This window comes from Bubalus kerabau, chromosome 4 (genome assembly GCF_029407905.1).
Source record: "Bubalus kerabau isolate K-KA32 ecotype Philippines breed swamp buffalo chromosome 4, PCC_UOA_SB_1v2, whole genome shotgun sequence".
NCBI lineage: Eukaryota > Metazoa > Chordata > Mammalia > Artiodactyla > Bovidae > Bubalus > Bubalus kerabau.
In genome coordinates this window covers 34,565,808-34,636,331 of record NC_073627.1, presented here as the reverse complement: position 1 = coordinate 34,636,331, position 70,524 = coordinate 34,565,808, and the positions used below count along the sequence as shown (strand labels likewise).

Genomic DNA, 70,524 nt, shown 5'->3' with positions numbered 1-70,524 from the left:
TGTCTGAAAGGGGGTGGTCTCCTTGAGGTCCCGTCCTGCCTGCCCAGTGACACATCAGAGTCCACATCTTTGTCCACTGGCTGGCCATCTCCTTGGGAAGCCTGGTCAGGACAGGTACAGGTCACCTGCGGAGCAGAGGTGTGAGCCAGCCCTGTGGGCTGAGGGACAGTGTGAGGAGCCCTGGCCACACCTCAGGCATTGGCAGAGCAGGGCGGCCTCAGGTAGGGGTGGTGCTGGTGGTCCCTCCCTGCCGCTGGAGCTATGGTTGGGAGGGGTTCTGGGGCAGCAGAATCAGGCTCAGTTTGCTCTTTACAGCTTCTTGTCACCAGTTTACCTGTCTCTCTGTATAACCACTTCCACACCCAACTCTGGGGAAACTGCAAGGATGTTTTCCATACAGGGTTTGAGTTCCTTGTAAAACAGTCCCAGGTCACATTAATTGAACCCAACTCTAGCTCTGAGATGCTCCTGGCCTCCTCCACGTTTTGCAGGTCACATAGCCTGTCTTCCTCTCTGATCACGCTCCTTCCTCATGCAGGCAGAGAGTGTTCAACTCGGAGGTCTCACAGGTGGCTGGCTGGTCAAGCTGCTTTTGCTCAGGAGGAGCTGGGAGGCAGGAGGGGCAGAAGGACTACCTGAGGGCACAGGAGGAGGCTCAGGGTCAGGCAGAGAGCCCTGCTCTTTGGAAACCCAAGGATGGAGGTGCCAACAAAACCGCGGCAGAGAGCACAGTTCTAAAACCAGGAGTCAGGGATTGAAAGGTACGGCCGTTTGGGGACTTCCCTGGTGGTCCATGGGTTGGGACTCTGTGCTTTCACTGCTGAGGGTACAGGTACAATCCCTGGTCAGGGAACTAAGATCCTGCAAGCTGCACAGTGTGGCAAAAAGAAAAAAAGCACAGCCGTTTGGAAACTTACCTGTTGGAGGAAAGAACTGCACAGATAGCAGCAGCTGCAGGCTGTGGAATTTTGGAGTCAGATGGGCCGGGGTGTGTACCCCACAGCTCCCCCTGATTCACTGTGTGATGGCCGGCATTGTACCTAACTTCTCTGAGTCTCTGTTTTCTCATCTGTGATATGGGGGTGAGGGCTTTCCAGAGGGCTCAAGGTAAAGAATCTGCCTGCTGATACAGGAGCCATTGGTTTGATCCCTAGGCTGGGAAGATCCCCTGGAGGAGGAAATGGCAACCTCTGACTCTAATATTCTTGCCTGGAAAATTCCATGGACAGAGGAGCCTGATGTCCAGGGGGTCATAAAGAGTTGGACACGACTGAGCACAAAGATGGGGACAATATGGTTGCCTTGCAGACTGGTTATATGCATCAATAGGTTAATAAAATGTCAGGCACACCCGATGCTGTGTTTAGCACATTGTAGATTTTATGTTTTCTTTTCTATCTGAAGGTTTCCACGTGTTACACACGGTACTACTGGTTATCTTGGTGTTGTTGAGTAGATTCACATTAGATACGTTTTACTGAGGTGATCAGGGAGAAGGGACATGTGTGTGTGTTTTAAAAGATTTCCATCCCAAGAGGGAGCCTCGGGATGCTGAAACAGGCTGCTTTCAGGGCTAACTGGCTCTGCGGCTGGTGTGAAACCCTTCTCTGATCAGCAGGGGACAGATGGCATAGCAGTGTATTATTAGCCAACTTTATGGGAACAGGAGGAGGCCTTGTTCCTCCGGCCATCACCCAGCAAGAACCAACCTGCACAGCCTGGACTGAGCACTGCGTCTACTCCTGGGTGCGCTGGAGGAGCGTGCTGTGTGTCTCCAGAACGCAGGCAGCTCAGGAGGCACTAACTGGAGAGCAAGCAGCTGAGTCCCCTCCCCAGATGTTGGCTTCCTTCTGAGTGGTTTTCCTCCACTCCTGTGTGATGTCTGCTTCACATGTGGACGCGGGTCTCCTTGGGGTGGCACCTGATCAGACTAGGAAGTCAGCCTCAGGAGCAGATGCCTCTGGAGTCAAGTGCCTTCTCCACATCCCGCTCGAGGTGGGTCAGGTGTCACTGGAAGCAGCGAAGTCAGTTATTCTGAGCTAAGACCCTTCCCCGCCCCTGAGGTGAAGGGCAGGGGTCCTGAACTGTTGTCCAGAACCCCAGGTGGAAATTAAAGCTGAGAGAGTCCATAATACTCCTTTAATTCAATTCAGCAAACACCCACTTTCCCCACCTTTCCATTATGCACCATGTCAAACATACGGAGAAGATGAAGCACGGTGTTGAACATCCAGGGTAACAGTGCGGCTGGACTGGATACCAAAGCCATGCTACAAACCACCTCACTAACTACATGAGAGGAGTTCGGGGGATGGGTGGTTCTAGAATTATGACATGAGCCAGAAGTTTGTGAAGTCCATCAGAGCAAACTTCTTGAAAATGTCAAACATCTATCTGTAGGTGAAAGGATGCTCACGTGTGCTCCGACTCTTTGCGACCCCGTGGACTGGAGCCTATCTGGCTCCTCTGTGCATGGCATTCTCCAGGCAAGAACACTGGAGTGGGGTGCCACTTCCTCCTTCAGGGGGTCTTCCCGACTCAGGGGTCAAACCTGCGTCTCTTGCATTGGCAGATTCTTTACCACTTAGCCACCAACAGCTGCTGCTAAAAGGGGACCAGGTAAAGAGAGGATTCCGTACACGCTGAAAGCCAGAGGAGAAGACTAAAGATGAGAGTGAGAGAAGGTTTGAGAGACAGTCCCTGGCAAAGAAGAGATGAGCCCCGTACCCGAGGTGGGGCAGCTGCAGCCGCTGTCAAGAGTCTGCGTGTGATTCAGAAGATTGATGGGCCCTTGTGGTTGGCAGACTGGAGCAACATGATGGAAGCAGGGAAGAATGCTTTGAGAGGGACAGGAGAAGACAGGCATTCCAAGGGGAAGGAGATTATAAAGAGAAGGCATGACCCAGGGCTTTGCCAGGGGATTTGGGGACAGAAACAAAGAGTAGCACACGTGGGCTGAACAATGCTATAGAGAAGGAGGCATGAAAACTAGTCCACCTAGTGCACAGGAGTGTGGAAGGTAAAGGTCAAAGGTCACCTGTAGGTCACCTCTGGAAGGAAATGGAGAACAAACAGCTCCATGATAATAGAGAACTTGGAAGAAAGGTGGTCAGTCTGAGGAATGATAGTTGATTAGTTTAAGCCATAACCCTTAAATTGAAGGATAACACTGACTTTTCATTTAAAGTTGTGTTGTGTTTTTCAAGAGAAAGGACCCAAATCAGATCAGATCAGATCAGTCGCTCAGTCATGTCTGACTCTTTGCGACCCCATGAATCGCAGCACGCCAGGCCTCCCTGTCCATCACCATCTCCCGGAGTTCACTCAGACTCAGGTCCATTGAGTCAGTGATGCCATCCAGCCATCTCATCCTCTGTCGTCCCCTTCTCCTCTTGCCCCCAATCCCTCCCAGCATCAGAGTCTTTTCCAATGAGTCAACTCTTCGCATGAGGTGGCCAAAGTACTACAGTTTCAGCTTTAGCATCATTCATTCCAAAGAAATCCCAGGGCTGATCTCCTTCAGAATGGACTAAGAAATGAAAGGGGAGAAATAACCAATCCTGCAGAAATACAAAGATGCCATAAGAGAATACAGTAAGTGAAGATATCCCCACAAACTTGACAACTTAGAAATGGATACAGTTCTAGAAATTTATAGCCTGCAAAGCTGAATCAATAAGAAATTGAACAGACCCATCACTGGAGGGGAAATAGGATCTGTAATTTTAAAAACTCCCTGTGAAAACAACAAAACTCACTGCAAACAAAAGTCTAGGGCTGGGCAGCTTCACTGGGGAATTCCACCAAACATACAAAGAAGAATGTACATCCATCCTTCTCAAACTCTTCCAGAAGACTGAAGAGGAGGGAACATTCCCAAAGACATCCTATGAAGCTATTGTCTCCCTGATACAAAACCAGACAAAGACACCACCAAAAAAGAAAATTACAGGCCACTGTTTAATGAATAGAGATGGAAAAAATCCTCAACAAAATACTGACAAACCCTAATTCCACAGCACATAAGAAAAGTGATCATACACCAGGATTATCCTAGGGTCACAAGGATTCATCCTAGGGTCACAAGGATGGCTCAACATACACAAAAAAATGTGAACAAAAGAAAAGACAAAACCCACACAATCATCTCAATAGTTGCAAAAAAAGCATCTGATGAAAGTCAATGTCCATTCGTGATAAAAACCCTCACCAAAGTGGGTATAGAGGGAACATATCTCAATACAATAAAAACTTTTTATGACAAACCCACAGTCAACATAATACTCAATGATGAAAAGCTGAAAGTGTTCCTGCTAAAATCTGAAACAGGACAAGGATTCTGACCACTTCTATTTAATATCATACTATAAGTCCTAGCTACAGCAATTAGATAGAAAATAAAATGGATCCAAGTTGGAAGAGAAGAGGTATTATATGCATATAATGCATGTCATCTGCATATAATGCAGATGACATGATAACTCTATATAGAAAACTCTGAAGATTCCACACAAAATTATTAGAACTGATAAATGAATTCAGCAAGGTAGCAAGATACAAGATTAACAGTCAGAAATCTGCTGCATTTCTTTATACCAGTAATGAAATGCCAGAAAGAGAAAATGAGAAGACAGTCCCTTTTAAAATCACACAAAAAGACGCCTAGGAACAAACCTGACCAAGGAGGTGAAAGACATTTACACTGAGAATAAAACACTGATAAAGGAAACTGAAGATGACTCAAAGAAATGGAAAGATATTTCATGCTCTTGGATTGGAAGAACTAATACTGTTAAAATGGCCATACTACCCAAAGCTAATCTATGGATTTAATACCATCCCTATCAAATTACCCATGACATTTTTCACAGAACTAGAACAAATAGTCCTAAAGTTTATATGGAACCACAAAAGACCCAGAATTGCCAAGGCGATCCTGAGAAAAAAAGAAGAAATCAGGAGGTGTAGCTCTCCCAGACTTCAGACGATACTTCAAAGCTACAGTAATCAACACAGCATGATACTGGCACAAAACCAGACACTTACATCAGTGGAACAGAATAGAGAGCTCAGGAGTTAAGCCACACACTTATGGTCAATCTTCAACAAAGGAGGCAAGAATACATAATGGAGAAAAGACAGTCTCTTTAGCAAGTGATGCTGGGAAAGCTGGACAGCCATATATAAATTGATGAAGGTAGAACACTCCCTCACACCATACACAAAAATAAACTCAAAATGGCTTAAAGACTTAAATATAAGACACGACACCATAAAACTCCTGGAAGAAAACATAGGCAAAACATTCTGACATAAATTGTAGCAGTGTTTTCTTAGGTCAATTTCCCAAGGCAAAATAAATAAAAGCAAAAATAAACACATGGGACCTAATCAGATTTATAAGCTTTTGCACAGCAAAGGAAATCATAAACAAAAAGACAACCTACCAAATGAGAGAAAACACTTGCAAACAAGACAATTGACAAGAGCTTAATTTATAAAATATACAAACAGCTCATACAGCTCAATATCAAAAAGTCCCAAATTACCTAGTCAAAAAACAGGCAGAACACCTAAACAGACATTTCTCCAAAGAAGACACGCAGATGGCCAACAGGCACATAAAAAGATGTTCAACACCACTCATTACTAAAGAAATGCAAATCAGAACTCCGGTGAGGCGTCACCTCACACTGGTCAGAATGGCCATCATCAAAGAGTCTACAAATAACAAATGTTGGAGAGGGGGTGGCGAAAAGAGAACCCTACTACACTGTTAGCAGGAAAGTAAACTGGCGCAGTCAATGTGGAGAGCAATATGGAGGGCCCTCAAAAACCTGAAAACAGAGCTGCCGTATGATCCACCAATCCTGCTCCTAGACATGTACCTGGACAAAACTGGAATTCAGAAAGATATGCTCCCCAGTGTTCACAGCAGTGCTATTTACAGTAGCCAAGACATGGAAGCAACCTAAGTGTCCACTGACAGACAGATGGATAAGGAAGATGCAGTACATTATGCACAGTGGGTTAGTAGCCATACAAAAGGACGAAACAGTGCCACTTACAGCAAAATGGATGGACCTCGAGATTAGTAAGTGAAGTAAGTTAGACAAAGACAAATATCATGTAATATCACTTACATGTGGCATCTAAAAAATGATACCAACGAACTTATTTACAAAACAGAAAAAGACTCATATTCATAGAAAACAAACCTATGGTTATCAATGGAGAGAGGTGGGAGAGGAATAATTTAGGAGTTTATGATTAATAGATACACACCACTCTAAACAAACAAGGACCTACTGTATAGCATGGGGAACAATATTCAGTATCTTGTACTAACCTATAATGGAAAAGAATCTGAAAAATATGTGTGTATGTGTATATATATCTGAATCACTTTGCTGTACATCTGAAACTAACAACATTCTAAATCAGCTATACCTCAATAAATAAAAAATCGAGTTGTGCTTCTCAAATTTGTCTGTACCTTAGAATCATACAAGGAACTGTTCAAAAAAAATAAATTTTGCATAACCAACTGGAAGATATGAGCTCCTATGGAAGAAAGGTCTCCTTTAGCAGCAAGTAAGATAAAATACTAAAGAACAAATTTAACAAGATACGGGCAAAACCTTAAAATAATACAAAAAGACAAATGTGTAGGTTTTCCTTGCTATTGGATAGGATGATTCAACATCATAAAGATTTCAGTTATATCCAAATTAATATATGAATTTAATGCAATCTCAATAAAAAATACCAACTTTTTTTCTGGAGCTATATAGTAATTCTAAATTTCATGCATACAAAGTAAAGAAAACGAAAACCCTGAAAACGGAAAAGTAAAAGGCAGGACATCTTATCAGATATTAAAACATACATGATAAAGTCTACATAATGCAGAAGGTTGTACTGATGCTTGAAGAGACAGACTGACCAAAGGAACGTACTAGAAAGGCCTCTTACTGAAGAGGCCTAAATACATTTGGAAATTTGATTCAGGATGAAGGGGGCATCTCAAGTCATCAGAGCAAAGATAGATTCCTTAATAAGTGGCAGAGTGACAACTGGATGGCCATTTGGAAAAAGATAAATTTGGATCCATACCTCATACCACACACATACCACATATTAAACGATGAGTGTATCACACCCAAGTGTAAAGAAATGAAACGAGTACTGAAAGAAAGCATGGGTGAATTCCTTTCCAATTTTGGGGTGGGAGAGGCCAACTCTGACTCAAAATTCAGAGCGTAAAAAAAAATAAATAAATAAAGACAACATCATAGCAAGGAACAAGAATTCCATGGCAAAAAAAAGGGGGAAAAAAGTAACAAAGGACAAATTGGGAGAAAATATTTGCAATTTGCATCACAAAGAGCCAATGTCTTTAATATATAAATAATTTTTAAAAGCTAAGAAAAGGATTTTTTAAAAAACCCTCATATGGAAATAAATGGCAAGTAAACAAGTAGAAAATTCACACAAAAAGATATACAGGTGGTCTTTAAACGTGTGAAAAAATGCTCATCATTATTTCAAGAGAAAAGCATATTAAAACCACAATTTCTCACTAATTAGAATGGAACAAATCCAAATGCTGCGCAAAACATTCTGTTGGAAGGTTTGATAAAACACACACTCTCATAATTTTCTAGTGGGTGAAAAATTGCATAGCAACTGCTGTGGAGGGGAATTTATGGGGGGGCGGGGACATCTAAATATGCAGTTTCCCTTTGACTTATCAAACCACTTCTAGGAATCAGCTCCTAAGATGTACGTCCACAAATACCAAAACACTGCAAGTGCTGGGCTATCTACTGTGGCACGATTATTACAGCAAAAGCTGAAAAGTAGCCCCAATATCGATCAGCAGAAAGCTTATTGAACACATTACACTCTATCCCCATGGTAGAATATGTGGCTTTATGGAGAGGCAGCCATAAAAAAGAAGAACTTCCCTGGTGGTCCAGGGGTTAAGAATCCACCTGCCAATGCAGGGGACATGGGTTCAATGTCTGGCTTGGGAAGACTCCACATTCTGCAGAGCAACTAAGCCCGAGAGCAGAAACTTCTGAGCCCATGAGCTGCAACAAGAGAAGTCACTGGAATAAGGAGACAGTGCACCGCAGCTAGAGAAAGCCCACACACAGCAGTGAAGACCCAGTGCAGCCAAAAGTAATTTTTTGAGTTAAAAAAAATTAGAATGAACTCTATAAGCTGAGATGGAGTAATTTCTAGGATATATTGTCCGTGAAAAAAGAAAGGTCCAGAACATTGTATACAGAATTCTAACTTTCGTGTAAGAAAGCAGGTAGAAGAATATCTATATGTATTTGCTCAGTTTTGCAAAAAGAAACCTAATAAAGATAAACCAGAAACTAAGAAAATAGTTCCCCGCACTCCACAGACAGCGAATGGAAACCATATACTTTCTTACAATGGTTTTGACTTTTAAACCATGCCAATGACTTATTCAAAAATAACTTTTAAGAAAAAGGAAAAAGGCAATTCCTAAAATCAATTTATAAAAGCACAAATAAGCCCAATGCATATCAAATTAATAACCACACTTAGAAAAGAATAATTCCTCTCAATTTTGAAAAGTACTCTGTACATTCTTCATGAGATGTATTCAAAGCATAGAGAGAAGTATAAATTGGGTACCTTTCCCAGTAGGTTAATTATTAGTTGCAATCTGGGTTAAAATTGGAAACAGCTGTATGTTTTTAGATAATGCAAATGACTAAATAAATACATTCATCTTACAAGAACCAAGATTTTCACCCTAAGAGGAAAAAAAAAAGTGAGTATAAAATAAAAGAAGGTAAGAAAACTCCCATGTTAATTTGAACTGGACCTGTTCATCTGAATCATTTAGAGCATCTGAAAGAATGACCTTATTGAAATACCAACACCTTGAGTAAGAAATAATCTGTGAGTCCTAAGGTGAGACAGGTTGGGCAGGGTGTGGCAGCAAGGAAGAAAAGCTCTTCCTCTTTAAAGAAGGATGCTGGTCATATATGTAGACAGAATGAGAAAAAGAGGGACATTATCACCTTGCCACTGCTAATAAAATAAATGATCCAGGCAAGGATCATCAGTGGTGCTAAAACCACTGGGGGAAAGAGTTTTAGGGAAGAAGACAGTCACTGCTTTCACCAGGCGAGGAAGCAGCACCAGTGATACCGGACAGTCGGCCAGCCTGCGACGAGCAGACGCAGGATGCACCACGCAGCACCCCCGGGAATGGCCCTGCTGGCTGCCTCACCTGTCTATTCAAGCCTCTGTCCACAGCTGCAGAAAGCAGAGACAGAAACAAGGGAGTGACACCATGAAGGGGCAATCAGTCAAACCCAGGAAGTAGGATTCTGCAAGGACTGGCCTAGATAGCTCAAAGTGAATCAAAAAAAATTTTAAATGTGTTTTAGGGGAAAAGAGACAGCAGAGATGGAACCAAATGTAACACATGGGCCTTGGTTAGATCCTAGAATGGAAAAGAGAACAGAAGGGAGGGGAGGGAGAAAGAACAAACCTGAAGAGGGGACAAACAGAACATCCGAACATAAACTGGATGCTAGATGGTACTTAAGCAATTACTGCTACTTTGCTTAGGTGTGAAAATGTGATTTTGGCTATGCAGAAAAAGTGATCTTATTTCTAGATATTTTGTGCTGAAGTATCTTAGGGAGATAGAATCTTACACAGGAACTTCAAATGGTTCAGCCAAAGGAAAAAAAAAAAACGTATACTCACAGGTAAAGCAAATACAGCAAAGATGTAACAATACTGGTCCAGTGGTCTGATATTGGATAAGAATCCAATGGTGGTTCAATGGGTAAGAATCTGCCTGCCAATGCAGGGGACACGAGTTCAATCCCTGGTCCAGGAAAATTCCACACGCCTCAGAGCAACTAAAGCCCATGCTTAGCCACTAAAGTCCACACGCCCTAGAACCCGTGTTCCACAACAACAGAAGCCGCCACAAGAAGCCCATGCACTGCAGTGAAGAGCAGACGCCCCCTTTGCCACAACTAGACAAAGCCTGTGCATAGCAAGAAAGATAAATGCAACCAGATAAATACACTAAATTTTAAAAGTAACAATAGGTTCGCTCTAAGGAAAGGGTAAGTCTGCATTCTGTGAGTTTGAAAATGTTCAAATAAAAAGTGAGGACAGCTGTTTCTGCCATCTTTCCATGCGGCCAGAATGGTGCACATGAATGTCCTAGCTGATGCTCTCGAATATCAACAATGCCGAAAAGAGAGACAAACGCCAGGTCCTTTTAGGCCATGTTCCAAAGTCATCGTCAGGTTTCTAACTGTGATGATGAAGCATGGTTACATTGGCGAATTCGAAATCACTGATGATCACAGGGCTGGGAAAATTGTTGTGAACCTCACAGGCAGGCTAAATAAGCATGGAGTGATCAGCCCCAGATTTGACGTGCAACTCATAGATCTAGAAAAATGGCAGAATAACCTGCTCCCATCCCGTCAGTTTGGTTTCATTTTATTGACAACCTCAGCTGGCATCGTGGACCATGAAGAAGCAAGACAAAAATGCACAGGAGGGAAAAATCCTTGGATTCTTTTTCTAGGGATGTAAGTCAAAGTGAAGTCACTCAGTCGTGTCTGACTCTTTGCGACCCCATGGACTATAGCCTACCACGTTCTTCCGTCCATGGGATTTTGCAGGCAAGAGTACTAGAGTGGGTTGCCATTTCCTTCTCCAGAGGATCTTCCCGACCCAGGGAATGGAACTCCGGTCTCCTGCATTGTAGGGAGACGCTTTACCATCTGAGCCACCAGGGAAGCCTAGGGATGTAATACATACAAATAAAATGCCTCAGAGGTGGAGAAAAAAAAAAAAGGCAAGCGGAGAATGTAAAAGCCAGCAAGAAAAGGTCCCAGCCTTGCCCCTGCCCCAAACCAATCAAATCTCTAGGCTTGAGTACCATCTGTGAGGTTCCCCCATCTAGTGCACTCCAGATTCTAAAGGAAACCTGCATGCGTACTAAGCATTCAGAGTTCCAGGGGGTAGGGGAAAGAACCTAGGGTGATAGAATTTTGAAGTGAAGAGATGGATCCGAGAGCACACAGATATTCCCCGAACAGTGACTGCAAAGAGCAAGAAGAGGATGCAGAGCCAGCAGGTGTGGGTGTGTGACAGGGGAGGAGTGGTTCTGGAGGGAATGAGGAGCCTCTCAAAAGAGCAGTGACTGAAGCTGCAGCCAGGGGCCCAGGGATGCTCAAACACTTCTCCTGAAGTAGCTGATCTAGCCGAGGTTTCTTAACCCAGACCCCATTAAGTCAGAATCTCTGGGGGCTGGACTTGGGCATGTGAGCTTCCTAAGGCTCTCCAGGTCATGCTGAGGAAGGCCCCTGGGTAGGAGCTACTATCAGACCAAGTTCTTCAGCTGCTTCCTACCCTGACGGACCTGATTCCCAAATCTGGGAGGGCTGGGCAGCCCTACCCCTAACTGACCAGCTCTTTCCTTAGGAGGTGAGACCCTTTCCCCAGGGAATCCAGAAGCCTTGGGGAAAAGCAGGGGGCAGGGTTGTCCTCCTCCGCAGGTCCCAACGTTGTGTCTGGACTCTAACACCTGCGGGGGATGGGGAGGAGAGGTGTGGGCGCAGGACAAAGAACACAAGGAATTTCCTTTAAACATTTTAGCTTCCTGGGCAGGGGGGCAGGTAAGAGGGGCGAGTCAGACAGCCTCGACCTGAGACTTTGGCTCATCCTTTCTCCTCACCGGGCGTCAGTCCCCTCATTTGAGAAACGGGTCCCTCTGATCTCCTAGGTCCCCAAGCTTCCCTCTTTTCTCTGATTTTACCATTCTCATTAAAGGGAAGCGTGAACGTGCCCTAAAAAGCTTGAGGTGGGCTCTGATGTGCCACAATATTCATTCTACCTTCATAGTAAAGCAGGCGGGAGGCATGTGGATGCCAGGCATGCCCCACTAGGTAGCCACTCCACATGGTAGCCCCTGGCCAGCCCTGTCTCCCTGTGAGACTGCCCTTGTGAAGCAGGTACAGACTTCCCAACTACAGGGGAAGGCAGAGAAGTAATTGCCACTATTTCTTCTTAACAGTTTCTGACTTCGTTTACAAATGTCCACTTCCACCAGAGGAGAAAACTAAATTCTGTCACTTCACAGTAACTGAGTGGATTCCAGAAATGTTCTATTGTTTGGGAAACAGTCCATTCAGGATGCTGCCCCCTTCTCCTTCCTGTATCCCCAAACCTGCCCTCAACATGGTGGGAGGCACCTTAAGTTTCATCCTGGGGGTGGGAGAGGAGCTCTGATCTACAATCGCTGTTGTCTGGCAGGGGTCACCGCAGGGAAGGGGCCCTGTCCCCGCTCCTCCAGTCCCTGAGGCCTCTAGACTTCAGGTCGGCTGACACACTCTCCGGCCCCCACCCAAAATAGAGGCCCCCACGGATGTGCCCGGGCCTGTGCCAGGCAGCCAGAGTCAAGTGGTGAACCAGACAGACCCAAAACAGTGCAACTAACAGATGAATTCCATACCTTTGACCTTTGTGGGTCAGCTTGTGCTCAAAGAGGAGATGCAGGGAGCTCAGGAAGGAGCCGGGTAAGGCAGGAGGCCTCCCCGCTCTGGCACTTCAGGGACCCCTTAGTTTACCCACTTGTCAGCTTCAGTGCAAAACTTCAGCACTTGCCTGTTTTGCACAAGAAACGCAACTGCAGGAGCATCCCATGGTTTGTGTCAATCTCAGGGACATGGGAGGGGAAGGGGGACATCACCTTCCTCCATGTTACCGCCTCTCCTTCCAGATGCCCCTCACCACCCTCCAGCCTGGGAGCCTGAGCTCCTCCTCTCTTGGTCGTGCTGAGGAGCTTGCTCAGTGTCTCAGACCTGGACACAAGCCCGCCTGGAGCCTTGCCCCCAATCCGGGAGGGTTAGTAAACGTCCTTCCAGGCAGTTTCAAGACACCTCACACATATCCCTCCCCCCTCACCAAATAACACTCCCTCCATCCCAGGACCTTCTCACCCACATCCATCTGTCCCTTATACCCGCTCCAGGGGGGCTGTAAGGGCCACCACCCAGCCCTCTGGCAGTAAAAGTCGGCTCCCCCCTGCCTTGACCCTCCTGTCACCATGTCCCCCGTCGGTCACCTCATCCATTCCCTCACGGGGCCTAAGGCCTCCTTCTTCCCTCTCTAGTTTTTCCTCCCAAAGTGTGAAAGTGCCATGGCTTTCTCAACCCTGGGAGGGGCCTGGACTGTGGGCTCAGTGGAAACATGAGTCAGGCTAGGGATCATCCCCCAAGTAGAACAGTCAACTCTAGAAAAGCAAGCTGTGGTCTCTGCAGGAAACTGGGAATGACAATGAGTAAAGAGTTAACTTAGAAATGATTTGGGGGACTTCCCTGGTGGTCCATTGGTTAAGGATCCACCTACCAATGCAGGGGACACAGGTTTGAACCCTGGTCCAGGAAGATCCCACATGCTGCGGGGCCCATGTGCCACAACCACTGAGCCCACTTGCCCGACTACTGAAGCCCGAGCACCCCAGAGCCCGTGCTCTGCAACAAGAGAAGCCACCGCGAGAAGCCCACAGACCGCAACTGGAGAGTAGCTCCTGCCCTCTGCAACCAGAGAAAGCCCACACGCAGTAATGAAGACCCAGCACAGCCAAAAAGGTTATTTAAAAAAAAAATGATTTGCCCCAACCAGATCTTGTGGGAAAATGCTCCCTTCCCCAAGGTTTTCTTCTGATTGTAAAATTAATATTTATACAAAAATTTAAATTAAGGAAATAGAAGATGAAGGCAAATCATAACCTCCCACTCAGAGCTTAGTCACTTATGTTATATACTGCTTCCAAACATTGTATTCATATTTGTCTTTTCAAAATAAAAAGGGGAGACTTTTATGTATTTTTATTAAAGCAACACATGCTCACTGTAAAACCAAAATCCTGTCATACAGAAATGTAATTGTAACCACCTTTGCTTTTATTTGACAGACTGTGGACATCCTTCCTTGTCAAGGACTTCAGATTCACATCATCATTTTTTAAAATTATTTATTTGGCTGCGCTGGCTCTTGGGGGCTGTATGTGGGATCTAGTTCCCTGACCAGGGATGGAACCCAGGTCCCCTGCATTGGGAGCACGAGGTCTTAAGCCACCGGACCACCAGGGATGTCCTCGCATCATTTTCAATGGGGCCACACAATTCCATTATGCAGAGGTACCATAATTTAACAAAGCTCACCTTTGAAAATATCACAGTGAGGAACACCCTTACCTCTTCGAATGTTTATCCGGTTATTTCTTTAGGATAAACTTCCAAAAATAGGATTACTGAATCTAATGCTTTTGGCACATATAGACATAGTGATCTGAAAGACTATATCCATTTACAGTCCCCCACTCCCACTGTGGAGGGCTCACTTCCCGTCTTTGCCAACTCTGGGTATCACCACTCATTCGGGCCAGTTTTATAAGTGAACAAAGTGACTCACGGATGCTTTGCTTTCATCATGAGTGAGGCTGAATCCCACCTGCTGCTGCCGGTCATTTGCTATTCTATGAATAGTCTTCATGTCCTTTGTCCTTTTTCTCTCGAAATGTTGATCGTTTTCTATTTCAAGAACTTTCATATATCAGAGATTTTAGTAATCTCTCATGTATATTGCAAATGTTTTCCTCATTTGTTCCTCATCTCATGTGAGCCTCACAACAATCCTGGGGGGAGGGGACTGGCAGAGCAGGTGGAATTATCCCCACTTAATTGATGTGGAGACTGGGACTCGGTGAGGGATCCTGGCTGGTGGTGAGAGGCCCTGGGTGGACCATGGTTTCCTTGCTGAGTCTGGTGGCACCAAGCTGTCCTCCTGCTCCAGCAGGGCCCTGACAGCATCCTCTAGTATTACAGGGGCCGGAGGAGGGCTGGGGTGTCCTTCTCCACATATGAGGTGCAGGGTGAATGTCCACGATGGCATGTGACCGGGAGCCTTTCCTCCCTGGACTTCCCCAGGTGGGAATCCAGAGCTGGATCCTGGCCACGTCTCTCTCCCACCAGATCGAACCGAAGGAAACAGTGATAAACCCCAGCATCTCCGCGTCTGCCCGCTGGCTGCCACACTTTATATTCCACCAGTTCTATGTGAGGGTCCATTTCTCCTGAGCCGCCTCGTTATTGGGCAACATTCTTTTCAGTGTTTTGTCAACCTGAGAGATAATACCTCCACTGATTTAATTTGCATTATTTGACCACTATTGTTTTTTGTTGGTTTTTTGTAGGTATGGCTGTGAACTATTTGATATTCTGTTCTGAACTCTTTATGTCCTTTGTCCAGCTCTCATGGGGTGCTCATCTTCTACTTCCTTATAGATTTGTAAACACTCCTTTCATATTAGTGATAGTAACTCTGTTGTATGATTTTGATTAAGCCTAGCAATGACTTACTCTATGCTTTTTGCCTTTATTGTCATGTTTACAAAAGCTTTCACTACTATTTTAGTCTGCCTTTTATGGTTGAAGCAAAACAGAAGCTCATGAAGAAACTCTGGAGAGAGAGGCTGGGGTGGGGAGGGCAGGCACTTTAAGAGTGGGTGTAGGTGGGATCTAAACCCGGGATGCCACAGACTCCAAAGCACTCATTCCCAGACTCAGGAGCACATGCAACAGGGGTTGTAGGAAGAAAATATCAGCTCTTCTACTTATGTGCACATAAAGATTTTTACAAGAAAACAGAACATACATAAGGCGTACAAAAATACATTCCATTTATAGAATAATACTCAGGTATCCATCCCCTGGGCTAATAACACCATTTACTTGCTGTCCTGTCCTTTCAAATTTCTGTTTTTTTCCATACGCTACCTGCCGGGAGCCGGCGAGAGACATTCCACTCGTGACAAAGGTCATGAGGAAGGGGGCTCGGCATACGCAAAGGCGGGATCGAGCCTCGGGAGTGCCCCCGGATATTCTCGAGCATCTACCCCCCAAAAACCAGAGTCTGCCTACTTTATTGCTTTGTGCTCTCGCCTCTGACTTTACTGGGGGCTGTCCCCCACCACCATCTCGCTCTCTCTGTCAAAGAGTTAACTTACAACTCCAATTAATAAAGTTCCTGGGCAATTAGGAGTGTTTAAATCCAAACCCCTCAGATGGCTCTCTAACTCGCCTGACAAGTTTACCCGGACACCTACAGCTATGCATACGATTGTTTACAGTCTCCCAGCCTCCAGAGGCACGGGAAGCTTAAGATATTCAAATAGCTTAGAGCCTCTCAGAGAATTAGAAACTGTCAGAATAAAGCTAGTAAAAGATTTCATTGATGAGCCAATGTTTGTTGCCAAGTTTTCACATCCCCTGAATTGTATCCTTGAATGTGCATTAATTAATATAGTTGGTATGTAGAAAAAATAAGTAGTGGCCTGGTGTTAGTAACTTTAGACCCTTAAGGTAGTAAATTCTTTCCTTTGTAAACCCATTACACATCCACCCTATAGGAACGTAATCTTATCTTCGGAGGATGGCGCCAAACCTTAAAATAATTACTCTTAGAGAAAATAAGTCTTTGTTGATAAGTCCTTGTCAAGAGTCATAAAATGTTAATAGGCCTCTGGCCAGAAGATGATGTAAATCACCTAAACCATTTGTATACGATAAATCTGCAGGAAAGAAACCCTGGTTTTTGATAAGCATCAAAGACTGCTGATTTTGCATCCCCTATTGTCCTCTATGTGTAACTTAGGGTATAAAAGCCCCTGTTGAAAATAAAGCTATGGGCCTTGCTCACCAACACTTGGTCTCCCCATGTCATTCTTCCCTTTAACTTCTAGCTGAGTGTCCATCTGGAGCGTGGATGTCCTCTGCGACCATTTATTTGCCTGGGCTTCTAAGACCCACTCGAGAAGGTGTCTAAGGTGGGGCACCTTCCGCTATTCGAGAGGGCGCCTGCGGCCTCCGTGGTCAGAGCTAACCTGGTGTCACGGGTTATATTGATTTTCTGCGTAAACCAAGCCACTCAGCTTCTTTTCTCCACTGAATTTTCCTACTGAGCTATCCTCATTCTATTCCTCTTTATTATCTCTAATTAACATTTGAATAGGTCGCCTAGCCGTCTCTCCTTCGAAGACCCTGGATCAGCCGGGGCTGGACCCCGGCAGCTACCCCTGACAACCACTTGCCAAATACGTCTGTGCAATAGCACACGTATAATGAAAGTGAAAGTCACTCAGTTGTGTCCAGCTCTTTGCAACCCATGGACTATACAGTCCCTGGAATTCTCCAGGCCAGAATACTGGAGCAGGTAGCCTTTCCCTTCTCCAGGGGATCTTCCCAACCCAGGGATCAAACCCATGTCTCTCGCATTACAGGTGGATTCTTTACCAGCTGAGTCACAAGGGAAGCCCAAGAATACTGGAGTGGGTAGCCTATCCCTTCTCCAGCAGATCTTTCCAACGCAGGTATCGAACCAGGTCTCCTGCATTGCAGGCGGATTCTCCACCAACTGAGCAGGGAAGCCCACACGTATAATATATAAATCAGTAAATGTGCATATATTGGAGGAGGCAGGTCAGGCTCTTGACTTTCAGCGACTGCCCACCCCCACCCCCCAGTCTCTGCCTGCTGGTTTCTTGCTCCGCCCACAGGCTTCCTTTGCTGCCTGGTTTGCACCCCGTGCTTCAATTTGCATATGGCTGGTGGAGGCTGCTCTGGCCTCCTTTCTTCAGCTCCCACTGCTGATTGGCAGGGCCTTCTTCTTCCTCTGTCCCTGTTTCAGGGCCGGCCCCGGGCTGCGGTGGGGGCGACCCTGTGGTGCAGTGGGCAGCACTGCCCCCCTGGGACCCGCATATGTGGGCTGCTGCCCTCCTGCGTGTTCATTTAAAAGGAGGATGTAGCACTGGAATTCCTTTTTTCATTTTGTTAAGTTCATTAAGTTGCAGTAATCATTTTTAATAATCTTCACCAGCACAATAAACCACCTTCGTTATACAGTCAAGTTTGATAAACCATGTATCTGTTTCCATATTTTTGTGATTTGACCCATCTGTTGAATTCTAGGTTTTAAGTCATCATGGCTTTGTAATGTATTTTAATAATGGTAGACAAGTCCTTTCTCCTTGCTGTTATTTTTACTGTCTTCCCTTATTTGCCTGTGTCTTGAACTGTTTTTCACATTTACTTTTCCAGATTCATTTCAGAATCTTTTTGTTGAGCTCTTAAAAAAACGCTGCTGCAAAGTTTTAGTTCACTGAGGAGTGTATTGTGTGTATACCAAGTTACCTACTCCATGCTTGTCCCTGTCAAGGGTGGGAGTTAATTCTTGCTGGGCTCCATAGCCCCAGTCTCTTCTGTAACTCAGAGCCTTTCTGAGTCTGAGCTGACCAGGAGATGAGCAATTTAGCCTCTCCCAGCTTCATTTAATCTCATCAGCCGTTCTCATCAGCCTGACTGCACAAGGGCAGGCTGACGGTCAAATGCTCCTCATCTGGTTTCAATTCAATATTTGAAAATGCTCAAATGGAAACACTGCAATTAACCTTACAAAGCCTCACCGGCTAACCAAACAGCATTTCTCTGCTTTTTGCTGGAATTACAGCAAGTCAGTGGAGAAACCCCTGGTATCCTAAGGCTGAACAGAAGTTCTGACAGGGAATGATGTATGTCTTTGATTAAATTTTTTAAATGGAGTGATCAGTTACCAGAAAATGGAATCTGCTTACTTGAGAGATGCTTTCAAATTATGTGTTTCATGGAAGCAAAATTAATTAAAGAGCTTCCTGGTCAGGGTAAGATGAATTACTTCATTATTCCTTATTTTTCTCCGTTGGGGGAAAGTAGGAAGACTCTGTGGTGTGGGGGTGGAAAGCTGATGTGCTGCAGAGCAGTGGGTCTCAAACAGTAATGTGCACAAGAATCGCTTGGAATCTCATTAAACTACAGCTTCTGACTGGGGACACCTGCGTGGAGGCTGACTCTGCATTTCTGGTCAGCTCCCAGGTGACGCTGCAGGTATAGGACCACGTCTCGGTAGCCAGGTTGTAGACAGACTGGCAGACGGGTTCCCCCAGCCCTTCCTTCTTACACAGCAAGGGCAGGCGGGATGGTCTCTACCACGTCTGATATGTGATGACACCACGTCCTCCAAATCACCACAGAGACCTGGGAGCCCAGCAGACGCAGAGCCCAGGGGCCTCGAGACTGGGGGGCTTGCGCCCCGACTACAAAGTTCAACTTGGCCTCATACCTCTGAGTCATCCTGAAGGGAGACTGGATGGGGCCCCCAGCTGCAGACCGCCCCTACCAGGAGTACTTCACATGGCTCGTGTCTAAGGTCAGCACCCAGGACTCAGCAAGCACACAGACCACCAGCCCCGAGGCAAGACTGAGAGTGACCTAGTGCCACTCACTGCACCTGCAGGGAACCTGCCGGCTCTGTCCTCCAGTTAGTCCCCACTTGGTGTCCTGGGTCCCAGAAAGCACCCCCCAAGCCTCTCAGAGCGGGACCAGCATTCGCCTTGATCTCTGTCTGCTCTCCTGCAACTCTGAGTGGTGCTGAGGAGCCCTCGTCTGATGGCCTGTGTCCCCTCCCAGCCCCGTTTTTCCGGCCCCAACCCACCTCTGCTTCGTCAGAGCTCTTGGAGGGTCTCCGTTCAGCCCCTTCTTACCTGTGACCTGGTGCTGCTGGGAGTTCGAGACCCGGTCTAGGCTGTTGCAGCGAGGGCACGTGATGGCTGATGCCTTCTCTACCTCATGCTGTTCTCTCTCAAGCCTGGCCTTCAGGAGAGTTCTTTGTCCCTTCCACCATTTTTTTTTTTTTTTTTTTGAGCTATAAACAATCAAATGCATACATCTCAAGTTTATACTTAACGCCTCTTGAGCTACACGAGTCACCAGCCAGCTCCAGCTCCGAGCATCTCCACTGCTCCTGGAAGGCCCCTTGGCCCTCTGGCCCTGCCCACCTCCTGCCACAGGTGAGCACAGCTCTGATTCTCAGCACAATCATCCATTAGTTTTCCCTGTTCTCAGTGTCTCAACTCGTCCTCTGTTTCTCCTGTTCTGCAAACAACAAACCCAAGACAAGTGAGTTGGTTTTTCTGACCTGGTTCTGTAACTGAGAAGGACTCTGGCCTTCTCAGAACAGATTACCCTTCCCCTGTCCACATCCGCAGTCCACCTCCTGTCTGCAGAAGAGCTTCTGCCTCCTTGGCCTTCCCCGAGTTCCAAAGAGTAAAATTAATCCAAGAAGCGAGAAAATACAGAAAGGAAAAGAGTCAAGACAAAATAAGAGTTTAGCCATTAAGAAAGTCAAGGTCCTTCAGTTCAGTTCAGTTCAGTCGCTCAGTTGTGTCCGACTCTTTGTGACCCCATGAATCGCAGCACGCCAGGTCTCCCTGTCCATAACCAACTCCTGGAGTTCACTCAGACTCACGTCCATTGAGTCAGTGATGCCATCCAGCCATCTCCTCCTCTGTCCTTCAGTTGCTCCTAAAGGGCTACAGATAATATTTTGAGCCATTTCCTTTGCTTTGCAGATACTGAAACCCCCACAGGTGGAAGAAACTGACTGCACGCTGATCACAAGCACACAGACCCCAGAGTAGTTGAAGCCAGGTTGATGGAGTTGACTCCTGATTACCTCACCACCAACCAATCAGAACAATGTCCTCCAGCGGATCACACACCCCATGACACCTTCTCCCTCGCCATGTCTTTAAAAATCTTTCTCAGAATTTATCAGGGAAATATAGGCCTTTAGAGCATGAGCTACCTGGACTCTCTGTTCAGTGCTGCGATAAATACTGCACTTCCCTTCACCACCAAGGGGTGTCAGTAGACCGGCTTTACTGCCTGTGGGTGAGTATTTCGGCTTTATTGACTATGCCAAAGCCTTTGTGTGGATCACAACAAATTGTGGAAAATTCTTAAAGAGATGGGAATACCAGACCATCTAACCTGCCTCTTGAGAAATCTGTATGCAGGTCAGGAAGCAACAGTTAAAACTGGACATGGAACAACAGACTGGTTCCAAATAGGAAAAGGACTACACCAAGGCTCTATATTGTCACCCTGCTTATTTAACGTCCGTGCAGAATACATCATGAGAAATGCTGGACTGGAGGAAGCACAAGCTGGAATCAAGACTGCAGGGAGAAATACCAATAATCTCAGATACACAGATGACACCACCTTTATGAAAGAAAGTGAAGAACTAAAGAGCCTCTTGATGGAAGTGAGAGAGTGAAAAAGTTGGCTTAAAGCTCAATATTCAGAAAATTAAGATCATGGCATCTGGTCCCATCACTTCATGGCAAATAGATGTGGAAACAGTGGCAGACTTTATTTTGGGGAGCTCCAAAATCACTGCTGATGGTGATTGCAGCCATGAAATTAAAAGATGCTTACTCCTCGGGAGAAAAGTTATGGCCAACCTAGATAGCATATTAAAAAGCAGAGACATTACTCTGCCAACGAAGGTCCATTTAGTCAAAGCTATGGTTTTTCCAGTAGTCATGTATGGATGTGAGAGTTGGACCATAACGAAAGCTGAGCGCCAAAGAATTGATGCTTTTGAACTGTGGTGTTGGAGAAGACTCTTGAGAGTCCCTTGGACTGCGAGGAGATCCAACCAGTCCATCCTAAAGGAAATCAGTCCTGAATATTCATTGGAAGGACTGATGCTGAAGCTGAAACTCCAATACTTTGGCCACCTGATGCGCAGAACTGACTCATTGGAAAAGACCCTGATGCTGGGAAAGACTCAGGGGGGAGGAGAAGGGCTGACAGAGGATGAGATGGTTGGATGGCATCACTGAGTCAATGGACATGAGTTTGAATAAGCTCTGGGAGTTGGTGATGGACAGGGAGGCCTGGCGTGCCGCAGTCCATGGGGTCGCAAAGAGTTGGATGCAAATGAGCGGCTGAACTGAACTGAGTGGGCCCAAGTTTGATTAGAGTCTGACCTGAATACCATGGTAGGGGTGCTGCCCGGCTGTTTCACTCCAAGCCCCTTGTGTCCTCCCTGACTGGGTGCAAACACAAACTCAGAGTCACACTCGTGATGTGGACAGGACATCCCTCCACAATGAGGTGTTGTGGCTCCTAGAAAGCAAAGGACCCAATTATAAACTTGACTTTTCACTGACTGGATATTCAGTGATATTAAGCAAAAACAGATTAACTTTTTTTTTGGTGTGATAATGAAACTGTGGTTATTTTTCAAAGACTAAGCAAGATGTGCACACATGCGAGACTGGGTAGGAGGGGGTGGAGGTGTGGAAGAAATAAGCTCAGCCGTGTTGAGAATTACAGAAGCTTGGTGATGGGCATATCAAGTTCACTAAACTAGGCCACTCTTTATGTTTAAAATTTCCCACTATAAAAAGAAAACTCAAAGCTTTTCTTTCAATTAAACATTCACAAAGATGTTCTCCTGAAATATGACACAGGGTGAGTGACTTTTAACACCCCCTGAGGGGGTGACATTGGCACCCACAGACCCCTATGTGGTCAAAGCAACAGTCACGGTGGGCACCCTGGCGGGTGGATCAGATCAAGCACTGTTCTCAGCCCTTCCAAGGCCCCCTCAACACTCAAAATAGAACAGGGTCCCTGCCGTGAACTCGGGCCTGACACATGTGGCTCCCGGCTCCTTCTCCAGCCCTCCTGTCCCTGAGACTCACCAGCCACTGTCACACTGGGCTCCTGCTCTTGCGTGCCACACACTCACTCCGGGGTTAGGGCCTTCAAGCTGGAAGGTCTCCCCAGATACACGGCTCATTCCGTTTCCAAACAGCCCCCTCCCGAAGAAGTTCTTCCATGACCAATCACACTGTCACCCACCCTCGTTCCTCTCCAGCCCTTACCTTCTTTCTTCTTTCCAGCACCTCTGACTATCTGACCTGCTCTATATATTTCATTGTTGACAGTCTGTCTGCCACACTGAAGATGAGCTCCCCTAGCAGGAAGGTGCTTGGTCCCTACCCTACCCCCTGCCCGTCTCCAGCACAGAGGACAGGCCAGGACTCAGCAGCGAGGTGCTCAGCCCCATCCCGTCTCCAGCACAGAGGACAGGCCAGGACTCAGCAGGGAGGTGCTCAGCCCCCTCCCGTCTCCAGCAGAGGACAGGCCAGGACTCGGCAGGGAGGTGCTCAGCCCCTTCCCGTCTCCAGCACAGAGCTAAGGCCTGCACTCGGCAGGGGCAGGGAGGTACTCAGCCCGCTTCTGTCTCCAGCACAGAGGTCAGGGAAGTACTCAGCCCCTTTCTGTCTCCAGCACAAAGGTCAGGGAGGTACTCAGTCCCCTCCCGTCTCCAGCACAGAGGGCAGGCCAGGACTCAGCAGGGAGGTGCTCAGCCCCCTTCTGTCTCCAGCACAGAGCTCAGGCCTGAACTCGGCAGATGGGGAGCAGATGCATGATCAACACCGAAGAGACAGACACGCAGGCTGCTGAGCAGAGCACCTCTAGAAGGGTGTCCTGGAGCCAGACATGAAGAAATGCTCGCTCATGACCTGTTTATGGACCCTCAAAGGCAAGAAGGTACCACCTTGAGAACCGAGTGTAGGCAGAAATGGCACAGAATCAAACCAACTTTGCCTGCAATGGGAGGAACCAGGCCTCAGGACAATCTGAGCAGTGAGACACAGCGACTAATTCCTGAGGTCAAAGTGGGAGTGACACACCACTGCTAAAACCAGAAACGCTTGACAGAAACAGTCATGATCTGATAGAGCAGCTACACCTGTGGTCAAAGCCCTTGCGAAGCCAGGAGCACTCCAACCACCTGCTGTCCTGAGCATCACATTCTAGAACTTGGAGAACTGCCTCCTCCTTAGCAGACTCAGAGCTGCTGGAAGTCCAACAGCTTCATGAGGCCCCAGAGCCCACCCACTCCTGAAGCAGAACCTGCTCTGACCATGACCACGTGCTCATGCCCTGCTGTCCCTGTCAGGACCAAATGCCTCCAAGGTCCTGGCTTCAACTTGATGGCTTTTCCCACAACTCTTCTAAATCTGGACACCATTTAAGAAAGCAGGTGTGAACAGTTCAGTAAGGCGAGGTAACCAGCTTCAGGCTCAGCTATGTGTATTGGGGTGGGGAAACAGCAAGAGGTGGGGGTTCCAGGTATTAGGATACAGGCAGCCTCGAGTTGGGTAGGGGTGGAGGGAGGGTAAATACACACACAAACCCACTGTTGACACCACCTGTTACGCAAGCCCCAAATCACCCCCCTCATCAGCACCAAAAATAACATGAAGCATCACTCCCTGAGCACGTGCTGGCGCTCTACACTGCTTCTCTTGCCCTCACACCGACCCGGCCCCACCAGTGCTCTTAAGCTCCCAGGTTACAGGTAAGAAAAGGAGGCTTCGAGTTACCCTAGCATCGTCAGGATTGAAAGCAGACTGGCTTCAGCACACGAGAAGCTATTTAAGGTGGAGAGCCAGGCTGTGTGCACGCGCTGCACAGCAACCGCACCTGATGGGGGAAGCCAGAGTCTGGCCAGCTCTGAAGGTCCCTGGCCTGTGGTTCCCAATTCCATGTTGTCGTCCTGAGAATGAAGTTTCTCCAACATACCTGAAACGATGGCATCATTCAGCAATGGTGAGGGGTGAGGGATCAACTGAAGCTTGCCCTGAAAACATTTTTGCTCTCCAGTTAGTCCACTACATAACCTTGGCACAAGGGGGCTATTTTGGGCTACCTTCGATATTTACCGAATTCAATAATGTAACTATAGAAAAAATATAACAAAAATAACAGCTATGTAAAAAGCTTGAGTGGCACATGTGCTAGTTTAAGTGTTCATAACTGGAGCCTGAGAACACAGCCCAAGTGGGTCCTTAGTATTCCGGAATGATACCCAGCCAGCATTTAATGGCAGCTGCCTGTGAGGATGGTGGGGAAGTGCTGTCTAGAGGCTTGAGCTCGACCTTGACCTGTTAACGTTTAATTTTTTAAAGGGATTTGGTGGATTTCCAGTACAAAGACTAAAGTTGACGATTCAAAGGAAATGCATCCAAAGTTTCCTGGTGGGCGAACAATGCTGACTTAAACATTCCAACTTTTCTGAATATTACAAATGTTTATGTTACAATTGTGGAAAGATTAATCAACTTTAAAATACAGTCTTAAAATGAACAGAAAACAACCCGTAGGTTCTACAGGGGAACATATGGCTAAAGAAGTTAGTAATTGCAGCTCATTAATAGCAATAACCACCCATATCTCTACAGAGTAATGTAACTAAGAACCACAGGCAAAATGTATGAGCTCAATGGATGAAGAATGCTTGTGTGACTGGTCTTTGAAAGGGTAGCTCTCGCAACATGCACACACTCATACAACTTAAACTGTGCCATATGCAAAAAAAGACAAGACATTATTTAGAGCAGTACTGGTGATTTAAAAATTTTAATTTCTTTTAACCTTGTATTTAAAAACAACATAAGACATTTTACAATCTCTTATACAGATATTCACAAATTCAAACCATTTACTGGGTTCATATTAACTGTCAATCCACACAGGGTTTTTACTGGTATTCAGCGAGTCTCGGCTCTTAGACCGAAGTATCAGCTATCTCACCGATAGCCAGGTGCACATAGTACTTTCAGGCCTGCTGCATGGACAGGATTTTTATAATTTTCAAATAAATGCCATTTCTTAAAATACTAATTCCACTCAAGAGTCCAGCAAAAACACAACCCATCCAGGTCCAGGTTTGCCAAGTGGTACTTTATTGAGAAGCAGCCTTGACTTTAATTTCCGGAGGCTTACAACGAACAGGTGCCCCGTGGCCACAGTGTACCCCCTCCCCGCATCAGCTTTTGTCTGGCCCCCATGAACACCCCATGCTTCCCTTGTGGCTCAGCTGGTAAAGAATCTGCCTGCAATGCAGGAGAACTGGGTTCAACCCCTGGGTTGGGAAGATCCCCTGGACAAGGAAAAGGCTACCCACTCCAGTATTCTGGCCTGGAGAATTCCATGGACTGTATAGTCCACAGGGTTGCAAAGAGCTGGACACAACTGAGCGACTTTCACAGGCACCCTACAGCCCTGGGACAGGCAGGGACCTGACCACAAACTGGGACCCAACTTCTAATGCAGATTGAGGAGTGAGGCCAGCACTTCATCTCTGGGAGCGTCCCCCCCTGCATAGAGACATTTGGACGTCATCTCTGAGGTCTTCTGTCCAACTTCTAAGCTTTAAACTTGACACTGGAATGAAGAGCAAATAAACGGCCTTTTTCAAAAGCTTCTGTTCCTTTTCTGGATCATGACACAGGCTCTAACCTGCAACAGCTGAGAATGAAGATTGAATTTTCTCCGGTATAAGCTGCTGCAAAGTGATCTGCACAAATGTTCTGTGGCTTAAAACAGACCATCTTTTTACATGTCTGGCATTTCAGACACTTAAGTTCTTCTTTGTTATGTGAGACTCGGCTTTTACTTGGGCTTCCACTGTGGTTCAAAGTGTAAAGAATCTGCCTGCAATGCAGGAGACCCAGGTTCTTCTAAGTTTCTCACCTCCTTGACAAGGTTCCCAGGAAAGTCATCCCAAACCAATGACTTCTGTCTGCATTTAGGTTTATATAAACTAAATCTGGGTAGTTTTGTATGCAGGAGCCAAGGGGAGAACGGCACTGTGGCAGTCCTCTAGGTGCCGTCACAAAGCACGACTGCCCCAGCTCCTGAACAGACACCGTCTCATAGCTCTGGCGGCCAGAAGCCCCTGATCAAGGGATGGGCAGGGCTTGTTTCTTGCCTCTCTCCGTGTCTTCACGTGGTCTTCTCTTGGCCTGTGTCCCAATCTCTTCTTGTAAGAACACGAATGTTGGATGAGGGCCCACCTGAAAGGCCTCATTTTAACTTCTGAGAGACCCTGTCTCCTCACAGTCTCATTCTGAGGCACTGGGGTTAGAACTTCAATGAACATATGAATCCAGGGGATACAGCTCAGCCCAGAACAGCTCCAGAGTTTGACTTTCTTCACAGCCCTTCACGTAAATATCTGTAGTAGGTTTAACTTAAGTATTGAGAAGAGGATTTAAAACCCAAAAGATAGAGCCATGTCACAGCAACAGAACTGATGTGAAGGCAAAGTCCACGTCTGATGAGGCACCACACCTGTCAGGGTGTGTGGAGGCTGGCAAAGGCTCTGCAGCAGCTTCAGGTGGAGAACGGTGATAAGACAGTGAAGTCCAGACTTCAGGGAACTTAAATTCTGAAATAAAAGCCAGCATCTCACTTAATGGCTGTGACTCCAGCACTTTGTGGATGGACACGCCAAAGATGAGCAGAGTCCTCACCCAGATCCAAACCTGCCTTCCCCACATCCCTCCCCCTGACCCCCAAAACAGCCTCTGAGGCCCCAGTCCCCAGCCACTGCATCAGAGGAACCTGGGTGGCAGGTGTGAACCCAGCCCTGGGCCCGGGCACCTGCACTTTAACAAGACCTACCTACCAGCCCCAAGAGCTGTAAGCTGTCATCTCTGCACCCATGAGAAAGGCCATGCTTGTCCAAGCTGCAAAGCTGAGCACCCCTTTATCTCAGGCAAGTGCAGTCTAGCACAGGCAGGCGGGTACTCTGTACACACTCACGGTCCATATCCTCACACCCTCCGGGAGGTCCCTGGAAGCCCCACACATCATACTGCTAAAAATCACAAGACAGATCCCTAGGTAACCCGATCTAATAGTTTGTCCCAAACAACAGATTCCCTCTCTCTGAGTAAAATCACACTGCAAACAATGACAATGATTCTCATTCACAAGGAAGACTATACTAATGCTTTCAAGCGTAAAGATTAATTATGAACGTCAGAGAGCCTGAGCTGATTACATTAGCCACCTCAAAGAGGAAGCAAGCAACACTCCTCCTGGAAACTCAGTACAACCTGTCTGAGCAAGGCCTCAAGACTCCGGACAGGCAGCCACGTAACCAGAGGGCCCCACTCATGTGGGGAGATGCCTGGGATGCGTCTTTTCCAGCTGTATCCTTCCCTGAGGTCCATTCCACTGGTTTCAAGACAAATGGGTTCTCTGGTCTCAAGGCCACAATTTGGGAGACTTTGGGTTGTAATCTATACAGTTCCAAGAATTCATCCTTGATGAACCCAAGTGTAATATGCCCTGTCCAAAATTCAGATTTTCTCCTGGTTTGAAGGCCTTTCTGTAGGCTGCATGTATGTACATGTATGTACCGGCTCCTACGGGAGATAAAGTCCTTCCTCTTTGGCAGGAGAATAGAGCATGGCCAGGCTGCGTTAGCTATTAGCTCTTTTTCCTGTGGGTCCTCATGTGTGCAGCAATTGAACCAGCTATTTCTGCATTCTTCTTGTTCTGGCCAAAATAATCTAGAAATTCACCATCTGGCCCAATCAAGTACATTATGATTGTATGATCCACCTGCAGAAAAATGGGGAAAGGGAAGGATGACAAAAAGTTCACCAAAATAAGCTCCTTACTGTACTGAATAAATCCAGCAGGTAAGACGCTAACCTCTGCAGCATCTATTATTTCCATCATTTAGGGAACGGGCCTAAGTCTATTACAGTCAATTCACAACCACAAATTATCTAAAATCTTTTGTTTCAGAAATTTGCCCTAACTATTGCTTGACACATCAAGCGAGAACTTGGAATTCTTTCAGTTCAATCCTTAACACACTCATCTACACAATTCTGAGGAAAGAACACACTTCTAAGAAATGGCTGCTGCTGGCCTTCACAAAGCTGTGGATCACCGATGCCTGCTTGGAAAGAGTCCATGTTTACGAGTAAAATATTTTATCTGACCCCTTAACCACATCATAAAGAGATATCACATGGGATTAAAAGGGTTGGTGAGAAATTACTTTCTTTATTAAGTTCTTGAGTATGTTCTTTTATGTTTTTGGAAGAACTAGTTATCATTCATCACATCCTAAATTCTACTTACCATGTTTTATGAGAAAAAACCCAGACCACTAACCACTAAACACATAATATATATAAATTCCAACACAGTATTTAGTTCGGATATTAGTGGTTCAAAAGGAAACATGAAAATGAGCAGAAGACTTGGCCCTTGGAATCCCTGGAATTTATTCCAGGCTTGACTGCTATTCGCCAAGACAAAGACAGGAATGTGATCACACATACCAGACTGGAGACACCCCAAATATACCCGGACACACATGCTATGTCTGTGAAGTTGTCATGCTTTTACACACACACATTTATAAAGAGAGAGCAAATGGAAAGAGTCACTAGCCTACTCACATCGGAAAGAATGCAGAGCCAGGGGCTCAGACAGCTGCTGCTCTCAGGGGTCTGGGGACAACTCACCTCGGGAGGGCAGGGGCCTGCATTTCTCCAAACAGCTGACAGCCAGAACGAGGCCTCCAGGCATCTCCTGAAGCCCTACTCCATAGCTCACACCTCTTATTTTTTCACCCCATTTCTTCCTTACTTCTACTCTTTCTATTCTGTACTCTCTCCTCCTTAAAAAACCAGAATTTCAGTGTCTGTTTGGCTTAATTTTATGAGTATCCTTCATATAAATTACATTCTAACACATAGTAAAAATACTGTCCCACCCAAACTGTCAGACTGGTCAGTGGCCACGTCTCAGTGTTCACTGGGGTTGTGGGCTGAGCAAATCATCATGCTTCCACTGTAAAGTTCGAGTAGTTTCTAGTGCAGAGAAAGGACACTACCACCCGCTGACAAGCACCTCCATGTGCCATCTTAACCCAGAAGACAGGTATTATCTCCTCTGCAAGCGACAAACAGGCTCCAGGGGCGCAAGTGACATAATTATTAAGTGCCAGAGCAAGCTTAGAACCTAGATCTACCCCATTCCAAAGTCCATAGTCTTTGGACTGTCCCACCACCGTCTCTACAGGAATGCTGGGGAGCAACCACGCAGTGTGTCTAACATGCAGTTTGTACACATACATACATACTCCTTCAGACCCCCTAGGTTCTCCTCAGGGGGCACCACCGCCACCAGGTCCTCCTGGATTCTTCCAGACAATCCTTTTGCATTTATCAGTGTGTCAATACCCACCCATTTCTTTTTATGCAAAAGTGACAACACATTATGGGGCTTCCCTGGTGGCTCAGTGGTAAAGAACTTTACCACCTGCTAATGCAGGAGACGCAGGTTTAATCACTGGGTTGGGAAGAGCTCCTGGAGAAGGAAACGGCAACCTACTCCAGTGTTCCTGAATGGGAAAGCCTGTGGACAGAGGAGCCAGGCGGGCTACAGTCCTTGGGGTTGCAAAGTCAGACACAACTGAGTAACCACCACCACACTATACTTGTTTCCCCACGTGGCAATATACTGGATGTTGTTCTGTATCAGTACATGTATAGAAGCCTTTTAAAAAATGGTTGCTTGGTTTTCAGTCCATTTACAAACAATGCTGTAGGTTTTATCTGTAGGGCAGATTCCAAAACATACGGTCTCTAACCTAAAAAGTATTTAAATGCTTTAAATGCTGATGATAATACAAATGGCCTTCTGAAGAGGGTGTATCAGTTGAATCCCATGAACAAGGCATGGAAGTGCCAGTGGGTCCAATTTCACTCGCTGTAGTGTTTTCTCTTTCCGTAAATAAGATCATGACAATATATTTGGCCTTTCTGATCCAACAGGTGAAAGATGACATCACATTATACAACTCACACTTCTTTTATTAAGACTGAACATCTCAGGTTTGAAAGCCATGTGTATTCTTTTCCAAAAGTATTTTCTAACTAACACTTTGAAAATAATACAACATTACACATATCACACGATGGCTTGCACACGTAGCTGTCAGGAATGTGTAGCACATTCAGGTTATGCACACTATGGGTCTGAGGATACCATGAGCATTCAAAGCCAGAAGCTCATCTCTGTTGCTACTGAGATTAAAAAAATCTTCCTTTACCTCTCCATCTTAAAAGTACTCCCTTACTCCCTGCATATCCTTAAATCTTAAGTTCCCCTACCATCTCCTCAAGGAACAAAACCACACTAGTTGAAAAAAACCAAGAAGCTGGAGAATGTCTCCTCCTACTGGTTGATTTCGCAAGTGTATAGCAGTGAACTCAGTTGGATATGACTGAAGTGACTTAGCAGCAGCAGCAGCAGCAGCAGCAGCAGTGAACTTGCTGACTCTTACCAAAACATTGCATTCTATGGTTGTAGATCAGTATTTATTTCTCAAAATGGGGTCTCAGATGGGTTCTAGAGGGTTTAAGAAACCTCCACAAGATTTAAATATTCACATTTTAAAGATTAAGATGAATACCCATATTCCAGATTACCTGCATGCCTATCTTAGGGTGCACATCTCAGCCCGTGTTTGGTTTGTTTATGAGCTCACTGGCGCCTTGCCTTTCACTGCTGGTTATGGTCAGACAAGAAAAGATGAACTCTTACTAAGTGAAGACCAACCAGCTCAAAGGTTTCAAAGTATTTTTATCTGTCTGTCTATCTACCTGTCTACTGCACCGCTCAACCTGTGGGATCTCAGTTCCCCAACCAGGGACTGAACTCTGGCCCTTGCAATGAAACCGTGGAGTACTAACCACTGGACCACCAGGGAATTCCCTCAAGGTATTTTAAATAAAAACCGATGAGGGTCAGTTGCCGATAGAGGTGGGTATCTGACAGCAGTGTGACCCAAATCACATTCCTGTGCTAAGCAGTGCTCTGGGTTCAGCAAAGTATCTCTTAACATTAGCTGAATGTTTTAACTGAGTATTTTAGGTTGTTTGGTCTAATCTGTAAAATTTAACTTTAGAATTATGAGCTATAAGCACAAGACTAAGGAGTGTTAACTAGTTGACAATAGTGTGTACGTTTAATTTAATAAAGCTGTTCAACCCGGGAAGTCTGACTAACTAGCTCAAATACTCCCACTATTATCAAAGTTAAGCTCAAAACCAGTCAGTACAACTCTCTCTTACAGAAAGATAAAGAAGTCTGAAAAGCTCTTTCTCCTCAGCTTCTTCTTGTGCTGTTAGTGTGACAAGAGGAAACCACAGTAGGTCCTCCTACTACTTTGCTTAGAGTATAAGAAAAAATGCTGATTTTTCTCTTTTTCTCTCATGAACTCAAGTTTGCCTAAGTCTATGAGGCACCAGAACTAAAAATAAGATTACTATGTGGGTTTAAGGCAAAGGGACCAGAAACACACCTTTAATTTAGGCCAAAGGCTATGGGGCACCCGCATGCTCCAGGTTCAAAGGTGGTGGGGGAATCACAGTGGGCTGTAGAGGTAGCCCTGCAGTGAGACGCTCCCTCTGCACACCCTCCTGGAAGCCGGCCATGGTGCTGCTGGCACACCAGTGATTCAGGGTCCTGACCGTCTTTCTACAAAACCAGCTCTGCAGCTGGAAAGCCTCTTATGATTCATCACTTTGTCACAACAATATTTCAGAGAAAATAGAGCATGACAACCGAGAAAAATCTTGAAATAATATTAAAATACAATGTAAGCACTTCATGTGATAGGGAAGTATGTCCATGTTGGCAAGGAAACTGGGTGGGTAGGGGTGGTGCTTATGCTTCACTGAGAAACCACTGACAAGAAGAGGAACAAGGTGACTGAGACTCCTGGGTACTGCTGATGAATGTGAAGACAGCTCTCTAACATAAGGGCTGCAGAAGAACCACCTAATAGAATTTGTTCTTCATTTTAAAAAAGCATATTGAATACCTAATTATGCAGAGCCTAACAGTTGCAAATGCAACTAAACACAAAATTATGTAAATGTATAAAGTTGGTATGAAAAGAAATCTTATAAAAAGTAACTGCCTATGGCTTTATTTTCTCTTGGTTTTCAGAATTCTTACTCACTCAACCCAAAAATGCAGGTCCCTAAGGCCTAATACTGCTTCTCAAAAGGAGCATATTTCTTAAACCTCTTCATTAGAGGACAGAGAGAACCAATAGTGTTTATAAACTAAAAATGAGCTTTGCCCAAAATGATTATTTTATCTCTAGTGAATTTAAGATAGCCCAGATTTTAATATACTGCTCTACAATTTTACATGGCATGAGAAAAATGGGCAATTAAATAAACTATTAGAACAAAAAATTTAATCATCCTTCAAAAACTATATATACTTTTCTATCCCCTCAAGCATCCCTAATTATTAAGGAATTTGCTATCATCTCAGATTATTTACCGTTTTCATTTTGCTTTTAAAGCCAGTCGCCATGGAAAGCTTATAAATGTCTGAGACCTGGGAGCCCGCCCAGGTGTTGAAACTGAGCATTTACTTACTATGTAGTCCTCATCTTCGTCCTTGGGGCCAGGGCTGTAATACACTCTGAATGCTCTGGCCACTTGATCGATCTCTTCTTTTGTGCCAGTCAAGCCAATCAGTTTGGGAGAAAATTCTAAATAAAAAATGAGAAAGACAGTGAAAAAGAAGAGGCAAAAAACAACCATCCCTACTTCAAAAAACAGTTATAAAGCTACTGCTACTTTCTTCCTGTGAGTCCCTAAACAGTTTTTCATGTTTCAAAGAAGAAATTAATCTAAAACAAATGAAAAATTCCCTCTGTGATATATGTCACATTCACCAAGACAGACCACACTGGAATTAAACCAGAAATCAATAGCAGAAAGATATCTGGAAAATCCCCAAAACACATGGAAATTAAACATACTTCTAAATAACACAAGGGCCAAAGAAGAAATCTCAAAAGAAACTTAAAAATCAAAATGGAAATACAACTTATTGAATGCATATAGTAGAAAAGAAGACATAAAACGTATAAGTTTCTACCTTAGGATCTAGAAAAAGAGAAAATTAAATCCAAAGTATGCAGAAGAGAATTAGAGCAGAAATCAGTGAAACTTAAAACAGGGTATTAATAGAGAACAGCAATGAAACCAAAAGTTCTTGATAATGTATGTCAAATCCTTTCATGATTATCTAATAAAGCTGGAAGCAAAGTATTCTAATTATTTGTCTTAACTTTTGTTAATTTAGTTGTTTTTAAACATTTAGGTATAGTTCTGAGATATGCTGAAGTTTAAAGATATTCTTATGAATTAAGCATGACAGTTTTCCATTGCATCATATGAGAAAAAACTTGGCTGATGATTAGTTCATGCCAGGTCAAAATACCTGTGCCTCATTTTCCAGCACATAATCTCACAGCATGCATTTGCTATTAAGTTTTTGGAATTTGTATAAGTAAGCTGGGGAAGTCACTTACAAAACTTGGATTCATCAGACCACTGAGCCGAGTCCAGCATTTAACAGCAGCACTTTCTTTCAAAGGGAGAGGAAACCCATTATCATTCTCTGGTCTAACTCATTCTAAATTGAAAAACTGCTCAGAAACTAAAAAAGCAAGGTGGTTTGTCTTACTTCCCCATTCTCTGAGTAAATGAAGAGAAGCTAAGTGAAGCCTGAACTAGCTGCACATCCAAATCTTTTAAAACAATTGCTGAAACTCCAGTAATTTTCTAAATACCAACTTAAATACTTAAAATTCTCCCCAAATGCAACTAGAAATGGTATCATCATCAACCACTGTACTTACTAATAAAGAATATTACCATAGGGTCTTGGTATTTCCATTAGGTACAGCAACTCAAACATTTACTCATTTGGGGATACCCAAGTTTGGTTAATATGTGATGATAAGTAAAAGTCAGTATGACACATATTTAAATTTGAGATCATTAATTACCCAATGAGTTACACCTGCTTTTGAAAAATAACAATGCTATTGCTCCAATTTCTGACAAACCTGTAAGCTGTGGATATAAATTCTGCTTATATATAATAAAAATTCTAAAACTTCAATGAGAAAATAACCCTTTGTAACCTTGGGTTAGGCAAGTATTTCTCAAAGATGAAACCAAAAAAATTATCCATTAATAAAAAAGAACAAACTAATAAGTGGAACTTCTCCAAAATGGAAGTGTGAAGTGAAAAATTAAAGTCACGCAGTTGTGTTTGTGAATATACAGTCCATGGAATTCTCCAGGCCAGAATACTGGCGTGGGTAGCCTTTCCCTTCTCCAGGGGATCTTCCCAACTCAAGGACCGAACCCAGGTCTCTCACATTGCAGGTGGATTCTTTACCAGCTGACCCACAAGGGAAGCCCTCCAAAATGGAAACTGCTCTTCAAAATACATGGCTGACATGACGAGCCATAGGCTAAAAGGAAATATCAGCAAATCATGCACCTGATAAAAGACTTTTATCAGGAATATAAATAATAAACAAATACTTAAGTAAAATAAAACAAACAGCTCCATAAAAATGAAAAAGAGATGTGGAGACACTTTACCAAAGACATACAGATGGCAAGTAACGGTATGAAAAGATGCTTAATATTAAAAGTTATTAAGGGAAATGCATTATTAAAACCACAATGAAACACCACTAAAACACCTACTGAAGTGGCTAAAATTAAAAAGACTGACCCTACCAAGTGTGGCAAGGATGTGGAGGAGCTGGAGCTCTCATATGGTGCCAGTGGGCGTGTAAAAATGCACAACCACTTTGGGAAAAAGTCTGTCAGCTTCTTAAGAAGTTAAGCATTCACCTATTACATGACCTAGCCACTCCACTCCGAGGTATTTACTCAAGGGCAATGAAAGCATGTGTCCACAGAAAGATGTGCACACGAGTGCTCTCAACAGCTTTATTTGTAAGGATCAGAGACTGGAAATAACTCCAATGTCCATCAATGGGATACTACTGAACAATAACAATGAATAAACTATTGATATACACCATAACATGGATGAATCTCAACATAATTACACTGAAGGTGTGTGTCTGTGTATGTGTGTTAGTCGCTCGGTAATGTCTGACTCTTTGTGACCCCATGGGGTGTAGCCCACCAGGCTCCTCCATTCATGGGATTTTCCAGGCAAGAATACTGGAGTGGGTTGCCATTTCCTTCTTCAGGGGATCCTCCTGATTCAGGGATTGAACCCAGGTCTCCTGCACTGCAGGTTGGCTCTTTACTGTCTGAGACAACATGGATGAATCTCAACATAATTTTACTGAAGGAAGTCATTAAAAAAAAACAGCATATACTGTATAATCCCATTTACATAATCTTATAAATTTGCAAACTAATCTGTATCGATAGAAAGCAGATAAGTGGTTGCCTGGAGATAGAAGGTAGGTGCAGGGAAGAGACATGAATACCAAGGGTACGTGGAAGCTGATGGGGGTGACGGGTACGTTCACTCAGACTGTGGTGATGGTGTCCCGAGTTCTTACATGTGTCAAAAGGAACACACTATGCTGTACTTTAAGTACTCTTTTTATATATGAACCATCTCTCATTACATGTGTTAAATAATAAAACATACAGCAGGTCTTTCATAAAACACATTTGAAAATAACTCAGTTCTTGAGGGTATGTATTAGGTGTCATATAATAAAAATAATAAGAAAACAATTCATTAGTCCTTCTGACCAGTAGCTTAAATCAATTTCACCATAATTAAAATCGAAATTCCTGATTTTTAAGCACCCATGTTCCACGCACTAGTAGAACCACAAAACCTGTCTGATCAGATTTTTACTCATTATTATTATTATTATTTTTTTGCTTCCAGTGTTTAATCACATGAATTTTAACAAGTCATTCTTTTCTTTCCTTTTACGTATCTTCTCTTACTTGAATTATATTTAATTGAATTATGGCTGATTTACAATACTGTGTTCTCATCACTTTTTTTAGCTGAAAAAACTTGAATTTAGAGAAATTACCCAAACTCATAAGAACCTAAATTTTCACTCTTAATTCTATCATAATTTCTAGCCTTTAAAAGTCCCTTCTAATAGGCTTTAAGTACATGTTGAGATGTTTGAACTGAAATTCTTCCTTAAAACAGCTATGTGTGTATCATTTATACTTTAGATTTATAAAATATGCACTGACTTCAAAAATGTGTTTATATTTAGTTATTTTTCTTTAATCTCCCAATGAAGATACTCCCAGAATGCATGTTTGCCCTAATTTTACGAAAGGGAGAATGAGGTTGAGCTGGAATCAGAAGCAACTGAACTTCAGTTAAGTTCAATAGCTCAATCATGTCCGACTCTTTGAGACCCTATGGACTACAGCACACCAGGCTTTCCTGTCCATCACCAACTCCCAGAGTTTACTCAAACTTATGTCCATCCAGTTGGTGATGCCTTCCAACCATCTCATCCTCTGTTGTCTCCTTCTCTTCCTGCCTTCAATCTTTCCTAGCATCAGGGTCTTTTCCAATGAGTCAGTTCTTCACATCCAGTGGCCAAAGTATTGGAGTTTCAGCTTCAGCATCAGTCCTTCCAATGAATATTCAGGACTGATTTCCTTTAGGATTGACTGGTTAGATCTCCTTGCTGTCCAAGGGACTCTCAAGAGTCTTCTCTAACACCACAGGTCAAAAGCATCAATTCTTCAGCACTCAGTTTTCTTTATGGTCCAACTCTCACATCCATATGTTGACTACTGGAAAAACCATAGCTTTGACTAGATGGACATTTGTTGCCAAAGTAATGTCTCGGCCTGTTAATATGCAGTCTAGGCTGGTCACAGCTTTTCTCCCCAGGAGCAAGCGTCTTTTAATTTCATGGCTGCAGTCACCATGTGCAGTGATTTTGGAGCCAAGAAAATAAAGTCTGTCACTGTTTCCATTGTTTCCCCATCTATTTGCCATAAAGTGATGGGACCGGATGCCATAATCTTAGTTTTCTGAATGTTGAATTTTAAGCCAACTTTTTCACTCTCCTCTTTTATTTCATCGAGAGGCTCCTGATGAATTGCTCAGAAGCAATTACGGCCTCTCAACTCAAGGCTCTCTCTTTCCTTTTTGATATATGAAGGCCAAGTTCAACCCTTCCCCTGTGACAAAATAATTTACTTACCAGCCAGAGTCACAGTTCTGAGCCACTTTCTATCCACCTGTACAACAAGTGATGGTGCCACCTGTCCCTGTATCTCACAAGGCACTGCAAGGTTCGAGTGAGCTGATCTTTCAAAAACTCTAAGCACTACACAGATGTAAAGTGTTGGAAATAAAAAATACCTTTTACATAATTGGCGATGGCTTCTTTTGTGTCCCTCTCTGGGTCAATAGTGATGAAAAGTGGAGTTAAATTTGGCAGAGTTGGAATACTGTCTGAAAGAAAGTTCTCGTTAGTCGTTATTTACATTCTAAGGGAGAAGACAAGTAGCAATTACAGCAGTGTGCAGCACAGCAAGGAGGTCAGGCAGCACAGAGGGACAGCCAAACCGATGGAGGAGGGGAGGGGAGCCTCAGGAAGCGCAGGTACAGACACGTCTGTGGTGCAGTCAGATACATATCCTAGTAAACACCCCCACCAGTGCGGACGTGCTGTTACTCAGAATCACATCATGTGGACATCCTGTCTTCTAATCCAATCCAGTGTTTGTAGGATTCCCACCCCCGCCTCCCCCCACAACCATTTCTCAAGTGCCAGGAAACTGTTAATAAGGTCTGAATATCCTGGAACAATTCATTTCCTAGTCTAACCAGCAGTCACCAGGAGAAAGGCAACGGCACGGTCTGTGATGAAAGGCTACAAAAAGCAAGGGACACAAGGCAGAGTTAAGGAGACGCAGACCGTAAGCAATCTAACATTTAGCATCAAAACAAACTTCCTCTTTGGTGGAGAATAAGGTCACAGGAATCACAGCAACTAACAAGTCTAACACTGAGATAACTGAATAATTACAACCCTCCACCAGTAACATAAGACTATGAAAAGCATAGTAACCTCAAGGGCATCAAGTAAAAATGTACTTTTTACATTATGAGACAGCTTTCTTACCTATTTCATCCACGACTTGAATCATTTTTTCTAGTTCTTCTGGACAGATATCAGGACAATGAGTAAAACCAAAATAAATCAATACCCATTGACCCAGGTAGTCCTTATTAGTTTTGGGCTCGCCAGTATGAGTTGTGAGGGAAAATGGGCCCCCAAGTAAAGGCTTTCCAATGCTCCGGTGCCGTTCCTTCTCCAGTTCTTAAAAAAACACAAACAGAAGGAGAGGAAAAAAAAGTTAATCTAACCACAGGTACTCAAATGCCTGATCTATGGTTCACACTATATTAATGACTGTGGGCACAAAATGTGGAAGAAATAAAAATAAAAAAAAGCTTTTTTTTTTTTTCTTTGTGGAAGAAGCTTAAAATATATATATATTTTAAGAGAAATAAGCATAAAGTAAAATGAAATGAAATGCTATCGTACATAATAAGGACTATAAAAAAAAAGCAGTAAAAAAAATTTCCTTCCTCTTCCAGAACAATTCAATCCTTAGCCATTAGGTGTGGCCATGATGGGGTGGAGGAGGGTCACAGCAGAACAGAATGTCTGAGACCAAGTGGGAGAGGTGGGTGGCCTGGCAGTGATGTTGGAGCCTGAGTGTGCAGGAGGGCAGCTGCATGGGGACAGGACAGAAGAAATGTGACCTTAGTTACATACAGGAGCCTGATCAAATAAGTAATATTAAACGTAAGTGTTAAAACAAATGGAAAAGGAGTTAGGACAATGGAAAGGGACAGTAGAACAAACCTTGAGGTACTGGAAAGAAATGGGAGGTAGCGCATGAACTTATGGTTTCAATACATATAGGTAGAGAAATAAATATAGCTATAAACATGTATATCTCTTTCCTAGCTCTGTCCACTAAAAGGACGGAGGAGTGGACACACCCCAACAGCACTGAGCTCATATCCTGACTTCCAAATATCATCATCTTCCACTAAAAGGAAATGAGGCTCTTTAGGGAAATGGCTGGTACCAGGGTTAGGGCAGAGAAAGTACATGATCCCAGAACATTCTACCGCAATAGAATTAAGGATGAACTCAAAAGAATATTGGAGGACTGTTGAAAGGAAACAACAGTTTGTTAGAAGGAATGCCCATTGACCAATCTGGGACAATGGGAGGGTCAAACTAAAGAGAATAGTGGACTACAACTCACTGGCTTGCAAGAAAATTATAAGCCCACACTGACATAAATACATGAATTGAATTTGATGGAGAACAGAATATTTACATGCATAAATACAGAATATTTACATACATAAATGGACATCACGAAACACACAATTACATCTTCAGTAGAGAAGAGTGACAGACACCACCTTAATCAAGTGATCAGACTGAACTTTATCAGTAACGGGACAAACTGAAATCACGTGACACCTGATAAAATGCAACAAGAACACAGCATCCTCAATCTAATCAGGAGAAAATACCAGAAAAACCCAAACTAAGGGACAGTCTACAAAATCACTGGCCTGTAATCTTCCAAGCTGTTAAGGTCATGACAATCAGGTAAAGGCTGCAAAACTGTTACAGACTGAAGGAGAACAAAGAGAGAACTAGCTATGAAGTGTGGTTCTACACTGGATCCTTCTGCTATAAAAGGAGGGCAACAGTTGGGATTTCCCTGGCAGTCCAGAGGTTAAGACTCTGTGCGCTTCCACTGCAGGGAATGAGGGTTCAATCCCCAGTAGGGAAACAAAGATCCCATGAGGAACAGCCAAAAAATGTTTAAAAAATAAAAGGAGGGTATCATTTGCAAAACTTGAACAAGATCTGAAGGTTGAACAGCAGTAATTTTCTGATTTTGTTGATTGTATTGTGGTCATGTTGAAGAACGTCCTTGTTTGTAGAAAATACACAATAAAGTATTTGGAGATGATAAGGCATCATGTCAGCAAGTACTCTCACTTTTAATACTGTTTCATAATACAGGTTTTTACAAAACAAGATTATTAACAGAAGGTGAAAATTCCAAACTAGTCAAAAGAAGCTTGGGTTTTCTAGAACTGTCTCTACTATTATTGTCCTAGTTTGTTTCATTTTGAAACTAAAGCAACTTAAGTGCATATTAAAATATGAAAATCGTAATTAGTAGAACACTGCTTGCTACACGAAAGAAATATATCTATGTATCAATATGGTGCTTATATTCCTAAGGTTCTAAAGCCTACAAATTCTCACTCCCAGATATAAACATTATCCTTTGTATAATAGCATCAAAAGAGACTCTCTAATGAATCAAAACAGAATAAGTGATACTTTAGGGATTTACTAGAAACTTCTAAAACAAACCTTAAAAGTCCTGAAATACTCGCTAAAATATAAAGTTCTTGTAAACAATTTCTAAACTCCAAGTGTTAATTCAGAGCAGCTCCTGTCGTTCCCACCCCAGGTTCTCATAACTTCCCCTGGCCGGGCAGAACCTCATTGAGTGAAGTCCTTTGCTTCTGTGTCTGCTTCACTCAACGCGCACCTCGATGGCTGGACTGCACCTTAGTTATCTTTGTACCCTCTGGACTTCTCACCATCTGCATCCTAATATGTCCACAGTAAATCTTTTCACACAGTTGGACAGTGTGCCCTGAACAGAGAGGACGGTGGGAAAACAGATGAAACCCCAATAAAGTCTGTAGTATAGTGAATAGTCATGGTTATACAAGATGGTAACATTAGATGAAGATACGTGGAAGATACGTGGGAACTCTGTCATTTTTACAACTCTACCATAAATATAAAATTATTTCAAGATACAAAGCTTAACACCAACACCACCAAGATGCTAGTCCATAGCCAGGAAGGGTTATATTAAGAGCTCACTGGATGGCATCTACTTACTCTCCGTCTTTTCTTTCTTGAAGTACTTCATTCCAGCCAATAAAGCTCCTCCAATAGCAAATGTGACGGCTAAAGACTTCCAGGAAACAGGCTACTGGGGCAGAGATTTCAAAATTAAAAGTATTAGTAAACTGCATTTAATTACACTAAATTTATTACAGTAGTTTCTAAAATACATACACAGAGGCCACGATCTTGTTAAACAGACAGGATGTTTCACAGTACCTTGGGATGAAAAAGCACAGTTACATCTGAGCTCCTAACACAATTACTAAGGCACTTCTTTCCAAGGGAACGTTCCCTAAATCAATTTCTGTTCACCTGAAAACAGCACCCAAGGCGCAAGCACCATGAGTGTTACCCCGTGTGACTGAGATCCCAACTGCTGATTTAAAAATCAGTTAATCACCTGCTTGTGCAGATACTGAGAAATAAACCAAATAAATCTGGGAAGTGAACCTAAATCTGGTTTCCAGAAGTAACAAAGCCAAAATAGAAGAGACTTAGAAGTGGAACTTCTTACAAATGGCATCATTATTTCCTTGTACTTTCTTCCAAGTCCCGCGATAAGTAAAGTAACTCATTAATCTTACCCCAGCTCCGATAACCGCTTCTCTTACTTATCACTACAGCCTAGTGGCTCCTAAGGAGAAGGCACTGGAGACCCACTCCAGTACTCTTGCCTGGAAAATCCCATGGACGGAGGAGCCTGGTAGGCTGCAATCCATGGGATCGCTAAGAGTCGGGCACGACTGAGCGACTTCACTTTCACTTTTCACTTTCAGGCATTGGAGAAGGAAATGGCAACCCACTCCGGTGTTCTCGCCTGGAGAATCCCAGGGACGGGGGAGCCTGGTGGGCTGCCGTCTATGGGGTCGCACAGAGTCGGACACGACTGACGCGACTTAGCAGCAGCAGCAGCGGCTCCTAAGTTCTTTTGGAGTCCTAGAATCCAGGAAAAACCAAAGGGAAAAAAGCATACCCAGCACGCAACCATGACGCACATTTGCTCAGTATCAGCATACAACACACAAAGCCTCTGAAGGGAGAGTCGAGTGACAAATTATAAAAACGTTAACTCTTTAATTATGGCAAACTTACGGTTGAGACCCCCTGAAAAAACCTGAAACTTATTTTCTTCGCGCAATAGCTAACTAAAATCCAAGTCCAGTATCTTTCTTTACCGCTGGAAGTGAAAGTCGCTCAGTCGTGTCCGACTCTTTGCGACCCCACAGACTATACAGTCCATGGAATTCTGCAGGCCAGAATACTGGAGTGGGTAGCCTTTCCCTTCTCCAGGGGATCTTTCCAACCCAGGATCGAACCCAGGTCTCCAGCATTGCAGGCGGATTCTTTACCAGCTGAGCCACAAGGGAAGCCCCTTTAATGACGGGGGTACGTGCAAAACGGAGGGGAACGCGGGATGAGATTCTGTGACTCAGGTGAGCAGGCTGAGTGGAGGTCAACCAGAGGCCAGGTAGAGTGGTTTCTGAGGTCATGACCAAGTGGTATGGGAAGGGCGCAGGGCTGACCGACAGCCGAGACTAGCAAAGGCAAGGCTCTGGTATGTACTCACCCCGGGCTTCGAGGGGCGCATGGGGTCTCCGCTGCCCTTCCGCTCCGGTCCTGACGACCCGGGCGGCGGCGGCATTGCTGTGCTGAGGGGGCGGCTCCCCAGGCAGCAGGCAGCGAGCCCCGAGGCCCGCCATGCCTCCTCTGGCCTCGCGCAGAGCCGCCCTAGCAAGACGCTAGCGGTCTCCTTCCCTGGGCCCCAAACTCCGAATCCGCGAGGCAAGAGACGCCAAAGTTGGCTGCCCGGAAGCCGCATTATCCGGCCGGGAGCGAGCAACAGCCCCGCCATAAGCTCGAGAGACCGCGCCTCCTTTGACCCGCCCCTCGACTTCCGGCGCCGTTTCCGCCTCCTCCGGAAGTGAGGGAGAGCCGCTCTTTCCGCTGCGCTCGATGGTGACGCGGTAGCCCATCCGGTAGCCAGGGAGCATTTCGGCGAGGAGCTGGCCCGCGGTAGGTGGTTCCTCGCGGCCGGAGGCGGGGCGGACCGGGCTGGGCTGGGGTTTCGCGGGCCGATCCGACCGGGTAGACGGCCGGGCTCGCGGGATGGGGCAAGTGCCTGAGGAGGGGGCAGCCTCCGGGGCTGGGCTCCGCGGCGTGTCCTGGGCCGAGAGGCCTGAGTACAGCTCAGGGACCCCAGGCTTCGGCGCCCGCAGCAGCTGCTTCTCCCCCGGCGCCCCCAGCCTTGGAAAAGAGAAAACGGCGCCGGGAGACGGGCGGGATCGGGCAGCCCCCGTCCCCACCCTGTCGGGCGCCCTCGGCCAGCCCAGCCAGGAGGCTTGTCGTTGAGCGTTTTGCACCCATTGCACTTGAAATACTGTTTGACTTGAAAAAGAAAAAAAAATTGATTAGGATATTTGAGTAGTGCAGGGTGACAAGGACTAGTCAAGTATGACCGAACTCCCTGGAACTTATATTCCCAAGTTATAAGGGACCGAACTACAAATAACGGCACTGTACGGAGTAGTGTTTGTTCTGTGCTATATCCCAGCCCTGGACTTGGTCCCCCTGGGCTCTGTGATTGATACAAGCCTACGTTTATTTAAGCCCACTGCTAACGAGGGGTGTCTTCCTTGGTAGCTCAGACGGTAAAGAATCTGCCAGCTATGCAGGAGACTGGGGTTGGATCCCTGTGTCGGAAAGATCCTGTGGACATCTCCAGTACTCTTGCCTGGAGAATCCCGTGGACAGAGGAGCCTGGTGGGCTACAGTCCATGGAGTCACAAAGAGTCAGACATGACTGAGCGACTGACACTAATGAGGGGGAGAGCACTCACAGGTTTATTTTTAATTCCTTGCGAAAATTTAACTCATGTTCATTCTGTCTTGCCTTTGCTTCAACATCTGCTGTCTTAATCTTTCCCTTCTCCATCTCTGAGGCGGATTTGCAAAATATAGGGGAAAAGAAAAAAAAAAAAAAAAAACAGGAGAAACCAGTCTTCTAACTTCCTTAACTTTGAGGTTTTTTCTGAGCAGAAGCATCTGGCGATGGTGACCCTGGGACATGATATTTTCTATGAACTGGCATCTTTAGCTAGTGTGCTCCTCTGCTCGCTAACCAGGAAGTTGGTGGTCTGCTATTACCCATGTTTCGTGATTCCTGAATTATGCTGGAGTTCTGTAGAATATCTGCTGGAAGTAAATATTTACTTAGCACGTCAGATCGTTTTTAATTGAACAAATTTTTCTGTCTTGAACTTGCCTGTGGTTAAGGTCCCCCCTCCCCCCCCATGTCTCTGTTTCCCCAGGGAGAAGTTATTCCTCAAATCGACAAAAAGACACAAAAGTTCCTTGCTTATTCAGGCAGTGAGCATATAAAAGTTGTTCACCTCTTTGCTCAGTTGTAGGTTAACTGATCAGACAGCCGTCAGATACATTAAAATTGAATTCAATGTTTTTTCAGCTGATCTGTTAACTCTTATTTGCCAGAGTGATTCTTCTAATAGCTTGTTCCTGTGTTTGTTTACTGAAGTATTTTTATACAACTTCTTCATATTAAATTTACAATGTTAAATAAAATAGTAACTTCTAAAATAGTTCCTGACTGAAAGTAGGTGTCCTGAGCTTTTGATAGAATTATTTGGTGTCTGGGGAAGAAGGGCATGTGTGTGTGTTTAGTGTATATTTATTAAAAATTACAGACTTGAATTTGACTTCACAGGAACTAGAATGCCTGTTCATTAATATGTTAATACCCTTTTGTTAATTGCTGCTCTTCTGCAGAATAGAGATTATCTATTTTACAGGTTGAGGACTTGATAATTTGGACTTAAACCATCAGACTTTAAATGCACTTTTCTCTACCTGGCTACCTAGTGGATTGACTATTAAGTTTAATATTCATCTTACCATTTTCTTTAGTCCAGTAGGAAATTAAGACATTTATAACATAGTTACCTTTTTCATCTTCTTTATTTAGAAAGCTATTTGGAGGTTATGGATTATAAGCCCGAACCTGAACTCCTCAGTGAGAGCTCAGAACGTCTCTTCTCCTTTGGAGTGATAGCAGATATTCAATATGCTGATTTGGAAGATGGCTATAATTTCCAGGGAAACAGAAGGAGGTACTACAGACACAGTCTTGTTCACTTACAGGGTGCTATCGAACACTGGAATCAAGAAAGCAGCCCGCCCCGTTGTGTGCTTCAGCTTGGAGACATCATCGACGGATACAATGCGCAGTACAAAGCATCAGAAAAGTCACTGGAACGCGTCATGAACACATTCCAAATGCTGAGAGTCCCTGTTCATCACACGTGGGGAAACCACGAATTCTATAATTTCAGCAGAGACTATTTAACAAACTCCAAACTTAACACAAAGTTTCTGGAAGACCAGATTGCCCACCATCCTGAGACTGTGCCCTCGGAGGATTATTATGCGTATCATTTTGTACCATTCCCTAAATTCCGCTTCATTTTACTCGATGCTTATGACATGAGTGTCTTGGGCGTGGATCAGTCTTCTCCAAAGTACCAGCAGTGTCTGAAGATACTGAGGGAGCACAACCCAAATACGGAACTGAATAGTCCTCAAGGTGAATTATTCCTTTGAGCTGAGAATCTTATACATTGTCTTTAAATTCTTCAGCTACCTTTTATGCAGCAGGAAGATGGACGATAAGGTAAAAGTATACTGTCCTGTTGTTCAGGGTCAGGATTTCTCACTCGCCTCAAGGCACATGGAGTGGTGGCAGTTGGTTCAAGATTCATTTATGTAGCAGATGTCTGAGGGCCTAATATTCTGGCCGGGCACTTTCACTAGGGCGCCTATTTCAGAGCTATAGGCAGTACTGACAGCACCGCTTTTTTGTGGACCGAGTGGAGGAAGCAAGAGAAGAAAGTGTGCAGGACAGATAATAAACGAAAGAGAAGTGATAAACGCCACCAAGAAAATATAGCATAATATTACAGGAAAGGACTAGAGGTACCATTGTAGTTAGTTGGCCAGAAATAGCTTCTCTAAGGAGAAAAGCATTTCAGCTGAAACCTGAGTGAGAAGGAGTCATCATCCTTTGGAAGAGTGGGTGGAGCACAGTGTTCGAGACAAAAACAAATGCAGAGATGCAAAGCAGGGTAAGACCTTGTTAGTGAAGCACGCACAAGGGTCTGGGGGTGAAAGTGACTTTATAGTGACTCAGTGGACATGAAAACAGTCTATTTTGTATTCAGTGTAACTAGGAGCAAGGAAGTAAGCAGAGGAATATTGAGATCAGGAGTAAGACACAGCGTGATTTACGTTGCTCTAAATTCTTTTAGTTCCCTATTTTAAGTCAACTGCTGCAGAGTATTCCTGAAGAAAAAAGCACGAGTCTCCCCCCGGTAGCTAAGTTTGGATGCCCGAGTGAGAGAAGTGTTGACGTTTGACGGGTGTAAATGACTGGATTCGTTTCAGGACTTCGTGAGCCCCAGTTTGTCCAGTTTAATGGTGGATTTAGCCCAGAACAGCTGAACTGGCTGAACGCAGTTCTTACATTCTCGGACAGAAACCAAGAAAAGGTGGTGATTGTGAGTAAGTATTTACATGATTCTGTTACTCTGGCATTTTAGAGAATGGGTTTAGTTAAAGCATACTAACAATATTTAATATTGAGATGTCTCTTTTTTATAAAATAAAAGCTTAGTTTAAAACTCTTTGTTGAGAAACAATCTGAATATAAAATTAATGTTTAAGAATTGTAAAATAAAAAGGAGAAAAACATATATTAGAGATTGTGATTTGGCCTTTTAGGTTTCAAAGTAGAATTTCCCCAAATAGGATCAATTTGTGTAGCGAGGTGTGTAAGTGAAAAATTCCGGTCCAGCCCCGGCCCACATCTCAGCCTCAGGAGTCCTGCTGGTGGGTACAGTGGCCTCTGCTGCCCACTGAGAGCAAAGCTGGGGTCCCAGGAGACAAGTGTGAGAGGACCGCCTGGCAGGACTGTAAATCCTCCATGCGGTTGCAAGGAAATAAGTGTGTTTGTTTTCATTTAGAGTCATTTTTCGCGGCATACTGCCACCAGAGATCATAGGAATCTGAAGGTGCTTAAAGTACACTCACATGTAGATGTGTGTGGGTGCGTATGCGCATTCTCACTCACACACATGAACTGAATTTGGGTTGCGGTATGTCTGGTGTACGTGGTGTGGGGGCTGAGATTAGTTCTCCTGTTTAAAATTGACATTGCCTGAAGATTGGACTGAGGGGCACGGGGATGGCATGCCCTTCTGGCTCTTGTTTCTGTGATCCATGTGACTGGACAAATGTTCAGTGTACACACTGCAGTTTTCTTATGTTGTATCAAATGAAACTGTGAACATGAAGTCCTTTTGAAAGTGACAAGCTTTTCAGATAGTCGGTAATATAAAATTATATCCAAGGAATTCCCAGGTTGTCCAGTGGTTAGGACTTAGCGCTTTTCACTACTGAGCCCTGGATTCTATGACCCCTGGTTGGGGAACCAAAATCCTGCACGTCGCGTGGGGCAGCCAAAAAATAAATTATATTTCTGTAAATCAGTTTTTACTTCTCTGTCTTTCACTGATGTGATAAGATGGTGCATGAGATGGTGTTTTATTCTTAAATTTTATTCAGAATAAAGTGTTTCTAAAATATCAAATGTCATTCAAGGCTTGGAAAATTAAATAAGGTGCCCTCAGGGGTGATAGCCCTGATGTGACACTGTTTGGTTCTGTAATAAGTGGTCTCCAGAATGGGATACTTCTTGTCTCTGCTTCTTGGTTTTTGCTGCCAAAGTGTACCTGTTAATTTTACCTGTACTGAATACTCTGATGTCTTTGAACCCAAAGAGATTGAACCACGTAGCTCACGGCGTGCAGCTCCTGAGTCGAGCCCCCTTTGTCATCTCTCCTTCTGTGTTCCTGTTTCTTTGCGCTTCTCTCTGTGCACCTGTCTGCATTAGCTTCTGATAGGTTTCTTCCCATTTCGCTCTCAGCTCAGAGGCCAGGTAAACAAACCTGTAATAACTGAGTGCCTTGGGTTTTCTTTAGCAAAGTTTAAAATGGCTAATAGACATTTTATTTTGTTTCTTCACTTTCATTTTGGCTACTCAGTGGTATTTGGCCTACTCAAGTTTTGGCCATTCAGTTGGAAGGATGGAATTGCTGTTAGCTGAGATATGGAACCACGGCAATAGGAGGGGTTTCGGGTGAAGAATTCAGGAGTTCAGGTTTGAAAATATTTTTCATGCGTCAGATGCCAGGAGAGAGACTGAGTAAGCATTGTGGACATACTTGTCAGAAACTTGGAGTCGAAGTTTGGGCTGGATATCTAAATGTGGAAGTTGAATAGACCTGATGTTTAAAATCGTAAATTACTAAGAGGTCACTATGCTATTAGGGGTAGATAGTGTAGTGTATCCCAAGGAGCAAGCATTCGGGCAGCCCGGGTAGGGCCCAGAGAAGTGAGAATGCAGTAAAGGAGGGTGGGTATCAGGAGCAGTCAAGGTTGGGAGAAGAGTAGGGGCATGGCGGTGTTCTGGAGCCAAGTGTTTCAAGGAGAAGGGAACAAGTGACTGTGTCAGACACCACTGGGACTTGATAGATGCGTCCAGCATAACATTGGGTCTAGAAAGTCACATGGCCTCCTTGGACTCTCAGCCCTTATCACAGCTCGAGAGTGGTGGTGGTGGTGGGGTGTGTGTGTGTCTCTGTCTGTGTGCCAACCCTCTGTTACCGCCTCCCTTTTTTTTTTTAATAAACTAATAGTTTTTAAGCAGAATAAAAATATTCAGAATAAAAATAAATGGTAACAGAGAAAAAAGGAAAGTGATTTACTAGGAAAGAGTAAAGACCAGTGAGCTATAGCGCCCATACTTGGGCATGAAACCGCACCTGCCATGTGATGTGGCCTCACACGTGTCTTGGCATCGAGAATCTGAAGTTCTGCCTCTGTCTCCTGGGGAAGCTAGTGTGAATGTTCCCTGCTCTAACTTAGTTTTCTTGTGTACAATGGCTGTGACCATCTTGACCTGGAAGTGTTTAAAGTGGCACAAGTCAGTTCTTTATAAAACATCAAGTATACAAATGACATATAATCCATGGGCGCCTCCCTAGACTGTTCTGTTACTTATGAGCAGCTCGTTCTATGTGTGTGACACTCATATACATGTAGGAAAGTTGGCAAGACTGGATTCCAGCATGGCATCTGCCTGACCGGTGGCTGCCTTTGCTGACCGCCCTGCCCAGGTCGCCCTCCGTCTCCCCTGGTGTTTGTGCATCTTGAGACCCTGAGGCCGTAGATCTCGGATTTCTGCCTGTACAGCGGCTACTGTCCCCTTGAGTATGAACCGTCTCCCCCTTCTTTATGCTCCAAAGACGTGGCTGTAGAGTATCTAGTTTTTTGCGTATGTTGATTCTTTCTGTTCTCAGTCCAGGATGAGTAGCAGTACACATTTTCTTTTTCCTGAGCACTCGTTGTTAGCCTGTTTTTTGTGAAAGAGGTATTTCTTGACCGGTTCATAACTCTTCTTCTCTTAAACAGGCCATCTTCCCATTTACCCCGAGGCCTCTGACAGTGTGTGCCTGGCCTGGAATTACAGAGACGCCCTGGCGGTCATTTGGTCTCACAAGTGCGTGGTGTGCTTCTTCGCCGGCCACACTCACGACGGCGGCTACTCTGAGGACCCTTACGGTGTGCACCACGTCAACATAGAAGGGGTTATCGAAACAGCTCCGGACAGCCAGGCCTTTGGCACCGTTCACGTCTATCCTGACAAAATGATGTTGGAAGGGAGGGGCAGAGTTCCACACAGAATTATGAATTACAGGAAGGAATAAGCCTTCCTTCCATTTTTGGTCTCATTTTGTTTGTTTACTTTTATAGACAGAGACTGACTTGGCTTTGTGGTTTGTTTGCCCCCCATTCCCCAAGACTCAGTCTCGTTATTTAGGATTCTATTTGCATAACAGATAGCCATAAATGGCTTCAATGTGTGTTAGCTCGTAAGATACTCTGAAGCGTTATTTTGGGTAATATATCCCACGCTGAAAATTGGAAAGAAGATGAATGAAAGTAGCCTGAGTTAAAGCAGGGAGGAGTCTGAGGTGGGAAGGTGGATATAATCCTCAAAACAGACACTATTTAGCCTTACCTGAGATGTTTTTTACTTTTTACAAGGAGAATGTATTCATTCACTGTGTTAGCCATGTAACTTAAAATTCACAATAAAAAAGTAAAATAAGCCCAGGTAAACTTTTTCCGTTTACCCAGCTGTGTGAATGAGCTGTGGACACTTTTTGCTTATAGAACCCATCATATTTGTACTTTTATGGGTTTATGCTATTTTGTAAGCCAAAAAGATCACCAGTTGCCTCACAGGTAAACAAATGGCACCTCCGTTCACACAGGTAGATGTGTGGTCTCCTTGCACACCTCCTGTGATTTCAGCCAAAGCAGGACTGAGCACCGGTGTGACTGTGCCTGCCATCTTGCCTGTCTGGGCCCCCAGCCGGTGCTGTGTGAGACTGTAGTAGGTAAATGAATTTACCCCTGACTCCCTTCATAGACAAGTGGGGCATTTTTAACTGCGTTGTCATATATTCTGAGGCTTATTTGCAAAAACATTTACTCAGTGGCAAATGAGGACTGTTCAAGTGTACAGAGAGTGTGATTCAGGGCCTAAAGAAGGGGACGACAAAAGCCAGCGCTAGTCAGCGTAGTGTGCCTGCTGAGTACCAAGGCGCAGTGGGGTACAGCGTGTGCGTTTCCACTGGCTGCTGTGACGAACTTCCCCAAACTCGGCGGCATGAGCTGTGTGTGTGTGTGTGCTCTGACAGTTCCAGAGGTCATAAGTCTGGAAACATCTTCACTGCGCTGAGAGCACCATGTCGTCAGGGCCAGGCACTCTGGGGGAGACTGCTTCCGGGCCATTTCCAGTTTCCAGAACTGAGTGGCTTGCTGTCCTTGGCTCACGGCCCCGCCCTCTGCAGAGACAGCCTCACGGCTTTCTCCAGCCTCTTGCTGCTTTATTGTCAACGTGCCTTTCTCCTCTTCTGTCTGTGTGGTCAGGTCTCCCCTTGCCTCCCTCTTAAACAGTGAGGGCATTGAGGGCTCACCCAGACAGTCCCCATCTCAAGATCCTTAATCACACCTGGGAAGTGCATACCATGATGTAACATTCATAAGAATTGGGATCCGGTTACATCTGAGGCCCTCTATTCACTTTACAGACTTGGCTATAATGTGCTCTCTGCACAGTATCAAGCACTGCTTGGAGGCTGGGTAGGAATTTGGAATTTGAAAATAAGTCTGTTTCTTCATTTCTTGACTAATAGTTATATATACAGAACCATAAATATGCACCATAAATGTGCGCTAGAACACTGAAATCCTTTATATAAGGGGACAAACTACCAGACTCTTCGCTCTCCTGACATATAGTTGGTGCTAATACTGTTTGGGTCAAATACTTCCTAAATCTCAGGAAACTGTACTACGGAGTTTGATGCCTGCGTATCATCAAACTACGGAATTTGATGCCATCAACTAAAAGAGTTGCATCCAGGTGCTTTAGAACAGCGCTGACCCACAGAAACAACCTGGGAGCCACCCTGGTAATCTGAAATATTTCAGCAGGCACATTTTAAGAAGTACACAGAAACATAAAATTAATTTTCATAATATAATTGTTTATTCCAATACATCTCATGTTATTTCAACATGTAATCAATATAAAAATATTTTACATTCTTTTTATACTAAGTTTCAAATGTAGTGTGTGTTTTATGCTTATAATCCATCCATTTGGACAATAACTTTTCATTGGAAAAACTTGGTCTGTATTTAGGTACAAAATTTACAGTTGAAGAAGTGGATTCACGTAATTCAGTTGTTCCAAACAAGCTTAAACCAAGTGTTCCAAATACATGTATCAGTTTCCTCATAATTGATGTTTGTAAATTACAACAAAAAATTAAAACTTCTTCAGTAAGTACATTTCAGGTGCTCAATACACCATGTGGCTTGTGGTCACCAGATGGTGCAGCTCTGAAGTGATCTCTCCAGAGCTACTTCTGACACTCGTTAAGGATATGTGTATAGATTTTGGTCTTAACTTTTCAATTACATGGTAATTAATATTCCCTATCTGCTGCTTTTTGGTCCCAAATTCCTTTATTCTAACTAACTTTCCTTTTTTTCCAAGACATAGTTGTTCACTTTGTTCACCCAAAGTCCTCATTTAATTCATGGCATCTCATTTAATTCATGGTGCCAGTCCAGTCTAACGATGTTAGTTCAAGGCCAGAGCCCTCTCCTAAACTCCTATCTATCATCCAAACCCTGCTTCCCTCTGTTCCCCTGTGCAGAAGTCTTTATGTTTGGAATGCTCTCATTTTATCTACTTTAATCTTCACAATTCTATAAATAAGTAGGCAGGCTGATATTTACAGATAAAGAATTATCCAAAAGATAATTTCAATTATCTTTGGACTTCTTTAATTACAAAGAATTAAAGTAGATTTATATATTTGTCCAAGTCACATGGATAGTGATGAAGCAGAGTTGGAATTCATCTTTCTTAACTTTGCTGCTACACTATGATAAAACAGAAGGTCAGATCCTTCTCTTACTAGTCCCATCCAGTCCTGTGTTGGTTCTTAGGATTAAAAAAAAAAAAATTCATCTCTAGTAGTAACTGAAATAAATTCCTAGGAAGTCAGCTTGTTACAACCATGTTTATAAAAAATCAAGAACTCTGATTTTAAGAACAGGATTCTTCGTTTAAATCACCGTCTTGCAATGATCTGGCCAGGAGGAGCGCATCTCCTTGTTTATATATATGTAGACCCAGGAGATAAACGGGAGAAAAGCAACTGTGGTAGCAATGGCCAGCTGAATTCTTCCACCACCTGGAGCCCTGCAGACACACAAAAATGATTAGAAACAAAAATCCAATAAAAATAATGATTTGGTTTGGTAACAAATATGAAGACTGAATTTAATACAACATCACTGCATTTTTATACAGTTTTAATTTTTTAAATTGGAATATAATTCTTGTAGTTCTTTATATGTTCCTACTGCAAATCCTTTTTTTTTTTTTTTTTAATGTATTCTACATAGCTTTTCCTGCTCACTTAATAATGTCTTGTGAGGAACTGAGATCATTGATTAAGCAGTGTTAAAATGGATCCTCACCTAATGATTTTAGTGTCCCGTTGAGGAAAACTTTTTCTCCTCAAGATTTTGAAGATACTAAATTATGTTTTCTAAAAGTTGCATCGTTTTGATTTTTACATTAGATCTATAATCCACCTAGAATCGATTTTTATGAAAGTTGTAGGGGTTGTTTCTCTTTTTTCTGTATCGATATTCAATTAGTCCATCACTATTTATTGTAAAGATTACCCCAGAGCGCTACCATTGTCCTAAATCAAGGTTCTATATGTACATGGAACTGTTTCTAGACTCTTGTTTCATTCATTTATCCTTTTGCCAGTATGGGTTTATCGTATACTCACAAAGAATCATTTAGGTGTTCTTTATTTTAATATTGAGATCTTTAATTTCTCCCATAATGTTTTATAGTTTTTATAGTTTTGCTTGGTAGGGATTTTGCATCTCTCTGCTATATTTAGTCCTAGGGTGTTGATATTTTGATATTATAAATGGTAACTTTTTATTCTTATTGTTTTCTGTTATTGCTGATTAAAAATAAGATTTTAGTAAATTGACATAGTATCCAGCAATCATGCCAAAATCACCTATTTGAAGAACCTTTTAGATTTTTAAAAAATTTTCTACATATGTAATTAATGTTATCTGTGAATAAGGAAAATTTAATTTTTCCCTTCCAATCCTTGGGCCTTTTCTTTCTTTTTCTTGCCTTATTGTACTGGCAAGGACAAGAGCTAGAACAGTGGTGAGAAGCGGCAGCAGTGGCCGCTTCTCACTCCTGATCTCAGAGGAAGTATTCAGCGGCTCCCCATTAAGGGTTGTTCTTTGGTATAGCTACCCTTTATCAGGGAGCTCAGTGTTGAATAATCTCCCTGCAATGCAGGAGACACGAGTTTGATCCCTGGGTCCAGAAGATCCCCTGGAGAAGGAAATGGCAACCCACTCCAATATTCTTGCCTGGGAAGGTCCATGGACAGAGGAGCCTAGCAGACTACAGTCCATGGATTCATAAAGTGTCAGACACGACTTAGCGACCAAACAACCACCACCCTTTATCAGGGTAAGTCTGTTTCTATGAGTTTTTATTATAAGTGGTTATTGGGTTTTATCAAATGTTCTTTTTGTATAGATATTTTTTTCTTTCCATTAATCTGGTGAAAAACATTGCTTGGTTTTCAAATGTTAAACTAACTGTATTCCTAGAAAAAAACCAACTTGGTGGTTGGGTCATGAATTGCAGGACTTCATTTGCTAATTTGTTTAAGGTTTTCCCGTCTGTGGTCATGAATGAGACTGCTATATAATTTCTTTTTTTCTTTCCTTTTTTTGGGTGGTAGGAGTAACATTCTTGTCAAGTTTTGGTATCCAGATTATTCTGCCCTCAACAAATAAACTGGAAAATATTCGTTCTTTTTCTGTTCTCTGAAAGAAGTTTGTTTAAGGTTGGCATTATTTCTTCTTTAAATATTAGGTAGAATTCTGCAGTTAGGCCATTTAGAGTTTTCTTTTAGGAAAAGTTATCTACTCAATTCCTTTAACAGTTACGAGACCATTCTGAGTATTTCTTACTGTGTCAGTTCTGATAAATTGTATTTCAGTGAATTTGTGCATTTCATCTACATTTTCATATTTATTGGGAAAAAGTTGTTAATAATCTCCTCTTATGATTTTTGCAGTGTCTGTTGCATGGGTAATAACTTTCTTTTTCAGTCCTGATTATTGGTGTTTTGTGCCTTCCTTTCCTTGCTCTAATTATTTCTACCTTTTTAGTCTTGCCAGGGTTTATCAATATTATTAATCATTTCAGAGAATGAAATGTTGATTTTTTTTTCTTTTTATTTCATTGGTTTCTGCTTTTGTGTTTATTTTCTCATTATTTCTTTGGGCTTATTTCGCTGTTATTTTCCTTACTTCTGTGGAAAATTCTTAACTTCTTGGAAGCTTAACTCATTGATTTTTCAGCCTTTTTTTTTTTTTTTTCTAATACATGTATTTAAGGCTATAAATGACCCCATAAGCATGCTTTTTAGCCACCATCCCACAAATTTTAATATGTAGTGTTCTCTTTATCATTTAGTTCAAAATATTTTCTAATTTTCATTGTGATTTTTTCCAGATGTTCTTTGGAAGTGTATTTCCTGATTTCCAAACATACAGTGGTTATATAATTATTATTTTTGTTAATGATTTCTAGCTTAATTGTACTGTGGTCAGAGAACATGCTCCATATTACAGTTCTTTGAAATTTTGGGGGACTTATTTCATGCTCAACATGAAGTCTTTTTGTAAATATTCAATGTTTACTTGAAAAGAATGTGAATTCTGCCCTTCTTGGTGCTAGTGTTCTATACATGTCCATTAGGTCAATTTTTTTTATTGTGTAGCTAGTCTTCTATATCTTTATTGATTTTTAAAATCCTCTTGTTCTGTTAGTAACTGGAAAAAGTGTATTAAAGTCTCCCAAAATGATTGTTAATTTTTCAGTTTTTCTTTTTTGGCTTGTCAGTATTTATTTTATCTGTTTTGAGGCTATGTTCATTATATATGCCTTTTATTAATAAGTAGTGTTGAGATCACCAGAGAGCCAAAGGGGAAAAAGATAATATTGCATCCATTCTTTTTGCCATTATACTAGGATAAATTCTAAACAGGTCAAAGATTTAAATGTAAAAATGAAACCATACATGTATTAGGAGAAAACTTAAGTAAGTTACTTAAAACCTGAGAGGAGGGAAAGTTTTCCTACCTGTGACTCCAGATCCAGAAGCAGTAAGGGAATGGATTGATCAATTTGGATACATTAAAGTTTTTTTTCATGGCAAAGCATACTTTGCATGAGTAGAGTAAAAGGACAATAAAAGCAAAAAAGAATGTTCATCTTATATCACAGACAGAGGGTTAATAGCCCTAAAGAGCTTCTAAAAGTAGAGAAGACCAACTGCCTTAGAAACTGGTTAAACCTACATCTCTCAGAGATGAACTAACGTGTATAGAAAAAGAAATGCAAATGGCTCTTCATCATACGAAAACACGCTCACCTTAGGCTCACCATAAGAGAAATGCACGTGAAAGCTACTACCCGTTTCTCAACTAACCAGTTAGTAAGACTTCAGAAATTTGACAATACACTCTGTTGGTACCATTTTTACTATCAAGCGATTGGATACAGTCTGAACAGTAGAGGGCTGGATGCATATACTGTGGACATATCAACAAGTCTTCATATACTACAGAATGATCTCCAGGATGTGTAAGGGTAAAATGAAGAGTACAATTGTGTATAATGTGCTTCCACTTTATCTAACAGTGAATGCATGTATTTGCTCCATTAAGAAAGCATGGAAGGATAAACCACAAAGTAGAAAAAAGGTTTACCTGTAGAGAAAAGGGGGGAGTTAGGTTTTGGGGATAGAGAAGTTAGAGCCCTTTGAATGTCCTCTGTTTTGTAGATCTGTATGTAGAACCATATAGATATTTTACATAATTATAAAACAATATATTTTAAATAAAGTATCCCTAGAAATTTAAAGTAAAATGAAATAAACTATGTATTCACTTGGTGAGATTAGCATACAGAGTAACCCACGTAATTTGAATGTGCATCCCTTAAAGAGATATTCCCTAACAACAACAACACAAAGTACCTATTTTCCATAATTATATTGTTATTCTGATTGTGTTTGTATTGTCAGATAAGTCAGATGAGTTGTGTTGAGGTATCTGTGTAAAAATATATATACATATAGATACTTTATATATATTTTATATACTCATACATATGTATGCATATACATTTATGACACAATACACACGTGAGTATGTGTGTATATACACACACATACATATGTACATATATGTGAATTTCCTACTTCTAACCACTAAAAAGAATGAACTCAACCCAGTAGCAGTGAGCACCATTTATACCCAGAATGTGACTTCTAAATACTATTAGCTACCAAAAGTAATGAAGGCTTTTGGGGAAAATGGTTGATTCCAGGTCTGTGGCATAAAATGTACATCTTAGCATGGAACATTTTGTCAGAAAGCAAGGAAGCAATCAAAATTTACTAAGACCCAAAAAACTAAAAGTTTACTAGGATCATGTTAAACTTGTGGAGCCAACGTAAATAAGTGCCACTGATCAAAGATGGAACAGTTTAAGCAACTGCCGCGGACTGAAAAAACATCAAGTATGTTGAGATCTATGACTTCATAATGGTACTGTTAAATAAAACTCACTGGTCACTTCTGGAAGATGCCAAGGCAAGAAAAACTCATTATTCTGAAAAATGGGAAATTAAGAGAATCAACTCCTTTTCCTCTTACGATTTGTATCTGAGTAGTCAAATAATTGATAAGTAGAAGTTTTAGAAGTTTTCCAGGAAAAGAAATGATATAATTAGAGTATCAGCATTCTGCAACTCAAATGAATTAGTGGATTTAGGCAATGGTCATCAAAATTTTATAATAATGTTACAGAGAAACATCTAGGTGTGATGTACATTATGATGGAAGTACATACCACCACCCATGAAGTGGTCTTGCTTGGTGGTGGTGGTGATGGTGATGGTGATGATGATGATAAGAAGAAAAGAAGAAGACAACAACGATGACCAGCCTGTGCCTAAGCCTGTGATCTTACCACCAGTTTATAGGAAATATGGAGCACAGAGGAACAAGCATTTATACAGTGGTGGAAATGTAAACATTGGCTGCACAACTCAATACTGAATAATTACTGTTTTATTTGTGTGTGTGTGATGGTGGTAGAGTGGTTATTTTTTAAGTGCTTACCTTTTAGAGATACATACTGAAATACATAAAACATAAAACAATATGATGTTTGAGATTTATTTCAAAATAATCAGGATAGTGATAGATGATACAAGATTGGATATATAATAAATGTTGAAAATGGGTGATGAGTACATCTGATTCATTATATTAGTCTCTCTGCTTTTGAATATGTTTAGATATTTCAAAATAAAAAAACAAAAATTTTTTCATTACCAAAAACAGTCCTCTACTCTAATGCTGATTTTAAAGTCTACTTTTTAAAATTAAAATGTCTATACAGACTTTCATGTGGTTGGTGTTTGTATACTGTGATTTTTCCACCTGTTGACTTTCAATCTTTCTGATTCTGTGTACTTAAGAGTTCTCTTTTGTAAGCAGTGTTTGGTTGGGTGTTTAATCTTTTTATCCATTTTGAAAATCTTTGAATCTTTATTGGAATATTTACATTTAATGTAATTTATCATATATTTGAATGTAATTCTGTATCTTAACATCTGCTTCCTGTTTCCCCATCTGTTCTGTGTTTTTCTCTTCTCCTTTCCTGCCTTCTATATTCCTTTTCTCTTAGTGGTTACCTCTTATTTTTCTAAGATTTTTTAAATATTATTTTTCTAATAATCTAAGGTTTTCTCCTAGATTATTACCACATGAATCCTTGACTTATCAAAGTCTGATATAAGTTAGTACTTTTACCCTTCCCAGATAATTCAAGGACCCCAGACTGCTTTAGCTCCATTTTTTTTCCCGTCCAACTTACATGCTCAGTTGTCATGTATTTTTCTTTTTCTATTACTGTTTTACAAAGTTAATATTCACGTATATATACCTCCAGTTTTATATTTTATTTGCTACTCACTTTTCCTCTATCTCTGAGCTTCCTTTTGAGATCACTTTCTCCCTGAAGGACACCCTCTTAGACTGGCAGCTCCCTGCGATGACACAGAAAACTGTGTATTGTGGTATTCACAAAAGTATAAGTGATCATGAACACTGAGCCAACTATTGTTAGCTTCCCCTACAGAAAGGGAAGATTTCTCTCAAAAGATTCCTGTTTACATTTGTGTCAACATTCTCATTCACCTACTTGAGCACATCTGATTTTAACTGATGGGTCGATAACTTACTTTGAAGAGCTGTGGCACAGGCCCAGCCATGCTGTGATGATCACGAGACCAAACAGCTCCCTACAAAATAGCAGAGATTTCATTTTTTTTGAAGAGGCTATAAGTGAGATGCATATCATTCCATTTTCTCCCTGACACTTGATTCTGCTGATTGTCTGATGACTTCCTCCAAGATACAGAGCATCTACAATGACACTTGATTCTGCTGATTGTCTGATGACTTGCTCCAAGATACAAGCATCTACAAAATACTTTCAAGTCTGGCCATGACTCATAAATTACTTTTGTCAGACCCTTTAAAGCCCTATATGAAAATAAACTTCATCTTATGAGGCAGATATGAACTTCATGATTGTTTCCCAATTTATAGATGAACAGAGAAACAACTACAGTCAAGAAGATAATCCCAGATTTGATCAGGCACTCTCTTCATATTGTCTTAGAGGGGTCAGTCTTAGGCAGGTTGAGCTCAAATCGGTAGTTCAAGTACACATTGTAGGAGATCAGGTCATGTCTTAGAGGACAGGGAGGATTTGTCAAATGAGTCAGTCTAATGATTTGGGGATGGGTATATGCCTCTAGCAGAGAAGGCAATGGCACCCCACTCCAGTACTCTTGCCTGGAAAATCCCATGGACGGAGGAGCCTGGTAGGCTGCAGTCCATGGGGTCGCGAAGAGTCGGACACAACTCAGTGACTTCACTTTCACTTTTCACTTTCATGCATTGGAGAAGGAAATAGCAACCCACTCCAGTACTCTTGCCTGGAAAATCCCGTGGATGGTGGAGCCTGATGGGCTGCCGTCTATGAGGTCGCACAGAGTCGGACACGACTGAAGCGACTTAGCAGCAGCAGCATATGCCTCTAGAAATATTTGTTTAAAGGTCGTATCTTCCACACAGAGTAGAAAATAATTGTATTTGGCAAGTACCACTTGGAAACCCCTCTGATTTCACTGAATCTCATTGGCTTCAAGTAGATGGGGATTGATTCAAACCATCTGGTCTGCATTCCCATCCCCAACCTGATGTAGTTTGCAAAGATTAGGGCCTGTAACAGCAGCACAAAACCAGTGGGACTTAACCTACAGGACCCTCAATCTTGGTGTTGGCAGATGTTAGCAGTGGGACAGAAAGGAAAGGAACGGGGGCTCTTTGTGAGGCCAGGGAATCAAGGGTGGGGGGAAGCAGAGGAAAAGGTGACAAAAGCCGGTGGGGAGGGGGGAAGCAGTGGAAGAGGTGACAAAACAAGAGCCAGTGATGGTGACAGAGGGTGCAGAGGACAGGAGATGCACAAGGGCAAGGCTGGCAGAGGTCCCCCTCTGTGGAGGCCAGTCACACTTGTAAGAGTTGGCTTGTACCAGGACTGAACCCGGATGCTGACAGAGTTTTCACCTCATTAGACTGGACTGAACATTATGGCAACACAAGGGGGGCCAAGGTCCAACTGCCTGATGGTCATATAAGGTGATGTGTAGCAATGATCATAGAGTGTGGTAGACAGTGCTGGGTTTAAATCCTGGCTCCAGCTCCATCACTGCCTCAGTTTCTTTAGCTTGTAAAGGAGATATCTTCCCTGCCCCTCGAAGTATAAAGTTAAGTTGCTCAGTCGTGTCCAACTCTTTGCAACCCCATGGACTGTAGACCACCAGGCTTCTCCATCCATGGGATTCTCCAGGCAAGAATACTGGAGTGGGTTGCCGTTTCCTTCTCCAGGGGATCTTCCCGACCCAGAGGATCGAACCCAGGTCTCCCGCATTGCAGGCAGACGCTTTAACCTCTGAGCCACCAGGGAAGCCCTCCTCAAAGTATTGGGGGAGTTAAATCACCAAGATAAGGTGTTGTGAAGACACACATTTCTCAGTTCTTCCCCATCCACTCCGAACGGTGAAAACCACCACTTACTCACCTGCCTTCCTCTTCATGCAAGAGGTTCTGTTTCTTATGAAGCAAGAGGTTGTATGCCAAGCTGATAGCCCACAGGACACAAAGGAATATGTGTATTGCAGACACACTCTTCCAAATAAAGTTACCTAAAAACAGACATCCTGGTGCTGTTAATCATGGAACCACGCCCCAGAGAAACAAGATTTCTTTGTATTGGCTTTTCATCTGCCTTCAGGGAAAGCATACAGAAAAGGCTGGGGGGTTTTTGGCTGTTGTTTTGATTTGTCCTCAAATCAAAAGGTTAAAACAGAAGTGAAAACAATACTTATAAACTTAAGTGGACATTTATTATTTTGGTTGTCCATAATCTCCCATTTGGATGCTGACGACCCGTCTTTTCTCTGGGGAACCACCCTTGCCACACTCTCCCACACACATCCCGGTGTCCCAGACGACTGGACACTAACAAGGTCAATGTATTCCATCCCTTTGGTGACAGTGATTTGTCTCAGGATGAACAGACAACCAATCAGGAGCACCAGCTCCATCCTGAGCTTTTGCGAAGCTATCAGGGAAGTGGATTCTAGATTCTGTTGGACCTAGCATGGTGAAGCTGTGACCTTTGAGCGGCAGGGCCACCACGTGGAGCCCAGGGCTGAAGTGCAGCTGATGTGCAACTAAGACTGCAGAGAAGTGTAAGTTCTGAGCCGCCACTGGCGCCTGAAGCCAGCACTGCCCCAGTCTTTTCAGTAAAGGATCCCAGTACATCTCGCTTCAGCTTATAGGCCATTTGAGTTGAGTATTTTTTCATTGCTTGCAACTAACAGAGCCCTAATGGATACACCTTAAAGATGTAAACAGAGTTCTAGAGGGCTGTACAAGCAGCCTGTACATCTGCGCGATGGGAGTTTTCCCCACCCAGGCGGGAATCATTCGTCTTTATTCTAAGGCCCTGAGAAATTTCCAGCCCCACTAGTAGAAGCTAATTTAAAGAAAGTGAAGAATAACCTGCAGGACTGATATTCTCCACTAGTAAGAAAATATGAGTAAACAGTGAAAAATTTTTTCTGCTATAAGACACTTTTATAGAATAAAACTGTCCAATTTAGGTTTAATGAATTTTTAGGGCCGTAAAAGGTGAAGCAGCTATGTTTTGCCCCTGACTGAGGTTGGTGACCTGTGGCCCATACAAGCCAGCTATTTTAAGTGAATGTTTTATATGTATTCTCACCTGGGATATATATGTGTAAGGAGTCCAAGGAGAAAGTTATGAAACAAATACACGATAAAGCCTCTGTGTTATACAGCCATTCATTGACTCAACAAGCATTGGGTACATGAGTTAGACATGATCCTGCTTTTAAAGGGCCTACAGTCTAGATGGAGGAAACATATATAAAAGTGTGCAGGAAATTGCTGGAGTTACTGTGATGGATTCCCTGGTAGCTCAGATGGTAAAGAATCTACTTGCAATGCAGAAGACCCAGGTTCGATCCCTGGGTTGGGAAGATCCCTTGGAGAAGGAAATGGCAACCCACTCCAGTATTCTTGCCTAGAAAATCCCATGGATGGAGGAGCCTGGCAGGCTACATTCCATAGGGTCACAAAGAGTTGGACACAACTGAGCGACTTCATTTTCACTTTCACTGTGAAGGTACACAGGGAGACTAGAAAGGGCAATATGTATTAATGAGAAATCCAGAGATTTGTTACAGACATTATAGACAGTTTCTATATAATAGTAGCAATTCAGATACATAGCAGTTCATTCATTTTGAATGAATTGAAAATCAGAAAGTGATGAACCAGAGTGGTACTGGGAGAAGGATTTGTATAGAGTAGATAAATAATAGACATTGATCCCCACTGAGTATGGAAACAAAGTTAGCAGTTTGATTGTTGCTGATTTTCCATTAGCTTAGTGGCTTAAGAAATAAGCGCAGTGACTGAAGCCCATCTCTCTCGGGCTGTTCCACATCAGCATCAGAGATGCTGGGATCCAAGTGCATAAAGCCTGTCTTAGTATGGCACGTCCGCATCAAGTCTTCCTGAAGATGGAAGGGGATGATCTAGATTGGAATTCGCCTCCTCTTAGGATCAGAAGGAAGAAGAAAGACATGGAGGGCTCCAGTTTTTTTACTGGGAGTTGGGCAGACAGACTCTCGTTATTAAAAGGAAATCTGATGTTCCATATTACCATTGAGAATTCAAGGTTCATACCTGTGACAAGAGGGTTAAGTCCAACAAGCAGGGTCAGAGTGGCAGGAATCGTATACATAACCTGTGAGCAGAAAGGAAATTACAGGGGTAAGAAGGATGCCCAATATAGGAGATGTTCCGAGACGTTTAGGGAGTAAAGGAAGATGACACCAGTGGTGGTCCCACGTGCCATGATTTACCTCCAGCTTTTAGGAACAGCCAAGGAAGTGGTAACCTCGGCTTTTACAGCACTTACCGTGTCACGGTGTCATTTTACCTGCCTTCTTCCTAGACCGTAGGCTCTTCCAGGAAAGACTTATTCATTTTCAAGCTCTAGCAGTGATCTCAAGACACAGTGACCTAATCTCTCCCAAGTGACATCCATGCCTAAATGGCCTTCCCCTACTTTTCAAAAATTGCTCTATGAAAAGTAGGACTTGAGCAGCCATAATTAGCTACGTGGCCCTGCTGAGTCTAGACCCATGGGCCATCCAGCCCCATACTCCATCTGCAAGTGAGACCACAGAAAGTTTACTAACAGTGTATGGATCACATGTGCCCAATAAGATCAGGTTCTTCATTTCTGAAACTGATAACCTGGTTTGGAGTTGCGAAGACTGGCCCTGAAGAGGCCTCATTCACAGCAAGCAGGCAGATTCTAGAAAAACCTATTGCTTATGTATCATGGGCAGAGGACAAGCAGAGGTGGGAGGTTTATAAGAAGCATGGGGGCCTCCCCAGAATGTAGCTATGAGCCACATCAATCGTGATGGCTAGTTAGAAACCACTAGTTTATCTGGACGTTGTCAGGGCTCAACATTTTAAGTGATCTGCTGTCACTGTGAAAACACACCTGTCTTGACCCTGGGGAGAGATGGTATCTGTATTACAGACCATGTTCATCCCTCCCAAAGGGTCCCCAGTGATGACTGGATTATCAGCAGGTACCGACATTTGCAAGGACAGCCATGCTGCTGAGGGTTAGACCAGACGTTAGTGTGCATATGAATTATCTGGAGGTCTGATTAAAATGCAGATCTGATTCCAGAGGTCTGGGGTAGGGCCCAAGATTCTGCTTTTCTAATAAGACCCAGGGGACACTGCTGCTGTTGTTCCAAGGACCACACTTAGAGCAGTAAGGGGTTAGTTAGTTTCCCCAGTGAAAACCTACATGACTTTGCAACTGAGGGCGAGACGGAGACAGGCAGACAGAAATTAAACACATACACATCATACAGTATTTAACTGTGCTCTCCATAAGAAGTGTTTGGCAGAGACTTTTAAATGTGCATTTAAGTATAACAGATATCTGTGATTAAAGGGTCTAAGGTCTTATTTCAGTGTATTGTAAACACATGAACAGGACAAATCTTTAAGTAATCCGTTTCCCATGGTAGCTGTGCCATGTTAATCCTTATTTAAATGCTTATCTCTGTTTTGAATGAGATTAAGGATTTTCTTTTTTTACATGCAGAGAGACTGAAAGTAATTGTTTTTAGTACACAAGTAAAAACAATGCATAGTATAAACACTCAGTAATGAACTCAGTAGAGTCCAAATATAATGGTCTTTTATCTTTTTTCGTGGATTTTTTAAACTAAAGGGTATTGTAATATTTATTTACTGTATTTAGTTTAATTGAACATATAGCCACTGAGACCCATGACAGTCATTTCTAACAATGCTCTCCCGTCTCCTGTCACTATAAAAACTAAAAAAGCCAATTTGTTTTCTTACCCTTTTTAGCAGTGAGGGGCCATCATGTTCCAGCAATGAAATGTACGGAAAAGTCTTCTGGAGGCAAGGCTGATATGCAGAGCCCTTAACACTCAATATTCATGGGTACTGACCAAGCAGGATGGATCCTAGACCATAAGCCTTATTAGTAGTAATATGTACTAACTGGATAGCAGCCTGTCTGGGGAGCTTCTTGGGAAACATTTGCTCCTTGATGAAGAAAAAGCACAGGAGGAAAACTGGTTTTGCCTCCTGCCTTGTTTCTTCCTACTTGTGATGCTTTTGTCTAGGGATGAGATGTCTGGAGCTGCAGCAGCCATTTTGTAAACATGAGGATGTATCACCTACCCATTGAGGATTGGCAGAGAAACAAGCAAGCAAGCGCAGGTCCTTGATGACACTGTTGACCATTAAGCAGCTGCCTCTAGACTTCTTCTCATGAGATGGTCTGTATGTTTATAACCTGATGCTAGTCAGATATTCTGTTATTTGCTCCTGTATGCATCCTGATATAAGTATACTCCATGCGCAATTTGTGGTAGGGCACATGAACATCAGTCAGGTACAGTACAAGCCCCCAGGACCCAGTAACCGAGTGTCAGTTCATCTGTGTGTTCATTCTTCCACTCTAAGAGTCAGTCTGGGAAGGACTGCCATAGGAAAGCTCTATGCTAGGTTGCCAAGCAAGAAGAGGGAACTGGCCCCTGACCCCTGGGAGCTGGCATAGCCAACTCCAATGCAAAGCAGAATGAGTTAGTGCTACAGTGAAGGTTCAAAGGAAGGATGCTTGGGACTTATGGGAAAGAGGTGGAGAGATTTTGTGGTGAGATGGCATTTGAGATAGACCTGGACACCTGAATAAGAGTCTGACACGGGAATTCTCAGGGCAAGTGCCAGAAGTACTATAGGTGGGCTGGGCTTCCAAGACCAAGTTGGGAAGGTAGGTTAGGGCCATATTGTGGAGGGCCAACTTAAGACGTCTTGGGAAGTGACAAAAGTTTCTGAATCAGGAAGCAATATGTGGGAAGAATTATAGGAATGTAAGAGATTAGAGGCAGCTCAAAGTATTAGAAAGGACCCATAAGGGTCCACATGGGAGGTAATGGGGGGTTAAGCTGGAGGTGAGTGAGGATGTCTGTGGGGGTCTGGTGTTGATGCTTATATTTCATCATCCAAGCATGATGTAAAGGGTAAAATGTACAGATAAGCAATTAGACCTACACTGCTTTTTGGTGGATTGTTTTTCATTTTGTTTTTTTGAGGGGAACTCAAAGACAGTGGTTGGAGAAGGCAATGGCACCCCACTCCAGTACTCTTGCCGGAAAATCCCATGGCCGGAGGAGCCTGGTAGGCTGCAGTCCATGGGGTCGCTAAGGGTTGGACACGACTGACGTTACTTAGCAGCAGCAAAGACAGTGGTAAGAAAACAGAGATATTAGAGATGGCTGAGGTTTTGAGAAAGGATGACTCAGAATGACTCTGCTGATAACAGAAATGGTGAGTCAGGAGGAAAAGTGGGTTTTGGAAAGAAAGATGCTGAAAAGGACCTTGTGCGTATTAGAGGAGTCAGTGTGACGTATTGGTGGACGGATCTAGGAGTCTTTTGGAAATTCACCATTAAGCTGGATAGTTGGAACTGCAGGAGAAATAACATTTGGAATTAAGGACATGGACCAGAGTCCTGAGGAAGAGGCAGTTTGATTTGATGCAGGGACATGAGAATCTGGACAATAAGAATATCAGAATGTGGTTATATTTATATGTGATATTATATATACTGTCATTCCAAATGCTTTTACTTGTTGCTACTTGTACAAAGTCAACATTATAACAAAGCTTAAGATCATCTCATCGGTGATACTGTATAGTCTTAGATGCCTCTATTAAAAGAAACAAAATCCAGATATTTCAGAAAATGTGTGGAACAAATTCTCCCCTCCTCTAAATGGTTTAGTCAGAGCATCAGTTCAGTATATACTGTAGGTTTTATGGGCTTTAATTACTTTTTGTGAATATAACTCACTGAATAAGCAGAACCACAAACCTTAAGCCTGCCATTTTCTGGTCCAACGTTTGTTGGAGTTTCTGGGTAGAAATTCATGAGGATTGGTTCACATGACCTTGAGAGGTCTACTCTGTCTTCTGAAAAGTGTTCTTAGTTGGCCTGTTTTATTCAAAGGGAATACAGCTGAAAGGCCCCTGTATCTCTCTAAAATTCTGAATTCTCAATTTGATCCTTCTCCTCCTAATGTTTTCACATTTCCCTGGTGGCTCAGATGGTCAAGAATCTGCCTACAATGCAGGAGACCCAGGTTCGATCCCTGGGTCAGGAAGATCCCCTGGAGAAGACACTGGCTACCCACTCCAGACTGGCGGCCTACAGTCTATAGGGTGGCAAAGAGTCATATATGCTTGAGTAACAAACACTTTCACTTTTCCTCCTAATATTTTAGGAAAAGGCGCTTACTTTTGATTTCTAAGCTCTTAAGTACACGAAGCAGGGAGGAAGGCAAACAGACACACTGCATGTTTCCTGCAGTTCCCTGATTCTTTTAGGCATGGGAGAGCAGGCCATACTCACCACCCACAGTTCTGCATCCGGATCGTTCACCTGGAATGCCAGAACAGCAGCATTAGCCCCAGGCTGTCACAGTTCTATTCCAGTATTTGGTCTGGTCTTCATTCATGTCAGCAATTTGCTAAGCCCAACAGGAGGATAGGAGTAAGACAGTCTAGTTGATGAGGTTGTGTGTGTATGTGTGTAACGGGTGCTTCTGGCTGTGTGTGTGTGTAGGGGGTGTTTCTGGCTGACCCCAGCACCTGGTTTGAACACACAGCCACACTTATTTTGTAAAGAAGTGCACAGAGGCTCTGCGAAGTGTGGGCCAAGCCCAGAATGGGTGTTTAAACGGCCCTCCAGCCTCAAGAAATGAGGAAAGCTATCGCAAGGAGGCCCTAGATCTTACTTGAAAGGATAATTAGCTGTGAGGGGTTTTGTTCTGCTTGCTCTCCGAGCTGTGCACAGCCTTGCCCCCGGGCTGCCTTTTTATAAAGGTACCCCGCAAAGAGACACGCGCCAAACCAGCTCCTTCCAGCCAGTGAGCAAACGGGATCATGTGACCGCATCTGTGTCTCAGCCCAGATGGGGTGGGGGTTCCTTAAGCATCAACCCTAATTCCCGCCCTGCCCGTACCGGGCTGGCTTCTGCGACCCCGCCGGTCGGTCGGTCTACACCGCAACCGGCCTGGAGTCGGAGCCCGGGGCTCCCCTCCCGCCGCCCCCGCCCGGCCCGGGGCGCTGACCTGCACACAGGCCGCCAGCGCGAAGAAGGCGCCCATGAGCCAGTTGCAGGCGCGCCATAGGCCCCGCGCCCCGCACCCCGCCGCCGGCGCCATGGTCGGGCGGACGGGCCGGGCCGGGCCGGGACAGACCGGTCCGGACGGGGCGCAGGTCCACCGGGCGGGGCGGTCCACCTCTGGCCCCTCCTCCCGCCCCGCCCGTTCGCTCGCCGGAAGCTCCGGGGCCACGGGCCGGCGCGCGCCGGGGCGGGAGAGGCGCCGAGCGGGCCTCCCTGAGTGTCCGCATTCGCTCCTCCCCAAACGTGGGGAGACGGGGGGGGGGGGGGGTCTGCCCATTTCACAGACGCGGAGCGTGAGTCCGAGGGCGCCCGCGTGGCTGTCCCAGCATTTCACAGCTGGTCCGTGGGGGCAGGAATTTGCACTTGAAGTCAGAGAGGTGCAACTCCAACACAAGTTTTCACTAAGGCTGTCTTCCTCATATTTAAAAAAAAATTAGAGATTAGAAGGGAGGGAGAGACGAACGAAGGAACGAGAAAAAAAGGTGTGTGTGTGTGTATGCGTGAGTGCGCGCCTTCTGGTTAGTGTTTATGCGTTTCTTTTCAAAGCTCGAAAACTTTCAAAGCGCTGTAAGCATTATGGTAATTTCTTAGAGTGACGGCAGTGATATTAGCATCTCATACAGCTCACAGCTTTTCTGAAGACAGCTTCGTTAATCTTCATGGGCTTTTATTATCAGAGGTATTTACATATTATACATATTTACAATTCTTTCCCACCACCAAAACCAACAAGATCTCCACACGTTTTGCTCATGAATTTCTTATGAACTAAAGACACTTGAAATATTCACTGTTCTCCCCTCGCTTGTTTTACGGGCCTTTTTTTTTTTTTCTGATTAGTTCTTCGTGGGGCTCATTTACACATCCATAGGCCTCATCATTTTTGCTGTTCTAAAAAGTCTTAATCCCTTCAAATCATGAGCGTGTACTCCTGTGCTCCTCTCCTTTTTGCTAAATCTCCTAAAACTCTTTTAGGGTTTTTTATTTCTTTCTTTCTCTGTTTCATTCCTTTCAGAGAATGCTTATTTCAGAAACACGGGCTGCCTGGCCCCCTTATTTGGTGTAGGGACCACAAAGGGGGCTTGCTGTGCGCACTTCCAGGAAGGTTCGAAGATTGGGTCTTTAAAGAGAAAATTAGGGTCAAATGAGGTCACATGGGTGAACCCTTATCCCATATGACCAGTATCCAGGAAGAGATATATACACAGACATATACTGAGGGACATAGCGATAAGACAGCCATCTGCAGACCAAGGAGAGAGGCCTCGGGAGAAAACAAGCCTGCTGACACCCTGATCTTGCCCTCCCAGCCTCCAGAAGTATAGTTAGATGGTAGATGTTTGCTGCTTCACCGCCCCAGTCTGTGGTACTTTGTTGTGATGGTCTTACAAAGAAATACAGGAAGTGATCACAGTACCCGCTCTGCCAGCCAAACAGAGGTATGGGAGGCAAGAAAGAGTGGTGGGCAAATGCCTTCTAAACCGTTGTGTGCTGTACAACCACCCAGAGTTTTCTGTTCTCAGTGTTGACCAGGACATTCATGGCCATTGTGTGGACATCTGTTGTTTTTGCTGGTGCAG

At 43.6% G+C, this 70,524-nt stretch overlaps 3 protein-coding genes, 1 long non-coding RNA gene and 1 pseudogene across 11 annotated transcripts; 3 read left to right on the top strand and 2 right to left on the bottom strand.

The window, feature by feature from the left end:
- Positions 1-10,215: 10,215 nt before the first annotated feature.
- LOC129651308 (40S ribosomal protein S15a-like) lies at positions 10,216-10,609 on the top strand (annotated as a pseudogene).
- An 8,932-nt stretch (positions 10,610-19,541) lies between these two features.
- Positions 19,542-20,723, top strand: LOC129649270 (uncharacterized). Its single transcript, XR_008713056.1, has 2 exons — positions 19,542-19,972; positions 20,534-20,723. It is a non-coding gene; the product is annotated as an uncharacterized LOC129649270 (long non-coding RNA).
- Positions 20,724-25,396: 4,673 nt separating this feature from the next.
- On the bottom strand, positions 25,397-43,595 carry LOC129649268 (protein SCO1 homolog, mitochondrial). Of its 3 annotated transcripts, none has more exons than XM_055576506.1 (6): positions 43,235-43,595; positions 41,659-41,749; positions 38,815-39,012; positions 38,049-38,141; positions 33,269-33,384; positions 25,397-27,225 (listed from the first exon to the last, which is right to left on the bottom strand). In XM_055576506.1, exons 1-6 carry the CDS (start codon positions 43,517-43,519, stop codon positions 27,049-27,051), a joined length of 960 nt encoding a protein of 319 aa, XP_055432481.1. In that variant the 5' UTR covers positions 43,520-43,595; the 3' UTR covers positions 25,397-27,048. The 3 variants fall into 3 exon arrangements, with proteins under 3 accessions (XP_055432481.1, XP_055432482.1, XP_055432483.1); XM_055576507.1 differs by having other exon boundaries at positions 27,085-28,409; XM_055576508.1 differs by lacking the exon at positions 25,397-27,225 and adding an exon at positions 34,213-34,268 and having other exon boundaries at positions 33,293-33,384.
- On the top strand, positions 43,557-56,320 carry ADPRM (ADP-ribose/CDP-alcohol diphosphatase, manganese dependent). Of its 5 annotated transcripts, XR_008713055.1 has the most exons (7): positions 43,606-43,680; positions 44,308-44,506; positions 45,647-46,264; positions 47,122-47,238; positions 50,209-54,904; positions 55,182-55,286; positions 55,961-56,320. XR_008713055.1 is itself a non-coding variant. In XM_055576505.1 (4 exons), exons 2-4 carry the CDS (start codon positions 45,664-45,666, stop codon positions 50,502-50,504), a joined length of 1,014 nt encoding a protein of 337 aa, XP_055432480.1. In that variant the 5' UTR covers positions 43,557-43,680; positions 45,647-45,663; the 3' UTR covers positions 50,505-52,645. The 5 variants fall into 5 exon arrangements, 1 of the variants encoding a protein (XP_055432480.1); XR_008713054.1 differs by lacking the exon at positions 55,182-55,286; XR_008713052.1 differs by having other exon boundaries at positions 55,182-56,320.
- Positions 53,389-69,084, bottom strand: TMEM220 (transmembrane protein 220). Of its 2 annotated transcripts, XM_055576509.1 has the most exons (6): positions 68,889-69,084; positions 68,168-68,197; positions 63,871-63,931; positions 61,673-61,796; positions 59,766-59,825; positions 53,389-53,584 (listed from the first exon to the last, which is right to left on the bottom strand). In XM_055576509.1, the coding sequence occupies exons 1-6, from the start codon at positions 68,979-68,981 to the stop codon at positions 53,449-53,451; spliced, it is 504 nt and encodes a 167-aa protein (XP_055432484.1). In that variant the 5' UTR covers positions 68,982-69,084; the 3' UTR covers positions 53,389-53,448. The 2 variants fall into 2 exon arrangements, with proteins under 2 accessions (XP_055432484.1, XP_055432486.1); XM_055576511.1 differs by lacking the exon at positions 59,766-59,825.
- Between the last annotated feature and the right edge of the window lie 1,440 nt (positions 69,085-70,524).

What these genes read in the sequence shown, in the direction of transcription:
- LOC129649268 (XM_055576506.1), bottom strand. Translation starts at nt 43,519, where the DNA reads ATGGCGGGGCTGTTGCTCGCTCCCGGCCGGATAATGCGGCTTCCGGGC. An exon ending in TGCGCCCCTCGAAGCCCGGG is followed by an intron (nt 41,750 to 43,234) that starts GTGAGTACATAC and finishes CTGCCCCAGTAG; the next exon opens with CCTGTTTCCTGGAAGTCTTT. An exon ending in CATCGCCAATTATGTAAAAG is followed by an intron (nt 33,385 to 38,048) that starts GTATTTTTTATT and finishes TTTTTTATTTAG; the next exon opens with AATTTTCTCCCAAACTGATT.
- ADPRM (XM_055576505.1), top strand. Translation starts at nt 45,664, where the DNA reads ATGGATTATAAGCCCGAACCTGAACTCCTCAGTGAGAGCTCAGAACGT. An exon ending in GGAACTGAATAGTCCTCAAG is followed by an intron (nt 46,265 to 47,121) that starts GTGAATTATTCC and finishes GATTCGTTTCAG; the next exon opens with GACTTCGTGAGCCCCAGTTT. An exon ending in AGAAAAGGTGGTGATTGTGA is followed by an intron (nt 47,239 to 50,208) that starts GTAAGTATTTAC and finishes TCTCTTAAACAG; the next exon opens with GCCATCTTCCCATTTACCCC.
- TMEM220 (XM_055576509.1), bottom strand. Translation starts at nt 68,981, where the DNA reads ATGGCGCCGGCGGCGGGGTGCGGGGCGCGGGGCCTATGGCGCGCCTGC. An exon ending in CGGATGCAGAACTGTGGGTG is followed by an intron (nt 63,932 to 68,167) that starts GTGAGTATGGCC and finishes TTCTGCTCACAG; the next exon opens with GTTATGTATACGATTCCTGC. An exon ending in CTGTGCCACAGCTCTTCAAA is followed by an intron (nt 53,585 to 59,765) that starts GTAAGTTATCGA and finishes GTGTGTCTGCAG; the next exon opens with GGCTCCAGGTGGTGGAAGAA.